General features: G+C 29.8%; 7 protein-coding genes across 13 annotated transcripts; all 7 read left to right on the forward strand.

Annotated features, from left to right (window-relative positions):
• Positions 1 to 1,892: 1,892 nt before the first annotated feature.
• Positions 1,893 to 10,974, forward strand: LOC123295980 (balbiani ring protein 3-like). Its single transcript, XM_044877441.1, has 7 exons — positions 1,893 to 2,106; positions 2,513 to 2,561; positions 3,359 to 3,470; positions 3,934 to 4,260; positions 5,093 to 9,020; positions 9,098 to 10,892; positions 10,954 to 10,974. Exons 1-7 carry the CDS (start codon positions 1,907 to 1,909, stop codon positions 10,972 to 10,974), a joined length of 6,432 nt encoding a protein of 2,143 aa, XP_044733376.1. The 5' UTR covers positions 1,893 to 1,906.
• A 23-nt stretch (positions 10,975 to 10,997) lies between these two features.
• On the forward strand, positions 10,998 to 22,942 carry LOC123295981. The gene is made up of 9 exons (XM_044877442.1): positions 10,998 to 12,093; positions 13,123 to 14,360; positions 15,818 to 16,249; positions 16,690 to 17,146; positions 17,233 to 17,367; positions 17,649 to 18,350; positions 18,782 to 19,984; positions 21,624 to 22,477; positions 22,784 to 22,942. The coding sequence occupies exons 1-9, from the start codon at positions 11,349 to 11,351 to the stop codon at positions 22,940 to 22,942; spliced, it is 5,925 nt and encodes a 1,974-aa protein (XP_044733377.1). The 5' UTR covers positions 10,998 to 11,348.
• Positions 22,943 to 23,705: 763 nt separating this feature from the next.
• Positions 23,706 to 27,848, forward strand: LOC123295982 (dynein axonemal assembly factor 5). The gene is made up of 5 exons (XM_044877443.1): positions 23,706 to 24,649; positions 24,983 to 25,580; positions 25,841 to 26,579; positions 26,906 to 27,103; positions 27,721 to 27,848. Exons 1-5 carry the CDS (start codon positions 23,859 to 23,861, stop codon positions 27,846 to 27,848), a joined length of 2,454 nt encoding a protein of 817 aa, XP_044733378.1. The 5' UTR covers positions 23,706 to 23,858.
• Positions 27,849 to 30,068: 2,220 nt separating this feature from the next.
• Positions 30,069 to 33,804, forward strand: LOC123295983 (coiled-coil domain-containing protein 96-like). Its single transcript, XM_044877444.1, has 5 exons — positions 30,069 to 30,505; positions 30,835 to 30,935; positions 31,303 to 31,760; positions 32,745 to 33,095; positions 33,509 to 33,804. Exons 1-5 carry the CDS (start codon positions 30,069 to 30,071, stop codon positions 33,761 to 33,763), a joined length of 1,602 nt encoding a protein of 533 aa, XP_044733379.1. The 3' UTR covers positions 33,764 to 33,804.
• A 1,156-nt stretch (positions 33,805 to 34,960) lies between these two features.
• LOC123294461 (testis-expressed protein 2) lies at positions 34,961 to 42,496 on the forward strand. Of its 2 annotated transcripts, XM_044875494.1 has the most exons (4): positions 35,075 to 35,088; positions 35,215 to 35,398; positions 38,650 to 41,456; positions 42,109 to 42,496. In XM_044875494.1, exons 2-4 carry the CDS (start codon positions 35,329 to 35,331, stop codon positions 42,175 to 42,177), a joined length of 2,946 nt encoding a protein of 981 aa, XP_044731429.1. In that variant the 5' UTR covers positions 35,075 to 35,088; positions 35,215 to 35,328; the 3' UTR covers positions 42,178 to 42,496. The 2 variants fall into 2 exon arrangements, with proteins under 2 accessions (XP_044731430.1, XP_044731429.1); XM_044875495.1 differs by lacking the exon at positions 35,215 to 35,398 and having other exon boundaries at positions 34,961 to 35,088.
• Positions 42,497 to 48,456: 5,960 nt separating this feature from the next.
• On the forward strand, positions 48,457 to 58,203 carry LOC123297016 (lethal(2) giant larvae protein homolog 1). Of its 2 annotated transcripts, XM_044878783.1 has the most exons (11): positions 48,457 to 48,591; positions 48,801 to 48,907; positions 50,808 to 51,271; positions 51,550 to 51,997; positions 52,364 to 53,279; positions 53,581 to 53,883; positions 53,996 to 54,322; positions 54,389 to 54,569; positions 54,817 to 55,397; positions 56,031 to 56,092; positions 57,767 to 58,203. In XM_044878783.1, exons 2-11 carry the CDS (start codon positions 48,824 to 48,826, stop codon positions 57,938 to 57,940), a joined length of 3,540 nt encoding a protein of 1,179 aa, XP_044734718.1. In that variant the 5' UTR covers positions 48,457 to 48,591; positions 48,801 to 48,823; the 3' UTR covers positions 57,941 to 58,203. The 2 variants fall into 2 exon arrangements, with proteins under 2 accessions (XP_044734718.1, XP_044734719.1); XM_044878784.1 differs by lacking the exon at positions 56,031 to 56,092 and having other exon boundaries at positions 57,767 to 57,898.
• A 3,445-nt stretch (positions 58,204 to 61,648) lies between these two features.
• LOC123296940 (casein kinase I) lies at positions 61,649 to 70,144 on the forward strand. Of its 5 annotated transcripts, XM_044878660.1 has the most exons (7): positions 61,904 to 61,925; positions 62,024 to 62,107; positions 62,288 to 62,398; positions 64,689 to 65,277; positions 65,711 to 66,051; positions 66,850 to 66,967; positions 69,302 to 70,144. In XM_044878660.1, exons 2-7 carry the CDS (start codon positions 62,032 to 62,034, stop codon positions 69,426 to 69,428), a joined length of 1,362 nt encoding a protein of 453 aa, XP_044734595.1. In that variant the 5' UTR covers positions 61,904 to 61,925; positions 62,024 to 62,031; the 3' UTR covers positions 69,429 to 70,144. The 5 variants fall into 5 exon arrangements, with proteins under 5 accessions (XP_044734592.1, XP_044734591.1, XP_044734593.1 ...); XM_044878657.1 differs by having other exon boundaries at positions 61,649 to 62,107; positions 69,298 to 70,144; XM_044878656.1 differs by having other exon boundaries at positions 61,649 to 62,107.
• Positions 70,145 to 71,690: the final 1,546 nt, after the last annotated feature.

Raw genomic sequence — 71,690 nt, forward strand, 5'->3', positions numbered from 1 at the left:
TTTAATTTTTTAACCTAGTCCACAAAAAAAATACACTCTCGAATAGTAAATGTTACTTGATTTATTATTATTTTCTTTGTTACGTTTTTTTGTAATTACAACTTTTGTTCAAATAAAAAATGATGCTATAATTAAAGTACACGGATCTTCTTGATATTTTGTATAGAATCATAATTGTTAATTGCGAGCAACTTTTCTGAATAATATTTTGTCAACTTATAAAAAAGAAAGGTAGTTTACCAAAAAGAAAAATAGTGATTTCAATTTTTTGGCTACCCTATACATTTTTAGAAGTTTTAAATAAGCATACATACTTTTCAGAATAAGCAAAATTTTTTATAAAGAATGACTTTTTTTCTTAAAATGAAAAATAAGAAAATTTACTAGTATTCGACCTCTATCATTTATACATTTTTAGAAGTTTTAAATAAGCATACATACTTTTCAGAATAAGCAAAATTTTTTATAAAGAATGACTTTTTTCCTTAAAATGAAAAATAAGAAAATTTACTAGTATTCGACCTCTATCCGGGGACACACTATATAAAAACAAAAACTTTGTAAAGTTTGTAAAAATTGGCTTAAAAGTTTTAAGTAAGAAAAAAAAACTTAGAAGATTTTTTAGAAAATTGCATTTTATTTATCCTTGTTTATTCAAAATTTAATTTAATATTAATGAATATTTTTAAGCACACTAACGATAAATCAAAATTTGCAAAGGCACTGGAAAATATACTTTTGCCTGTATATAGTTATTTCTTATTTGGGCACTCTGAATGTTTATATTACAAACTTTGAAGCAATTAACTTATTGCAAAATTATTAACAATGAATTCATAAAATTAATTTTTTTAAGGTATTATCCGATACCAATTTAAAAATGCTAAAATCTATTTTACCTGGTTTGATAATTTTATACAAATGGAATCAAGAGAAAAAGGATTCTTCCATTAATCTTGAAGAATTAATTGATCAACAATTAATAAAATATCGGTAAATAACACATTTATATTATAATTGAATAGATCTTGATAATTGAGATAGAATAAAATGAAAATTTAGTACTTAGATTTACAAATTAAATAATCTCTGATTAATTCTGAAAAAGTCTTCTAGAAGAGTCTAAAAACTTTTAAATAGTCTTCATAAACTATTTAATAAGTTGTACATAGATTTTTTCATACTTTTTCAGAATTTTTTAGACTTACGCATTCTTCTAGAATTGTTTTTCAAAACACTGAAGGGCTAAATTAGACTATTATCTTAATGTCTATTCGCACCGTGCGTGAGTTTTATTGGAGGCGTTTCCATGATAACGATACACTACTTTAATTATAGAATTGTATGGATGCTTATATAACTGTATGGATTGCATTTATGACTTATATTGAATATTTAATATTATTGTCTCACAAAAAATAAATAATTATGATAATTTACATTTGAAAAATAATATTTGTGCAATTTGATATCTTATTTTCACAATTTTTAATGCATTAAGTTTAATTAATTATAGTGTTTTTCAATAAATTTAATTTGACATTTTCTGTAAGATTAACATGTAAAGAACTGCAAATTAGTCATAACAGCCTCCTTTACCACCAAAATTTTTCACTGGAAGCGCTGGCATCGATTTTATTGTCCCTACCATGATTACACACACAACGAATAGCTGATTTCAAGAATTTATAAAGAATGATAATACATATTTTTGATTTTCAGACGTTTGCAAAATATTTTAAATAAAAAAATGAACATAACAGCAACAGATAAAGCAAATCATTCATCTAAAAAAGATAAAAATCTAGTACGATTAGAATATTTAGCAAAAATAATAAAATTTATTTCACAAGAGAAAACCATACAAAAAAAAATTCGTGATTTAAAAGTTAGTGAAAATGATTGTATGGCAATATTAGATAAGTTAAATAAATTATCATATAAAATTAAGAAATCAGCTTCAAAAGAAAAGTTGCAAACTAGTAAATATTTATCAGCGATATTATGTAGACAAAAATCATTAGAAAAAACTGGTATTAATTATTTAGAAGATAAACAAATTGATAATTTACCAAAAGCCAAATCACAATTGGATACCAATAAAAGGTGATTTTAAACTACATCCGATTATACAATTAAATTTATGATGTGGGCGGAGTCGATTACTTCGTTCTTATTCAAACGCCGACAGTGTGATCAATTTATCGCCCCATTAATTATAATTGATCAGACTACCGTTGCCTGGATCCGAACCCAAACATCTCAGTGACTTGTTTTAAAGTTATTGGTTATCGTGTTCAACCCATAACCACCCACCTCCTCGTGAATCCGCCACTGATTAAACACTTGGAAAATAGAGGATATGACAAGTAGGAAATGGCAATCTTTACCTTGTTATTTCAATCCTTGCCCAAGCCTCAAATAATTCTAATGTTTGAAATCAACTTTCAGACTTGAAATAATTTTTATTTCCTCTGTGGGATGTATTTAAAATATTTTTTTATTTTTACAGTGACCTAATTTTTATGGAAAGGAACCCGACAATTCTAACTAATACTTTGGTAAGTTTACATCCCCAACTTTTATGTCATGTACTAGGATATATTATAATTTTAAAATTTCATACTGGCAAAAACCAAAAACTACACTAAAAACAAGTGAAAACAAAAAATTGACTGACATAATTGTTGAAATACCATGTATAGACAGTGTTGATTACGCAATCGTTTTTTTTTTTTTGCGTCATGTAAGTAAGATAGCCACTCTTACTCACAAAATAATAAGAGTATCTTTCTTCTCACTTCCTCAGTGAATATAGTATATGCTATAACAAACAAACACATACATAATACATGTAACATATAAATTCAAAATATATACAATACGTGTATACATGCTTTATAATGTTTCTGACCTAATTTTATATTATATAATTTATATTATTATATAAAAGTTGTTTATCTTTTTATAAGGAACATTTTTTATAATTAATCTTGTGATCTATCTTTAACGGTTTACAAGAACCAATTGACCTATGTTGTTCACGTACTCGACCTTATTTTTTATGTCCTAAGCGCGCTATAAATATTTCAGCATGATATCTTTTTTGGTATTGACAGACGGACAGACAGACAATCGGAAATGGATTAATTAGATTATTTTATGAACTCCTATAACAAAATTTTGTTTGTAGCTTCAATTTTTTTAAGCTTTACAAACTTGGGACTCATATTAGTATACCTTGATATATTTGATATATTTCATATATTTCATTTCATGGTATAAAAATACAGAACAATATAAAGTATCAATCGTTTCCAGACAAATTCACTTACATTTTAATTAAAAATTTTAACAGCATGCAATACAAACTCTGAATAAAGAGGAACAAGAAAAAGCAATCTACGATTGTAAAACTCGTATTTTGGATCAAGAAAGGCAATATTCGCTTAAAAGAAATAATGATTCAGGTAAAAACATGATTCTTATTTACAATATATTTTTTTTTATCAATTTTACTTGTTTATCTTTATATTTCACTACACATTTTTGCTTTTCCCCTCGCAAAAAATTCAAAGCGTAAGTTACTATCTGCAAATTTGTCGAAACATAAACATATTGGGCCATCTCTGTCCAAAAGAAACATTTTTTAAATAGGTAACGTATAATTTGAGCTTAATAGATGCACAACTTTGAAGCACATCCCTTTCAGCTTTTTACTCTATTATATTATTTATGTATTATACATAAAAACCTTCCTCTTGAATCACTCTTTTAGAAAAAAACGCATCAAAATCCGTAACGTATTTTTAAAGATCTAAGCATACATATTGATTAGGGATAGACAGACAGAAGCGACTTTGTTTTATACTATGTATTGAAATGCCAATAATCGTATTTTTTTTAACGTAATTATTTTCTTTTTTTTTGTAGAAACACTATTAATGTATGAAAATAAAAATAAAATATTAAACGATAGTAGTGATGGATCATGTGATAATCTTTATGGTAGCAGCATAGATAATAATCAATCCGTGGATTCGTCATCTTTATTTGTTACTTGTAATGAAACGGAAGAAACTAATAATCCTTTAATAAACAACGCAACTTCAAGTACTGTTGATACAAAAATACAAAAGCGTAAAAAAATAATAAATGATTACAGTTATGTATTATCAATTCATAATGATAAAAAAAACGATAGTATTTCGTCAACAAATCAAAGTCAAATTGAATGCAATTGCAATGAATGCCAAGAAGGTAAATAATTACAAATCTTATTATGGGTCTTATTATAAGCTCTAGTCAGGTGTAACCTTAGACGGTAATTCTAGAATGCCTAAAAATTTGAAAGGTTTTTATCATAGTCATGCCTAACAATTTTTTCTTTTAAATAAATATACGCAGTCGAGGACCTCTCTTCCAGGGTAGCATGGAAAATTCTTTAAATTTGACAAATTATTTGTCTAAAGAAAGCAAAAATCATTTTATCTGACTAAGAAAGCAGAGAGTATCCGTAGTCTAAGAAAAGCAATAGTTAGGATGTCAAATAGCGGGCTTTTGATTTTTTCTAAATTCTTTTTGTATTTTTTAATTCAATTATTTTCTTAATTGAATACCATCGACAGTGAATATTCATCGATTTTAATCTAAATCTCCAAAAAAAAAATTTTCATCAAGTTATTGTGCATGAATGATTATGACCACAACAACGCAGATTTCCAGACATTCTGCAATTACTGTCAATTAATACTATTGGATCAAGAGCCCTCTACGATTTGATTTTCGTTATTTTATAAAAGCTGAAAGTTTCTCTGTGTATGATCCCAACATTGATAAGAATCATTCCCAAATTTATAGTTTTGATGTTGGTGGCTTTGGCAGGTAACACGTAGCAAAGATGTATAAAATTGGACCTTACCTTCGTCATAGTATAAAAATTGAATTTTATTTTTAAATATATTACTTGAGGAACTATCAAAAGATGTTTCCCCAAGTATCTGACCGTTTCGATGATTCCCACCCCCTGCCAGGCATTGTCCTCCATGTGGTTAATTCATCAGTATAATTTATAAAGAAATTTATATTTTAGGTAGTTGGACACGTTTACGTGGTGGAAAAACAAAAGATAGTATATGTTTTTGTCCACAATGTTTATGTGAAAATTGTACTCGTAAAGGCAGATCAAAATCATGTAACTGCGGTAAAACATGTACATGTGATCCATGTGGCGATACAAATGCAATAGACGAGATTTTATCACGGCGTATAGCTAATACAAGAATGAAATGTTTAAAGGATACCCAACCAATATATCCACCGTGTTCTTGCCCAAAAGATGAATGCCCTTGCAATCCGTGTAATGATCCACAACGTGCGAAGCCAAACTGTAGATGTGATTGTAGTGTAAATGGATGTAAATGTAATCCATGTAAATGTACTCCATGTAATGATCCAATGTGTAACACACAAAAATTTCAATGTTTTTGTACGGAATGTTATTGTAATCCATGCAAGGATCCATTGCGTAAAAAAATATCCATATGTGATGAACCAAAACCGCCAATACAATGTGTGTGTCCAGATTGTGAATGCAATCCATGCTCAGATCCAAGTAAAAAGCCAAGATCGGTATGTGATGATAGAACGTGTGAAAATAAACCACCTAAACCTGCTTTTCCCACTGTATGTGCTTGCCCCAATTGTGAATGTAACGTATGTTCGGATCCATCGTGTAGGAAAACTAGAGCTCCATTGAACGATTCAAATTCTTTAAAATCAACGTGTAATTGTACGCCAAATGCATGTAATTGTAACCCTTGTAAATGTGATTCATGTAATGATCCAGCATGTAACAAACCAACCAGCCGAAAAAACTTACCAATATGTGCATGCCCTCCTGGAGATGCTTGCAAATGCGATCCTTGTTCGGATCCATATCGAAATAAGCCAACGAAATGTTTTTGTCCCGAAGGATCGTGCCCATGTGATCCATGCTCAGATCCAACAAGATCTAAAATACCAAATAAATGTTTCTGTCCAGAAGGATCTTGTCCATGTGATCCTTGTGCAGATCCAAATCGAGCAAAGCTAAATAAATGTCTTTGTCCCGAAGACGCATGCCAATGTGAAAAATGTACGGATCCAACAATAATTAAAAGAATCGAAAAAAAATGTAATTGTCCTGAAGATAATTGCCAATGTACTGCATGTACTGATCCTACAAGAGCCAAAAAATCACAACGTATATGTGTTTGTCCAATAGATGCATGTCCATGTAAAGCTTGTGGAGATCCTACACGAGCAAAACCAAAACCGTGTAATTGTCCAGAAGGCGCTTGCAAATGCGATAATTGTGCAGATCCCACTCGTGCAAAAGTTATAGCTCCAAAAAAATGCAATTGCCCTGAAAATTCTTGCTTGTGTAAATCATGTGGTGACCTTGAACGGCTGAGCCAAATGCAAGCTAAAAAAAGCACTGAATGTTTTTGCCCAAAGGAATGTTGTCCTTGCGAAAAATGTGCAGATCCCACTCGATTTAAGCCTACCAAATGCCATTGCCCAGAAAATGCTTGCACTTGTGAAAAATGTGCGGATCCTGCACGCAGTAAGCCCGAAGCATGTTCTTGCCCAGAAGATTCTTGTCCATGCGAAAAATGTCAAGATCCCACGCGAAGTAAAACTAAAAAATGCACATGCAATGAATTTTTTTGTCCGTGTGAAACTTGCGAAGATCCAAAACGGGCTGAGCGAAATAGACGAGAAAAATTCATGAAAAATGACATATGTGCCTGTCCAGAAGATGCATGTCTATGTGAGGCATGTGCTGATCCCAGACGTGTTAAACCCAAAAAATGTTCGTGTCCAGCAGAATCTTGCTCATGTGAGAGTTGTGGGGATCCTGATCGAGCTAAAAAGAAATGTATGTGTCCACAAGATAATTGCCTATGCGAAGACTGTGGTGACCCAACTCGGAAAAAAAAACCATGCAGTTGTCCTGAAGAGTATTGCCCGTGTGTAGAATGTGGTGACAAAGTCCGTGCGGCACGAAATAAAGACGTCCATTCATGTAGTTGCGAAGAAGATGCATGCCTATGTAATCCCTGTTCAGATCCAACGAGAGCCAAAAAGAACAAGTGTTCGTGTCCTAAAGACGCTTGCTCATGTGAGAATTGTGGCGATATTACTCGACGAAAAAAACCTGACGAATGTACTTGTCCTAAAGACTGTTGCCCATGTAATCCATGTAAAGATCCTACACGGCAGAAAAAGATACTAAAATGTAATTGTGCGCCTAATGAATGTATATGCACTGAATGTCAAGATCCAACAGTAAAAAAACTATATAAATGTTCATGCACGGGTGAATGTACGTGTAATATATGCAATGATCCAATAATCCAAGCAAAAAAACTTAAAAACGAAGTAAAAAAATGTGATTGCATTGGTGAATGTAATTGTAATCCATGCGAAGATCCAACCAAAAAATTGTGTACGTGTAAATCATGTTTTTGTATTGAATGTTCTGATCCAAAATATCAAAAGAAGAAATTTTGCACCTGTCAGCCACAATGTGAATGCAAATATTGTTCTTTACCAAGAAAGACAACGGTACATAGTGTTACCAGCCTTTATAAAAGTGCGGTGAGCATTGTATGTGATCGAATATCTGCGCTTATGGATAAAACACGTTCTGCAAATGAATCATGCAATGTCAATTCGGTACAATCAAAAAATGATAAAGAAATATGTATTATATATCAACCGAATAGGCATCCAGCATGTACATGTGAACAATGTATATGTGATCCATGTTGCCCTACTGTTCCAGAACCAGCACCCCCACCAACAGAGATGTTATGTGTTTGCGATGTAGTACAATCAACTAATGATAATACGTTACGTGATGCAATACCTAATGAAAGTTTTGGTAAAACTTTACCAATCGATTGCACTTGCGATAAATGTACATGTGACCCATGTGTTCCACCGCTAAAAGAACTATCAAGAGATGATGCATGTTCGTGTCCTTCACCATGTACATGTTGTGGTACATGTAATAAATTTAAGAAGGAAAGATCAGCATTAACTCAGCCACAACCACGTGAACCACTTAAAAATGATATTTGTATAATGGAAGGATGCACGTGTATTGGTCGCTGTTGTTGCGATCCATGTAAACCAAAGCCAAAGAACATGAGTAAATGTAAATGCATTGGTAAATGTAAATGTAACGCATGTGCGAAAACAAAAAAACAAATTCCAGAGGGTTGTAATTGTGACAATTGTGCATGCGATCCATGTAAACCGCAAGTGAGAGATAATTTAAAATGTGTGTGTGGTCAAGATACATGCGATTGCGATGCATGTATCAATCCAGAACCACATTTTAAAACACATTCATCCGCAAATGCCCCACCAATTAGTGACTGCAATGCTAATAAGCATAATGAAGATTGTACTTGTGGACCAACCTGTATTTGCGATGAACATGAAAAAAAACAAATAACCATATGTGATACGAAAATTCCATGCGATTGTTTTGAATGTAAATGTCAAAAATGGCAAAATGACAAACATGAATTTTGTTGTATATGTGACGATAAAAATCTTAAATGTGATTTTAAATGTACATGTGGCGAACATTGTCCATGTGAAACACAAATAACGGTACCCGTAAAAGATACATTAATTCCTTCAGATTGTACATGTGATCCCTGTACATGCGATCCATGTTTTACAAAAGGATCACAAATGGAAAAAATACTTAGTAGATTAACAGACCCGAGTAATAAAAATAATTCGTCATCATTACCATGTTCATGTCAGCCGATGTGTCGTTGTGGGGATTGTTTTAACGAAAATGTTACAAAAGTGCATTCATATTCAGAGAAAAAAACCGAACAACAGAAAAACGATTGTGATTTGGCCCAAAATACGATGATTATCAAAGCGGATGAAATACAAATAAATGAAGTATGCAATTGTTGTAAATGCCCGGATACAAATAACAAAGCCAGGTAAATTTTGCAAAATGAAATTTACACAATATCTGTATGGTATATTAACATCAGTTTTTATTACTCTTGGTACTAAGGGATCAACAACAACAACAAGCCACAACAGCAGAAAACTACAGAAAAAGAAGTCAAAAACAAGAAAATGAAAAAAAAATTGAAAAACAGTCAATGGAAGAAAATAAACGGTTGGTAGCAATAATTAAAAGTGTTTGTGCAAAAACTCACCAAAATAATGAAAAACAGCAGCAACGAGTTGTTGCAGTAATTAATAGTAGTTGTCAAAAAAATCAAGAAAAAATAGAAATAAAAGAAGAGCAACAGCGGGTAGTAGCAGTAATTAATAGTAGGTGTCATAAGCCTCCACAGTACACTGAAAAACAACAATCGCGGGAAATAGATGGAAAACCTAATGTTTGTCATCCAGGTATTTGCGAAAAACGGAAGCAGAATCTAGTAGAAGTAATGAGTACTTGTTTAAACGAAGAAATTCAACTGCAGCAATATAAAATGCAGCAAAAACAAAGGCATGTAATAAATACCAAAAAACCACCAATAATATATCCTTGTATAAAAGTGGAAACAAATCCATGCCCAGATGCAAAAATAGACCCTTGCCAAGAAGAAAAAGTAGAACCTTGTCAAGAAGATAAAACAGAGCCATGCAAAGATGAAAAGGTAGATCCTTGTCAAGAAGAAAAGGCAGATCCTTGTCAAGAGGAAAAAGTAGATCCTTTTCAAGAAGAGAAGGTAAATTCTTGTCAAGAAGAAAAGGTAGATATTTGTCAAGAAGAAAAAGTAATTCCTTGTCAAGAGGAAAAGGTAGATCCTTGCCAAGAAGAAAAAGTAGATCCTTGTCGAGAAGAAAAAGTAAATCTTTGTCAAGAAAAAAAAATAGATCCTTGCCGAGAAGAAAAAATAATATATCCTATCCAAAAAGTAGACCCTTGCCAAAAAGAAATATATCCTATCCAAAAAGTAGACCCTTGCCAAAAAGAAATATATCTTATCCGAAAAGTAGACCCTTGCAAAAAAGAAATATATCCTTGCCTGAAAAAAAAAGTACATCCTTTTTGCAAAGAAAAAGCTGGTCCTTCCCGTGAACCAAATCCAGCTTGCTTAGAAGAACAAGTACATCCATGTCTAGAAGAACAAAGAATAGAACCTTATCAAATAGTATGTGAATCAGAAGATTCTTGTTACACATGTGATGGTTATACGTCACTGAAAACAGATGTGTGCCTTAAATTGAAATCTAAATTTCATTGTATTAAAGCATATTTTGGTGATTATTTTAGTGAATTAATCAAAAGTCGTGCTAAGGAAGAAGATGATGAGGATGAATGCACTTGTGATATATGTAAATGTCGAAGAGAAATACGCAGTAAGCATCATAAAAATAAATCGACAATAACTCACGATTGTGCTTGTTCAAGTGCATGTAAAGATGTTGGATGTTCAAATTTATCAAATGATTCGACAAAACAACCGTGTAGTTCAGCAAATGTCCCAAAATCGGAACAATGCCTTGCAATCATTAACTCAAAGAAAACATTATCAACTTGCGCTAGTAGAAAAGCAATTCCTTGCAGTGAGACATGTTCAGCAATTGGAAAAGTAGATTGTAATACTAGCACCAGGGGTTTGGGTGCAAGTTATTTAGATGAATATTATTATTCAGAAAATATTCAAAAAGATGTGCAAAAAATTGATTCACGCGAGGAGAATCCAATGCGGACAAGAACATCAAGTAAAGATAAAAATTCCAGCTTTATTGAACTTTATGATTATAAACAGAATAATAAAGGCTTACAAGCAATGGCAGATGACGATGACAATGATAACCGTGAAATCATCTCACAAACATATAGTCCAGTTTATAATTTGGAACGTAAATATAATCAAGAGTTAAGAATCAATGACACTGAGGATACAGCAAAATCTGGTAATCCTATGAAAAAATATACTCATCAACAAATTTATTGTGTTGATATTAAAAATGATACAAAAAATTTAAAAGCAAAACTAAATCAAAGCAATAAAGTGATTGATCACAGCTCATATTTATTTAAAAATGTAAAATCTTTGCATTCCAGCATTACCGATTTGGGTGACAATGAATGGGATCATAAAACTAATTCAAAATTTGATAAAAAAATTATTCGAACCAATAATAATTTACTAACCACAAATGAATACAAATACTGTAAGAACAGATCAATCGACACAATAGAATTAAAAAATTTAGAACGTGATTCAAGTTATACCACTGCTGAAAAATCGGTCACACCACAATTTAGTGACGATGAAAATAATTGGTATTTTATTAATATGCAAGGTGTTGTACCAATGTCTGATCAAATGGATTACAAATATAAGTATACACAACAATATGATCAACCAATTATGATCACTTTAAGTGGACAATTGAGTGCGAAATTAAGTGAATCAATAAATAATTTGCATAGTAGTAAAGATGCATACGAAAGATTTGTGTCAGATTCAAAAAGAGTAGGAATTAATATTCCATTTGTCAGTAATAAAAGTCGGAAGAGTATACAGTCTCATTCTAGCGATTTAAAATGGAACAATTCTAGTCATATACCACAACGTGAACATGAAAATTTACGAAAAACTCCACAAAGGGAAAAAACTGGATCCATACAACCTAGTCGATTGAATAGTCAAAATAAACGTGATAGCACGTCTTATCGACACGATTTAAACAACACTATTCGTAAACGAGGTGGTGCTATACCCAAGGATAATATTAGAAATGAGTATTCAAGGAAAACCGAATTGAATCGTTATTCTCCAAATGGCGATAGAGAGAATTCAAGAGACAATCAACGAAATGGAAATTTTTTTCGACAGAACTTTGAACCGTTAAGAGATGGAGGAATATTAAATAACGAAGAGAAAATGGTTCGGCAAGGAAATCAGTCTGATTTAATGCCGAGTTTAAAACTTGGAGGTTCTAGATGTGTATCCGAGGATCAAGATGGACTAGAAGTTAAACCTGAACAATCGAGCTGCTATGGTTCTAGCCTATCATTTAATAACAGAATATATGATCGTATGTCAAATCAAAATAATAATTAAAATAGATAGTACAGGCAATTTATAAAAACATGTTGCACTTTTTGAACATAAGTTATCACTTAGTGCGGTTGTAAATTAATCCCGAGGACATTTTTTACTTATTTTAAAAAAAAAATTTTGATTCTCCTTTATGAAAAATATTCTATTGAATGCATCTTAATTTATATAATACAAAATGCACGCGCAGTAAATTATTTTAGAAACATAGATAATTGTTAAAAAAAGTTAAAAATTATCAAATCGTTAATCTCGAAATTTTTTCTGCAATGAGATGAGATACATATAAAATTGTAATTTTTAATTTTTACCCTGGGACTTACAACTATGCAAAGTATTCAAAAAGTGCAATATAGTAACAAAAATTGTCTGATATTTTCAGAATCATTTTCATAAAAGGACATTTGTAAATTTTTGAAAACGCGATTACTTATAATGATAAAACTTTGATATCTATTAGTAAAAGCTACCCCTTTATATAAAAAGATGCGTGAGATTTATATAAAATATTTTGTGAAGTTTCGATTCTGTATATTTTGTGTCACTTTAATATACATATGAATTATGTAAAGTAAAACTCGGCCTTTTTTTATAACGATCATCAACATTAGTATTATGTCAGAGTAGTGTTTGATGAGTCGAAGCAAATATCCGCCCTGCTTGTTACTCAGCATTATCGTATTCTAAGCCAGTTCATTTATACCAGTCCGTTTTACAATTAGTGTATCTGTAGAGTAAACCAAGCTGTTTTACGGAGGTAGTGGGATTTCTATGCTCATGTGATTCAAAATACCAGGAGAGATTTGAAGGATTATGCGTCCCGACTGCATGTAGTCGAGTACATCGGCTACATATAAACTATTGATATGCTTACAATCGTAGCAGTTGAGGCAGTTCGAGATTAATTATCGTATACATTGAATAAACTGACTGCAAGTTACTACTACACAAACGCAGTCGGTTTGATAATGACTATTTGAATATTCATGATAATAAAATTTTTCAGATGATAAAACAATGAACAAAGTTGATCGTAACAATAATAATGATTCTGGAAAAATAATTGATGAATTATATTTGAATAAAGCTAGAAATGATAGTTCCAAAATAATTGATACAAAAAACGATTTAACAGAAACTGCTAGTTATAATACAAATAAAGTGTCATTTTGTTCTGCAATAGCAAATACTCCACATAGAAGTATGAGTCTCGGGGGAATCGCAAGTCGTAATTCTACGGAATATGATCGATTACAACATAATTATCACTTTGCACGCGGCGGAGGTTACAATCCCAAAATTGATAATAAGGAAATCAACGATTTAGATGATGAAAATACCTTAATACAAGCATATTCTGGTATTATTAGAAAAACAATATGCGAAATTCCCGAAACTGGTACACTCTCGGAAAATAAATATTACTCAACCAGTAATTTAAATAACTACAATACATCGACAGCAGATGTACGCAGATCATCGCCAATGTTTATAGATGATTATATTTTGGTTAACAGAGCAACAGGGTTAAATGCAGCCATGTCAAATGCAGAAATGGTACCAGATCATGATTTATATACCGATTCATTTGAGTCAGCTTCAAGTTCTGAGAGTAAAGAAAAAGATAAGCGTGAATGTGCTGCAAAGAGATTTCTTGAAGATCAAAATTTACCAGCTGAAAATCCTGATCAAGTCGATAATACTGAACAAAAGAAAGACAAAAATGTGGATCATTGTGAAGAATGTACATGTAAAATATGTGTCTGCGGTGATTGTAATTGTAAGATATGCGAATGTGAAAAAGGCGTCAAAGAAGAGTACGAAAGGATGAAAAAAGAAAAAGAGATAGACGAAGAGAAAGCAAAATATTGTACATGTTACATTTGCGAGTGTAACGAGTGTAACTGTATAAAATGTGAATGTGATATCGATAAATTTCCTCAAGGCATACCACTATCAATGGTTGTATGTCCTTGTACAAATTGTAATTGTGGTATTCCTTGCAAAGAGGGCACATTATTAAAAGCAAGTAAATTTTTTTTAACCCGTGATAATGATTTATTTAAGATACCAGATAATGTTAATCAAGATATGAAAGTAAAGATATTGAATGCTGTACAAAATGTTAATGTAGATATTAAATTTGCAATCAAAAATGCCAATCTTCAAGTTGAAGAAGCTATGAATGTTGCTGATAAAATGGTACAAGATGCTGTTCTTCAATTATGCAAAATGGATATTGAGGTAATGTTTCTTAGCAAATACAGATAAAATTCATTCGAAAATTCAAGTCTTACTAACTCTTAGTAACTTTTTAGTAAGTTTTATTAACTCTGAATAACTCTTCTGGCAGAGTCCGAAATCTTGAAATTATTCCGACTTATTACGTCTTATTAAAAGTTATTCAGAGATTATAAGACTTTTTCAGAGTTTTTAAAAGAAAGTAAAACTTTAAGAACTGTTATTCAGACTTATTAACAGTTTCGTTTTTCCACAATGGAAGGGCGATGATTTTTTAACACCGCCGCCTGTTTTCCCACATTAATCCTGGAAAATTATTCTATAGCGAAAGTTTCTATAGAAACCAAAACTATAGTTACTAGGGTAAGGACATATAAACAATATTTTAAAACACTAACAGAAGACAATTAAAAAAAAAAGAAAAAAAATTTATAAAATGATAACCGCATATATTTAATATTAAACAATAAGTAAACATTTCAACGTATGAAATGTTTATAATTTCAAAATTCTCAGTAATACAGTATCAAATATGAACATAATTCAAACCATTCCAGGCGTAAGTGTCAAACACGTTTATTCTTTGAAAATTAAACAAAATATAAAGAAAACAAATAATTTACACATTTTAGATAAAAGATGTTAAAAATGCCATTCAAACTCCATTTGGCCAATCCACAAAACCCAATGATTTAAGTACCAATGAAATAGAATTACTAATAGCATCTGATGACGAAAAATTGGAGGACACGATAGTAAATGCTAATAAGCATGTCATCAATGCTGTTAGTAATGCTAGGCATAGTGTAACAGACGCTATTTGGACTGCTAATAGGAATTTGGAATCGGCTATGTTCTTTCTCTTGCCTAGGGTAAGTAAGAGAATGTTTACCCTCGTTGACACTTTTAAAACGTGAATTTTCCTTTTATGTCCTTCATAAGCAAGTAATATTTTTGGAAAACTTCTTTAGTTTTCAATGATTTTTTATGATGACGTTGAATTGAATTTAGCTTTCGTTGCTGAGGATAACATAATTGAAAAATGATTGTTATTTGTGCCATTTTCTTGGGAAAAATTAGACGGAAAGAGTAAAATTTAAATTTTTTATTATTTCTTTTTTGTGATATCGAAGCAAGTACGTATTTAAATGCTAACCTCATCCAAATTCCCGGACATACAGATTCTTAGTAATGATCAAAGTCATTCTTGGTCTTTGTCTGTGAAGATTTGCAAGAACAAGACCAAGACTATTCCCATGGACCAAGATCAAAACCAAAGCAAATTCCACGTTTTAGTAAAAGTCTTGTAAATTGAAATTAAACTACTTGGGTAAACCAATAAAGTAGTAATTTTTTATTTCATAAAATGAATTTCGGAAAGCTTTCAGAGTCTGAAGCTTCTTAAATCAACCAGTGTCATTTTACAATACAAATATCACAAAATATTATCTATTCTATAGGCAGTAACTGGCGACAATACAAGCTTTACAGAAGCAAAGGGTGCTATTGATGATAGTGATGGCAATAAAGGTAATCAAGAATCATCAAATCAACAGCCACCAAATCCACCACCGAATGCCAATGATAGGAAAAAAAGTACAAGTAAAAAGGGAAATTGTGATTGCCCATATCCATGCAAATGTGAAGATTGTCCTGATCAACCTCACGAGCCACCAGCATGTGATTGTCCTGAGCCATGTGAATGTGTAGGATGTCCTACATTAAATATTCCTGTTAAAATTCCACATTGTAGATGTAAAACATGTCTCTGTGATCCTTGCCTAGATAAAAACAGGAAAAAAGGCTCGCCTATTGAAAAATTTTTATGCGGTTGTAAGCCGGAATGTATATGCGAAAAGTGTCCAGCAAAACCTGGATGTGAATGCGAAGGCGTAAGTTTTTTTATTTAAATCACATCTTGTTTATGATTAAGATTAATTTCAAAGTAAGATTTGTCATTCATAAACTTTCTGCCAATATTTGCAAACTACTGATAATAAATGTTCAGACTTTGAACTCAACAGAAACGAAAACAATTTTAAGATCATGTTCTGCTTTAAACTTTTAAGCCATTTTCAACTCTCATGCTTCCTGTTTTTCGATGCTAGATTATATCAAAAAATTCTCTCAGTGAACGTGGCAGTTCCCTGACCAAGTAGTTATTTGATAATTTTGTCATCAACTCTGGGTCAAGGATATCTTACTCTGAGAAGAAAGCGAAAAATGAGACTACGGAATTTACCTCTATGCTACAGTTAATCCGAATTATTATTGCTAGTTAGTATATACCCATCGCCCAGACTATTATTACTCATTAAAATCTTTTTAATAGGAATGCGTTTGTGCCGTTTGCCCACATAGAGAACGTAAATGTGATTGTGCAATATGCCTTTGTAACGATTGTGCAGCATTTAAACAAGTTCAACAATTGTGTGAGTGCCCACAATGCTTATGTAACGTTTGTGAAAAAGGTGGTGGTGTAATACCAACAAAGCCACCAAAATTAATATACAATGTCAAATGCAAATGTGCAGTGTGCTTATGTGATAATTGTGCGTCAGATAAAATACAAGCAACTTGCAGTTGTCCAATATGCTTATGTGATAAGTGCCCAGAAATGGAGGGTAAACCAGCTTTTGAATGTTCATGTTATCCACAATGTACATGTGATAAATGTTCTGATCCAAATGTTAAATGTGTATCAAAACGACAAAAAGAAGAGCCGTATAAATGTACATGCTCAATTTGTTATTGTGAAAAGTGCTCAGATCCGACAAAAGAACGCCAAGGTTTGTGTTTCAAATAAATAAAAAGTACCTAAGCTTGAACCAAAAATAAAAAAACTAAATTAAAAAAAATTATTTTTTAAACATAGATCCATGCGGAGAAGAGCATCCAAAAGACTGCACTTGCTTAAAATGTACTTGTTCACCTTGCTTATCAAAGAAACAAAAATTAACAGAATGTAAATGCGAAAAATGCAAATGCAATCCTTGTAAAATGGTAGGAGGTAGGAAAGATTTCAAATTTTACAATTTTATGCTAAAACGGTAGAAAAAATAATTAATAACATAATCCCACCTTCTTGTTACAAAAACTGTACTACATGCGGAAAACGGAAGTGTTTTTTCCCCTACATAAATTTTGATTCCTTCATTTAATTTTCATCTAAAATTTAAAACATATTCCTTGGCCTTTTTGGGAGTAATTTGGGATTTACAAAAAAAATCACGCCAAACTTTTGCGAGCGTTACAGAATATTTTCATTGATATTATCAATATTATGTTTAGGAATGTTACCAGATTGTAAATGTGATGGAGAATGTAAATGTATCAATTGCCAATACAAAACCGCAAACATTGATGAATGCACTTGCAAAACATGTGAATGTAATAAAAAAATACTGTGTACAACTGGCGCTGCATCAAATGGCGATGAAATTAGAAAAATTGAACTTTCTGAATGTACATGCGAGCCATGTAATTGTAATCCATGTTTGGCACAAGGTGGACATCCACCAAAATGCAAATGCCCAAAATGTATGTGTACCAAATGTGAAATAAAACAACTACCCACATGTGACGAAGGTGTCCATCCACCAGATTGTAAATGTAATATATGTTACTGTGCTCCTTGTAAATATGATACGGATCCCAATTGTGATAAAACATTCCGATTGTCGTGTACATGCGAAGTATGTTCATGTAAGCCATGTAAGGCAAAAGGCGATAGCTGTGAGGATGATGATATTAAAAAGTTAACAATTCCGAGAAGTTGTAAATGTATTAAATGCGAATGTTTTCCATGTATTTTACCGCGAAATGCATACCAAGGAGTAGGCATTGATAAAAATTTACCAACGTGTTTATGTGGCGATTGCACTTGTAATCCTTGTATGGCAGCACCACCAGATATATGTAATGAACCAAGGGAACCACTAAAATACGTACCAGATTGTACATGTCCAGAATGTTTTTGTGATCCATGTTCAGGTTATTAAATAACATTAAATTTTTTAGCGGAATAGACATTTTATGGTAGAATATGTAGAATATACGTGCTAACAAGCAAAAAATTTTGCTAATTGTTACAAACAGTTTTTAGAAATTCTAGCAATATAAATAATTTTTTCTCTATTATTCTTGCAAAACAACTTTTGGTATGTAGTCTCTATTGCAATTGCAGGTGTTTACAGGTTTTTTTTGTTTAATATCTAAAAATATTTATCGAAGTTTGGATAATCGCAAAACATTTAGTTTTCGCTACTTTAATAATAATTCATGCGCTTTTTTGATACAGAAACAATGTAGGAATGAGAAAAACTTTTGTTTTCTTCTGCATATGCTCTACAATAATCTGCCATAAACTGTTTACAATGTTTTCTGGTGACGTTTCTTTTGATAGCTAATTTTTTCAAATTAAGGTAAGGAACCAGTGAATCCCTGTGATCTAATGAAAATCGATACAACTGTTGTATGTACATGTTCACCAAAATGTGATTGTAATCCATGTACACTACCACCAGCAGTAGATCCACGTGAAGCGAAACCAGATCATCCAGAGACATGCAAATGTGTAATATGTGTATGCACACAATGTGAATTGTCAAAAAAAATACTTCAACCATTGACTTTCGATCATTCGGATGATTGTCAATGTAGCGCTTGTTTGTGTAAGCCATGTAAATTGAAACCAGATCATAATGAAACAAGGCTAGATAAAATTAACCAAGGACCAGAATGTAAATGTAAAGTATGTTGCTGTAGTCCATGTAAATTACAAACAAGCAAATGTCACGAATATTATTCAAATCGACCAGATTGTGTATGTACAGTTTGTAGTTGTGATCCTTGTAAAGCAAAACCAAAAAATTGTGAAACATGCCCTGAATGTTTTGGTAAGGGTGACTGTAAATGTATACACTGTGAGTGTGTACCATGTACAAAAACACAACCACAATTTTGTAATTGTGAACTTTGTCGATGTACAAATTGTTTACCATTAGCAACAAAAAAATTTATACCAAATTGTAATTGTTTACTGTGTTTATGTAAACAACCTGAGCAAGATCCAACAAATCAATTATCGATATGCCAAACTGAAGATGACGAAACAAAAAAATGTCCAGTAATATGCCCAATGAATACAATACACAAAAAAACTGGTACAAAAAGATGCTCATGTTCGATATGTTATTGTGATCCATGTCAGCCAGTTGTAACTGGTACAAAATTTGAATACACATTTAAACCGCCGGAAAATAATCCATTAGAGGGAACACTAAAAGTTAATGAACAAAAAAAATGCTTGTGTGAACCATGTTTATGTAAGACTTGTCCCAAGAAGATGGACAAGACAAAATGTAGCTGTTATATCTGTAAATGCGAGAATTGTTCATTTAAACAAAATGAGGAAAATGATCTTACATGTAGATGCTCACGTCCATGTCCATGTATATCGTGTAAGGGAAGAGGTGGTGCAGGAAGTGGTAATATCACAACAGAAAACATTGATCATGTTCGAGGTGGTGCTACAACCAGTAATAGTGAAATAAAATCAGTCGAAGAAATCGGTGGTGAAACTAAATGTTCTTGTGCTGATCCATGCGTTTGCCAATCATGTGCAGGTAAGAAAATTGGGTTAGAAACTCTGAACAAGTTACTTTAGTAGGCCCACAGCATAGGCCCTCAAGTAGGCCCACGGCATTAAATATTCGAAAGGTGACAACTTTTTTAAAAGAATATTGACATCGAATAGAACCGGTGGCCAGAATGCGTACTATTTGCAGTAATTTGCAAATTATCAAAATTGAGTTTTAGGCTCTACTTTATTAATTCACCTTAAAAAATTGTTATTCGTAGGGTCTTTACTTTTTTTTAGTAAAATTTTATGCCGATTTTCCACTAAACGGACAAACAAAAAAAAAACACAAACTCGTGTGGAATAAAACATAACTGCAACTTTTTTTAAACTTTTTGAAGACCCTCAATTTTATTATAATTTGGTGGAATACTGGCTTCATTTGATTCAACATCAAAAATGCATCATATTTTATTAATTACTGGCTTCTTAGTCACAATTTGTAATTCGTAACCGTAATCTGTCTGTTGGCAACAAAAATCGTGTGGTTTAACGTAACTATCTTACTTCTCTCTTTTTTCTCTTAAGATAAGATGACCAGGAAATTTCTTGGTCATTGGAACATTCCGAATTTCAACGAAAAAATTGAACCCCTGTATGTTATTTATTGAAAATAACGTTCCTCTAACTTAATTCCATGCTTAAATAAATTGCTTTATATTAACAAACTAAAATGGCAGATGTTTTGAGCACCCTTAAGTCTATGAATATGATGACTTAATATCATAACACAATAAAAAAAATATGGCTTATGGATGATTAAGTCATTAATTCTTGGCATGTCGAGAGAACAAGGTTCTAAGGGAATCTGGAATGGTACCTAGTAATGTTTTCTATTTTTTGACATTCTTGCATATCATGTTCAGGTGAGAAATTTCAACGAGAATTGAAGAAATGTGATTGTCCAACACCATGTACATGTGAACATTGTCCAGACACATATAATAAAGCATATTTATGTACATGTTTCGGTACATGTACATGTCGTTCATGCCCAGCTACACAACATGAATCCTTATTAAAATGTAATCCAAATGACGAATGTTTATGCCTTGAACCATGTTGTTGTATCGATTGTTCTGGTAAAAAACATTTAAATAAAACTGATAATAATGAGTGTACATGTACAAATTTATGTACATGCGAAACGTGTTTTTCAAAAAGTAATGAACGGAGAAAATTATTAAATCAAATACAAGATGATCACCTGCAGGTACCATGTGACTGTGAAAAACCTTGTACGTGTGCTGTATGCCTTGGCAATACTGGACTAAATTTTGTTTACCCATTTGGACAGCCCGCTCAAAGACAAGAGAGTTTCTATAATGTTAAATATTCCGAAAATGATCCTAGTGTTGGAATAAAAACTTATGAAAATATATTTCCTAATGACACATTTCCCATTTGCCAAACAATTCCTAACATAACTCATTCTTTTTGTGCTACAATGCTGGATAATGAATCACATGTTACTTGCGATAAACTACAGGATAATGAAACTTACGATGCTACTTTGTCGGATAATGACACACATAATGTTCCCATTAGTGTCGCAATGAATAATAAAGATCGATTAGAAATTAATAAATATTTTGATGATGAAACGAATAACATTATGATTACAGAGACCAAATCAGATAAAAGAAATTATGAAGAAGATAAAACACCATGCGCATGTACAACTCCATGTGTTTCTACATGTTTGCATTCTTCACATCAAACGAATCATACGATTAATGTACCAGAAACACAATCAAAAACTGATGAATGTAATATTGTAAAAAAACTGGCAAATCAAATTTCTTCATTAATTGCAAAACCGTTTCAAACATCAAATATATCAAGTCACCCATCAGCAGTTTCAACCGCAATTAATAATCTGCTCAATTGTGATTGTCCAATTCCATGTTTATGTCCAGACAGAGATCAATGTGGAACTTATCAATTTATGAATACAGCTGAAAAAGATACACCCACAAAACGTAGTAATATAATGGGTAAAATTAGTAGTAATAAGACTCAATTACATTCCAAAACCCAACTTCAAACAAAGAAACGTTGTAATTGTGTTGGCATGTGTCGTTGTTCAATTCCACAGATTGGTCTTACTCCAAAACAAGCAGTGTCTGATTCTTCCAAATATCCAAGTAATAGAAATTCACCAACAGATACACGTGTGTCTAATCAAAAAAAATCTTCGACTATTTATCAGCCAAAAAAAACATGTGATTGTGTTGGTTCATGTAAATGTTCTATTCAACAATTTGACAGTAATCAGAAACCATCTGTAGATATTACCAAACGAATAAGTGCAAATTTTAAACAGATTAATGATATTAGCAAAAAACAAATAGATAAAATAATTTCTTCAAGCAGCCAAAACACACAATTTCGAATATTTGAAACCCGTAAATTAACTGAAGACAGTTTACTTATTAAATGGACTCCAGCGAATTTACCATGTCTTACAGGATATGAGGTATGTTTTTATTTTAATAAAATTTGTTTAAGTCTGCGATAACAACTCGTAAAAGTCACCGATGAATAGCATTTAGTTATCCATAGGAGTAGAGTTTCACAGGAGTTTCTAACTATGATCTTAACAACATTTTCTTCTAAACGCGAACTAGTATAACTTTACAGCACGTTATTCTTTGCACGCTCAATGTTTGCCTTTAGCGAATGTGCAAGTATTCTACCCAAAAATACAATCATTTGTTAAAAAAATGGCCATTAAGGACAAACATATTTAAAAAAACTAACAAAAAAAATATTCTCTTTTCAGGTTGAGGTAAATGGATCATTATCACATCGAGTCCGTAATAAAGACAGGTGTGTAGCAGTTCTGTTCAATATATGTTATGATAAACCAGTTAATATTAGTGTTTTCGCAATGTCAAGAGAAAATAGAAATCACCCACCTGCTATTATCACTGTTTGCTAATAAAAACATTTCTTAGTATAGAAAAAAGTAACAAAAAAACTGTAATTTTTTTTTTTTTGAATTTCAAAATAAATAAATATTACTAAGTGTATTTTTGTTTGTTTTTTTTACACTCACTGGTTGAAAATATACGCTCTCGTAAACGAATATTATACCAGATATATAAGCTCCCAACGGCGTTTATGAGCTTCAAATCCCATAAATCCAAAATTCAGTTTAAGAAAATGAGTGCGGTAATGAACTATTTTTCGTACGCAAAAAGAGTAAAAAAAGTTCTTATCCTCACAGACGTAGATAAAATATTAAATATAATTATTTTATTCGACAATAAACGCCACATTTCATATAGATTTATTGACACGTCTCGATTTGGCAACATTTTTTGGAAGTTTTCACATTTTGAAAACAATTCGGATCATGTTTATACAGTGATTTTAGGTAAATTTTCAGCTTTAAAATTATTAGTTCATGACTCCCAATTGATTTCCGATTATTATTCCAAAATTGCAATACTATAAAAAATTTGCATTTCACTGTGCTTCAGTACAGCCAAACATCGACGGTCGTAAACCAAAACATTCCGTTTTAAATATCATCCTTAATATTTAATCACTTAAAATATTAAAAAAATGTACCAAATAGTTTACAAAATAATCTAAGTAGATTGATTGATTTGAGATAATAAAGATTTTTTGAAATTTGTAACTTTACCTCTGCCTTTCTTTACCACACCTTAGTTTAGTTTTACAGTAATACAGTTCATGTAAGTCAGAAGCACGTGTCTAATTTAGCAGTGAATTGAACACCATGGTACTAAAAGTTTCCTGGGAAACGAATATAAATTTAATAGTTTGTTGATTATTTAAAATAACAGAGAATATCCTGCACAATTTGTGGCTATCAAATTTTATAAAAAATGGAAGACGAAAATATTGAAACAATATTAAATTTGTGTAATAATTTACAAACAAATGATAAACGTACACGGAAGAACAACTTAGAAATTATTCATCGCGAAATATTCAAGAAAAATGATACAAATCGATTAAGGAAAATATTTAATCAAATCAATATGCATATCCTGAAATGTTTTAGTGATTCTGCAGAAAGTTGTCGACAAATTGCTATTGATATTATTAAAGATTTTGTAGTAAATTTGGATATCAATGATTACTATTTAACATATATTTTTCCAATATTAGAAAAAAGACTTGGAGGTATTATTATTGTGGAAGAATCAGAAGAAATACGATTACAATTAGTAACTTTTTTACATACTATCATCGAAAAATATCAAAATAATCTTTTAATGCCCTTTTTTGATATCCTTACACAAATTCTTACAAAAACTGTTGTTGATCCATTTCCGAAAGTAAAACAAGAAAGTTGTTTGTGTATATCAGCTTTAACTAAAGCTTTACCAAGAAATTTTCATATGCAAGCAGAATCATTCTCAAAAGCTTTAATTCCACTTTTGTCACATCAACATTTTCGAATTCGCGTTGCTGGTATCAAATGCTTATGCGATGTAGTTGAACACGGTGGAGGAAAAATACTGGATGATGTTCTTATTGGTTTAGCAAATGCCATGAATGATCCATTACCGGCTGTTCGATTATCTACTATTGAAACCGCTCATGCTTGGCTATTAAGACATCCAGATAGATATTCATATTTTCCAAAATTTCTAACGATAATTTTATTAGGGTAAGTTCATTCTAATACTTATTTTTGAAGTAAAATGTATTTTGTGGCATTAAAACGCGAAAAGCCTATTTTTGCAAACTTCCCCCCTCAATAGAATTTATAGCACAAGGGGGACTGATGGGGACTTTTCACAATTCATTTATAATAGTATTCTGAACATTCACACCAATTTTTAGCTCTATGATATAAATAATAAAAAAGAATATTTTTAAACCAGTTTGACATTCCTACCAAGACATTCAAAAGTGGACAAAAATACATAAACTTATAGAGATCGAGCTAGTTTCACATTAGTTTTTCAGTAATTGAAATATTTTCTATACACTTTTTCAGTTTGTCAGATGAAGTACCAGAAAATATGGATAAATCTTATGTAGCATGGAAAGAAGTAGGAAGGCAATATGCAATGGAAAATGAAAAAGATATGAAAGATAAGTTAGATTATTTAGAGGGCACAATTCCGCATTATCCATACCCAGTTGAAAATCGACCTACAATCGGATGTCGAACATTAGTTGTACGACATACAATGAGACTTTTAACAGCCATCGCTCAAGATTTATTTGATTGGCGTGTAGAAATTCGAAGATTATCATCTAGATTATTATGTGCCGTTGTATTACACAATGAAGATGATATCACTCAACATTTACAAAATTTATTACCGAATATGGCAAAAGCATCAAGAGATTCTGATATGGAAGTTATGAAAAATGTCAAGGAAGCGGGGCGAATTTGTGGTCATTTTATTTTACCCAAAGTATATTGTGATATTATCTTACCTGCTATAGAAGGGCAAACTGGACCGATTATTGGATTTTTAAGAACATTAACATCATTAATTAGTGGTTCACAATCTGAATATTTGGAACATAAATTAAACGATATTTGTTGTGTTTTACTCAAATCAGATGTTTGTCAAACTCGTGAGGTAAGATTTTCTTAATCTTAACTCTATCAAAATTTATTTTCGTGTAGAATTTGAGAGAATTATATCAATACATAGTATAAAAAAGTCTCTTCCCGCTGTCTGTCCCTATGTATGCTTAGATCTTTAAAACTCCGCAACGGATTTTAATGAGCTTTTGTTGTTCATAGCATCAAATTATTTCGAAACTCTGTATACTAATATTTTATAAATATTTTAATTTTCTACTTTTTCAAGATTAATGAATTTTTTAAATTTTTTAGAACTTGCCCGATCTATTTGATTGTTGTGAACAAATTATCGAAATCAGTCAAGAACGATGTGTGAACGTTGAATATGAATTATTCACATTGATCATAACAATATTGGCGTTAAGTAAAGAACCACTTACAGAAAAAGCCAATAATTTACTTGAAAAATTAAGCTCATCCTTAAAACTTGCATCAACGAATGAATTATTTGAAAAACATTCTGGTAATCTTTTAAAAATCCTTCAACAAACATCAAACGGTTGGACACTTTTAACACCAGATCGTTGTATATTCGAGCAACTTTTAATCAGATCAAAACAAAATTTTTGTTTAAATTTTCAAATAATTCTTAAAATATTACAAAATACACTAAATATTAATGGTGATGGTGAAGTACGTTTAAAAACATTTATTGCATTATCAACAATTCTTTTACAAATTGATAATGATGACAATGATAATAAATTTGAAGAAAATATGAAACGATTAATAACTGAAATTATTGAACCGAATTTAATATGGCGTGCAGGACGTACAAATGAATCCATACGTAGTGCAGCTATTGCATGTTTATGCACTTGTTTGCCATTTTGTGCAAATGTGTTGCCGAGCAATTTGTTAAACACTTTGATTGGTTTGGTTGATGAGAAGTCGTCAATGACACGCGTACATGTTTTACGTGCAATTGGATATTATGCTAATGCACATGCTGGTCAATTGAGTAGCGATATATTTAATTTACTTTACCCTGGTAAGTTTTTGACATTTTGACCTAACTCTATTGATTTCAGCTGTGAAAAAAGTTAGGTATACAAACATCTTCGTTATATGTAAAAAGAAGAAGGATTTGATTTTTTGTTTGTTTGTAATAAGTATTAACATAAAAACTAATGGACCGATTTTAAACATTATTTCACTAATATAAAGCTACATTAAAGCGAACAAAAGGAGGGAGTATAAGTGTGGGCAAATAAAATGAAGGCTATAATGCAGTAGTCGTTGTTTACAAAAGATGAAATTGCCCAACAAAGTGGCCGGGAAACCGCCGGGTAATAATATTTATTCTTTTTGTTTAAGATATATTAAAACGTTTGGATGATGGAATTGATAATGTTCGAATAGAGGCTGCCGTAACTTTAAAAAGCCTATGGAATGGACTAAATTTAGAAACTTACAATGGTGATTCAACTCATTCAGCTCATGTGGATTATTTATTTTCCACATTATTAATTCATCTTGATGATCACGATGTTAAATTTCAAGAACATATTTTAGGTAAAGTTTTAAAATTAAATTTACAAAGTGTGTATTTGAAAAATTATTTTCACTTTAAAATTATTTTTGCATTAAGTTATTACCTCAAAAAAGAGGTACTTTGAATTGATTGATATATGATCGGGAACAAAAATAAGTTAGGTGAAACTATCGAAAATGTAGTGGTTAATCAATGTTTAAAAGCTGCTAATTGTTCTTCATTTGTAACCGTTTTTGTTAAATTTTTTCACCTAAACGATTTTTTACGCCTAAATATTTATTATTGTCTTCTGTCTCTGCGAAACAAGTTCATGGGGCAATCAAATATTGAATAAAAACAATGAGTCCTCCTTAAAGAATTTGTCATTCATGAGACTATTTTTTTTATCACAATAATACATCACAAGCTCTTTCAAACATTCGTTTAAAGTTCAAAAAAACCTTAAAAAATTATTTTAATCGAAAGAAAGTTATTGAACATTTTTTGGTACTTATTATGTATAGAATCCTGTATGATGGCATGTCGTGCTACATATTTTCATAACACTCTTTATTCTAGTTGCTTTCAAATAAACAATTTTAAAGTGTAAATAATTTTTTGATAAATACCAAATAATAAAATGTCAATTTTCTTTTAGATGTTTTAAAATGTTTGAGTAAACTAAATAAAACACTATTAGAAGAAAAAGTGGTGCGTAATAGAGAAAAATTTCGAAGTAAAAATGTATGCGATAATTTAGTTTCATATATTAACTCAGTTTTGTAATTTTTTTTTTAATAAACTACTTAATATATATTCCATTTCTAAATAATTCTTCAGTATTATATAATTCTACAAAATTTTACCAAAAAAAAAAAATTGAATATTCGAAATAATTATAATTCATTGATATTACCATCAAAAGTTAATAGATTCTAAAAGTTCTCTTCTTTCTGGTAGTAAATTCTGGTCATAAAGTTCAAAAATTCGATTTTTTTGATAACACAGGCAATTTTTATCCGATCTTATTGGAATTTTTTTTGAAACCCACTAATTTTGGGTCATTCTTTTCAGCTGTGATGTCAGTTTTTCGCTAGCTATCACATATGTGCTTAATTCCGGAATCAGGCGTCCACATTCTTGAAATCTTATAGAGCTAGGGTAATTTTGATCGTAAATTTGAAAAGTATGGCCCAAATTTAGTAGGATTACATACTTTGTTTATCAAAATTGGATAAAATTTGGATGTGATAGAGCAAAATTAAATTTTTTGGATTCTGATGATGTCATCAAGTTAAAAAATTTGATTTTTTTGATAACACAGGCAATTGTTATCCGATCTTCTTGGAATTTTTTTTGAAACCAACTAATTTTGAGTCATTCTTTTCAGCTGTGATGTCAGTTTTTCGCTAGCCATCACATATGTGCCTAATTCCGGAACCAGGCTTCCACATTCTTGAAACCTAATAGAGATAGGTTAATTTTGATGACAAATTTGAAAAGTATGACCCAAATTTAGTAGAATTACATACTTGGTTTATCAAAATTGGATAAAATTTGGATGTGATAGAGCAAAATTAAATTTTTTGGATTCTGATGACGTCATAAAGTTCAAAAATTCGATTTTTTTGATAACACAGGCAATTTTTATCCGATCTTATTGAAATTTTTTTTGAAATCCACTAATTTTGGGTCATTCTTTTCAGCTGTGATGTCAGTTTTTCGCTAGCTATCACGTATGTGCCTAATTCCGGAACCAGGCGTCCACATTCTTGAAACCCAATAGAGATAGGTTAATTTTGATGACAAATTTGAAAAGTATGACCCAAATTTAGTAGAATTACATACTTGGTTTATCAAAATTGGATAAAATTTGGATGTGATAGAACAAAATTAATGTGATGTCAGTTTTTCGCTAGCTATCACATATGTGCTTAATTCCGGGACCAGGTTTCCACATTCTCGAAATAAAACTATAAAAGATAGGAAGTTGAAACTTGCAGATGTGGCTTCAATTAGTGGTCTTGTGAAAGATTCTCATAAAACGAAAAAAAATTATAGAAAATAGTTTCGAAAACCTTCGAAACTTTTTAACTTTTTTAATTTAATAATATGGAGACCCTCCATATTTGATAAAAATAATGCAAGCACAGACATTCAACACTTTCTATTATAGGTATTTATTACCTATAAATATTATAGGATATATTTATAGGTATAGGTATTTCAACAACTAACTCAATCAATTGTTTGTTTTCACTTGTTTAAGAATTATAATCTGTGGTAGTCTAAGATCCCAATTAGGATCGACCTTCACCGATCTGTTAACCGGATGAAAGTTATTTTTTATGAAATATAAAATGTTAACAAATATCCCTGCAATGGGTTGCCTAAAAAAAAGTGGTCCAGACTGCTTTTAGTGAAAATATCAAGAGTAAAATTTTTAGAAATTTTTCACTGACTTTCATATCTAACGAATTTTGATCTACTCGAAAGTAAAAGCCATAAAGAATATGCAGCAGCTATGCTGTCTGCCTCTTTTCGTTCACTATTTTCGCATTTATACAAGTTGTGAATAGTAATTACGTTCATCTGTTAATTCATTTCCTCACATATATAAATAAAGATAATTTTATTGCAAATACGGTGGTATATGATTGTCCACAAAATATCAGTCAAAAAATAAAATTTACAAGCTTTCCAAGTTTTGATATTTTATTAAAAGTTGTCTGGACCATATTTTTTAGGGCAACCCACAACAGGGATATTTGTAAATATTTTACATTTCATAAAAAATAACTTTCATTCGGTAAACAGATGGGTGAAGGTCGACCTTAATTCGGATCTTCTACGCAATGTCAACAGCTACACGAATTTCTATAGCAACGTAATAAATAATAAATACAATTTTTAGAATTTCTTATGGATTTTATATTGACTTGTAAATTATACCAGAATAAATATTTACAATTTTTAACATAACGGTGACAAATTTATAATAAAAAAATGTCACAAGAAAATTTAAAATCAATAACGGAGGAGGAAGAGGAAAAGTCGAAATCGGGGGACAGTAAGTCAATAAGATCAGCTAGAATATCATTTGCAGAAGTTGTAGAAGATGAAGAGAAACAAAATTTAAAGATAGATGAGGATGTATATAAATTAGCGGGAAAATCTTTTGAGAAAGAGTTAGATGATGGGGAAGAGAAAACAAGTTTAAAGATAGATGAGGATGAAAATACAGTGACAAAAGATGAAGATGAAAATACAATGATAGATGATGATGATGATTATGAGCAAAAAAGCGAAGAATATGTCGATGAAGAAGAACATTATGATGAAGATTTGGGCGAAGAGGGTGAAGATATAGAAGATGAAAATGTAGAAACAAAAGAGCAACCTAAAAAATTTAAAATAGACGAAGAAGCAGTAACAAAACATAAGTAATTATGATAGTAATTATTAGTTACGAAACGAATAGTTATTGGGTATTCGCAGCCACGTCCTTGGCCAAAGTGTGAAAGATATGAATATTAAGTTCAAATATCTAGTAAATAAAAAAAATGCTAATAATTATCAAAGTAATTCTGATTTAGCCTTCGACTAATTAACTAGGTCAATTGACAAAAATATCTTTCAAACACTGGGTGTTTGGGATTTGGTACACTATTTTACCTAAAAATCTTAGTCTTTAGGGTCAAATAGTCAAATATTCATTTATTTTTATTTAAAAAATATTTATATCGTTAAATTTTTTTTCATTTGTATACAGGCACAAAATCACATTAATGACGCCTTCATTGCTAATCTTGGATGAAAAGGATAAAGCCAAAGATAAAATTAGTACAAAGTATTCGACAGAATCTGAGAATTGTATGCATAATTTTTGTTTTTAATTGTTTTAGGATTTTAATTTCCAGTTAAAATCAATATATGTAAAAAAGTATAGGGCGTGAGATCCTAAATCTAAAGCTGTATTTTTAATGTTGTAATTATTACAAACAAAGCCAACTTTAAATTATCTTGAAATAGTAGCTTTTTAATTAAAAAATTTTGCTCTATCTGTTATATATGCAGATGCGTTGATTTTTAATCGACTTACAAATTTTTCGTAGTCTATTTCGTTATAACTTATTACAAATAATTGATTTTGATTGGGCCTCAAAACTCATAATGTTTGTGCGTAGTACGCGTACCTGCCTTTAGAAAATGAATACGTTTTTTGCTTTTCTGACTTAAGTTGGCGAAGAGTTCGAAGAAATGGAAGAAGAACATGAAGATGAAATAGAAGAAGAAGAAGTTAAAGATGAATTCATCGATAAAGAGGCATACCTGGAAATGTATCAAAGGTTAACAGAAGAAAAAAAATTATTACGACGTCGAAATGCATATTTGCATCGAAAAATGACTGAACATTTAAAAAAACGAAATCTTGAATCATTATTAAAAGAACCAACTTATACCGATTCTCAAGAACTAACAGAAAAATATGAAAAAAAATTACTTACATTAGCTAAAAAATTAGAATGGCATGCAGCGCAAAAAGAAAAATTAACTGAAGAATTAGAATTGATGAAGAAACAAGTGGATGAAGAACAAACTATATTAGATGCGACATTTGAAGATTTTTTGAAACGTGAACGAGAAATTTCAGTTGGTTTAATTGACACAAGTACGGGACAACCAATTTCAGATCAAGTAAAGTGACTTAATTTTAAATTAAAATTCTTATAAGGTTATACGGCCACTTCTGAAACCAATCTATAGAAATAACCTGAATTTTGGTAAATATGTACATTTTCAATTTCACTGCCGAAGGGGAATGGCAGTAGTGAGGAATGATAGAAGTTGCCTTAGACTCTCGTTCAAAAGTTAGGAAGAGTTTTAATTACTTAAACAAATATCACACTTTTAATTCAAACAATAAAAAAAAAGCCCCGACCTGTGTGAACTTTAGCTTTCAGAGTCTCAGTTACTTTGTTTAACTCAAATACTTATCGATAAATTAAATTGTTGTCATCATTTGGGTGGGGGGGGGGGGGTGTTTGGCTTAGTATCACTTATCTATATATATAAGACGCGAAAAAATTTTTGTTTTGGAATTTGATGAAACGCGGTGGGTGGGGTAATTTTGATCCAAAAAGTATAAAAATTAGGTTATTTTAATGATTGGATGCAGATTTTCTGAGATATCGCAATATTTTGATCGATTTTAGTTCGTATCTCAAAAACTATTAGACCAGTCATCAAATGCACCCAATTTTTGAACTTTCTAGGTCAAAATTACCTTATATACTGAATTTCATCGAAATTGGAGATAAAAAAATTTTTTCGATTTTTGGCAATTTTTTTAAGGGGCACCCCTTTGAAAAAATCGAGAAAATCGGAAAAAAAAATTTGTTTTGGAATTTGATGAAACTCGGTGTATGGGGTAATTTTGATCCAAAAAGTATAAAAATTGAAATTGCTCAGGAAATCGGGAGGGCATATCTGCTAGTATATGGTATTTTTATAACCCGGTTAATAACTACTGTTGTATGCTATGTGGCAAAACCGTATATCAAACCTTAAAAAATATTGGAATTTTTAATATCTAAGCTGTTTGAAAAATACAAAATTTTGATTTATTAGGAAAAAAAACTATTTTTAAGGGATTCTATCCATTAATTTCTTTTTTTATAGTTATTCAACAGATTACTAAATCTACAAAAGCAGAAATTTGAAACTATTGGCGAAATTCGTTTAGAATGTATACGACTTCGGGATAAAGTAAAGAAAAAAGAAAAAATACTAGAATCAATCGAAACAATTGGTGATAATTTACACTTAGTGGATTATGAATATTTGTGTATAGAAAATCAAAATTTAAACGATAAAAATGAAGAACGTGATGACGAATTATCAAAATTGTATAACAAAAGTGCTGCTTCAATACAAATTTTAGCACATGTTCGTCAAAAAAGTTATGCAACTGCAGTTGATTTTCAAGTAATGGAAGAAAAATTAAAAGAAGTTGAAATACAATTGTCAGAGGTAGGTATGATTTGAAGTTAAAAGACGGTGCAAGAGAATTACTCCGATAAATCAAAGTCCAAAAACTGCTTGGAATCCCACATTTGCCGAAAACCACTTAGAATCCAACATTTGTCGAAATAGACCATCTCTCGCTTTTCTTTTCTTTTTGCTTCTTGATAAATAGGTCAAATGTATACGACTTTGAACGTAAATAGTATTAACTTAACAATGAACTTAATACCATGCCAATTTATATTATTTTTGACACCACCTTTCTGCTGATAACTAAAAATTTTAAAGTGATGATTTTGATAGGAAATTATTCAATTATACTACTGGAAATCTGGAAAAATCAAGGAATTTAATTTTGGAAAAACAGCGGCCAGTCATTTTATAATACTCGTATATTTTTTTTTTGCTTTTTATTTCAGACCCGAGAAAATTTAAACACATTAAAAATGCAAAGAGATTCATATCGTTCGGAAGCAGTTCGTCTAAAAGAATCATCTGGTTTGTTAACACAAATGAAATTATTGCATGATTTTGAACATACCAATGATGAAATAGTAAAAGCACGTGCAGAATTGGAATCAATTAAGAAGAAATTTAATGCTGAACAGGAGGAATTACATCAGTTGCAAAGTTTATTGAATGGCTATGGGGGCGATAGGAAAAGTGCATCTTAAATACGTAATCTCAATTAAGATAATTGATTTTACTGCATTCAAGTGGTATTTAGAAAACTTGTAATATTATACAAAAAAATGCCGAAATAAACAATCTGTTATTGAATACTAAATTTTAATATATAAATTTTACAGAAATGAAAATTAGCACCTATTGAAATATTTTCCAGATGAACCTATATTTTCGATATTGTATGCTTGATTTTGATTGCTGGCAAACTCACTAATGACGTCAAGCAAGCCATTAAAAGAGTGGGCCAATATTTATAAGACAGTTTTAAGCCTGTTATCTACTGTTATCGTAGTTCTATTTTAAGGCATGGCAAAATGATTTGGCCAATAGTGACTATTTATTATGAAAGATAAATGAATGGAAATTTCACCGTAAAAAAAAAAAGTGTCACCAAATTAGCGACGAGTACCATATCTGTTGGGAACTCCTTGGAAATTAATAACGATTAACTAATTCAAACTGTAATTAATTAATAATAAAATTAATTCTCTCTAAACAATAATATTAATTATTCACAATTTAATACAACGGATATTCGCATATCAATATGTTTGAAGAGTAAGGATAAAAAAATAGGCTATATTTGTAAAATTTGAACGCTCAGTTTGTTCATTGAGCCCTCTTTACACATTTTTAGCACGCACGTACCAATGTGCTCGCATTAGACGAACATAGGTAAAATCTACTTTTAAAAGTTAGGTTATATCGCAGACTGCATCAGAACGCTTCCATCTCTCAACGTGAGTTTCACGCCGAGCCCAAACAAATGTAAACAGCTAATGAGCTAATAAATAAAATAACACCATAACTGTGTTATTTTTAATCCACAAATCAAAAAAGGGGTGTTATCGACAATAACGCCGAAAATGTTGACTTGCTAATGATCGAATGGTTTTTTTAATGATATTTATTACACCCACCTTTCTACTTCACCATTAATAGATCATAATATAATGCTTAGTCTAAAAATTTTGCGAATTATCCTACTTTTTAAACTGTTTGTAAAAACTAACAATCTAATTTGATCTGAATACGGTTCTGTTTATGGTAATAACTAAGGAATAAGTACGAAAATTATTCAAAATAAATGACAGAGAAACATTTTAACAATGACATATGACATTTATATTAAATGCGATGTTGAATTGAAATTTTTACAGTCAGTTTAAAATACACATGTGATTCATAATTAAAATCATTAATCAATCATTATGTTAAATTTAAAAGTACTTTTATACATATTATTAAAATTAAGTAGTTACTAAAAGTGTTGTGTGATTTACAATCAATGCCTTCAAAATGGATACTAAAGGTAAAATAATTCAACAAAACAAATAAAACATAATTACAATTCAATGTAACAATGGATTGCACAATACAATACTAATTAAACTTGATTGAACAAATAATCTATAATTCTCCTCTCTAATCATTTCAGAAATCTTTTATTGACATAGCTTATCAATATTTTTCGTTATGCGGTTAATTTCTGATATCAAACTACTAACACCTTTTCCTTAAAAATTATTTATTTTTTTTGTAATCATACATAATGGAAGTATCTACTTCTAGAAAATGTGTTTCTGCCCCAACAGGCAAAGCAACTTTAAGTATGCTTAAAGGTAATAACATTTTTGGATTGTTTTTTCTTCTTTATTTGAATGTAATGTGTTAAATGTTTGCATGTATTAACTGTTATATTTCTTAAAATCTATATAATCTATTGTTATGTGGCTTTTTTTGTAGTTACTCAATAAAGTTAACTCGATTATCCATGAATTTGTTTATCAGAGCATGCAAATTTACTCGAAACACCTGCTTGAATTTCATTTATGTGATTTTTGTTATCTATACAAATTTAGGGGAATTCCCGTAATCATGGGATTTTTCCTAATTACAATAATATACGTATTTGTAATAATTTATACATTTGCGATTTTTCGTTCAATTTTAAAAAATGAAATTTGAAAGCAGAAAAAGCTCTACCCTGATTGTTCCATTTACTTTTTATTTCTCCGAGCGAAATTTCGATTTTATTTATATTTTGCCTTCTTATTGAAAATTAAGGATGGCGTGCCTCAATGTTTGTAAAATTGTCTCGGGGTCCCATTAAATCAATTTCATTTAAAATGAATATGCAGCTCAAAAAAAATTTTTGTAGAAAAAAAAAATCGTTTAATAATAAAAATCGTGAATACCCGAATGTGTATTCGTGTATAGTTTCAGCTAATATATTACATTGGATGTGTAGGTAGTGCAAATATTTTAACAGGTGATAGAACTTATCAAAACAGGAAAATATTTGTTTTTACAGGCACGGAAAAAAATTAATTTTTTGGGATAAAACCCTATTTCACAAACAAATCATTATAGCATCCTAATTCATAAAACTTTTAATTTTTTTCTTTAAATGCTGAACGTATCAAGTGTGCACTTAAAATCTTAAATATGGAATTTTTTGGCTGTATTTCGCTAAACCTCATTTAAAAATAAAGCTTTTTACTCATATAAGAATTCAAACAATATCCCTTTGTTAAATCAACAAAAGAATTGTCATTCGATTTCTATCTAGAGTTAATCGGGACAATTTCCTCTTCCAAGTAGTAAAAAAAGTTAATTATTCCAGTAATATGTAGCAAATAATTTGAAACTCATGACCATAATACTATCTGCTAAAATTATGTATTACGATTGATATCCCGGATGGCTCATTTGATGATTAAGTGATTATTGAAGATATCTCAAAAACTATTCGATCATTAAATTAATTCAATTTTTGTATTTTTGGGGTCAACGAAAAAAAGTTTTTTCTATCCAATAAAAATAATATTCAAGAATAATTTTTACATAAAAAAAATACAAAAATCGCGTCTCAATGATGATTGGGTTAGTAGTTTCTGACAAAGAGTGATAACTCGGAGCCATTTCACTCAATATCTTACAAATATTAAGATTAAGTATTAAAAAAATGCTCATAAAATTTTCTATTGTCCCCACCAAAAAAATTCCTGGATTCGCATTTGTTGATACTCGGTATATATTTTAAATTTAATAATCGAACTGATTTAGTCAAAAATAGAATAACAAGAATTTGTTATTTGAATATGTATAAATATTTTATAGTGAAAATTTAAAAACATTCATTCCAGTTGAATCTAGTTAAATAAAATTACAAGGAACTTTTTAGACCACCGATACACGATAATTAATTTTAACGTGTGTTTTAGCAATAAATTTTGTTCACATTACAACGTGCGTTAAAAACGATAGACGTAGATTTCAGCGTGCTTTGTAATATAAAAAGCTTTATTATGCTACAAGGGCGTTGTTAAGAAATAAATCAACATAGATTAAAGATAAAAATTTGCAAGTAGTTTAAAAACAATACAAAGTTTATATTCTTTATACTATACAGCATAACGCTCTTTTCCATAAATGAGGACTAACTAGTTGAAACCTCAGTCGCGCCTAATGTAGGCCTCTAGCGGGCCTAAAACATTTTTATTTGGAAAAATTTTAGAAAATGGAATTTTTTTTCGCGGAAGGCTTGAAATTTTGTATTACATTTAAATTGATAAATAACCTTTTTTTATTATTCTAATAAGAAAGTAAGAAAATATCAAATAGAAAAGTGATTTGACCGATAATTTATAAATAAGGATATCTACCCCATCATATCAGGGTATCTACCCTTTTATACCCGAAAAATTGCTTTATTTTGTTTTGTCGGTCGACGGACCCAGGCGCAAAATATAGCGAAACCACATACCAAGTTTCAAGCTGTTCGTAATCTTTTTTTTGTTTGCACATCTTTCCGGGGAGCCAATGATTAATTACATCATAAAGTTGATGTGCCATTTTTTGTATCAGAACATATAAAAGTTATAGCGATACTTAACAACCCAAGTTGAAAATTTAGTACCTATTGCGGTGCTACTGTATTTTCAACTTGAATTTTATTTCACCTTTATTTTACAATGTAAACGATTGATATTGGTATTTGGCCCTAAAAATCAATACACATATTATTGTTAATTTTGCGCAGTTGTGATCGTTTCGCTGTAACTGTTTTAGCCTGTAACTGTTTGAGCGAACATGCATCTTAAATTTGCGTTTAGGGATACCCGATTCTAAATATAATTGAAAAGGATGTATATAATATAGGGCTGCCAACTCTCCGAGTTTTGACCATAGTATCTGATTTTCAAGGCGTTTTTCCGGTCTCTAGTTTTCGAAGTATAATCTCTTGTTTTTTGGCCATTTTCACAACAATTTATGGTGGACGTATGTAAAAAAAATTTAAAAAAGTATGGTTTTTTCAAAACTAGAGCTATTTTTTTATAAAAATACTATTTTAATACCATGATAATGTGAATAATTTGTCAAGAAAAATCTTCGGTTTTTTTTTCTGACCTGGCAAAGGAAAAATTTTTTGATTTGTTTTTCTTATTTTTGCCAACGTAAATTAAATAATATATATGAAATAAAATTATTTTTATTTGAAAATCTGTAATAATACAGTTTATTTGAAAAAATTAAAATGTAATATTTTTATTAATGTGGTGTCACGTTTTTTCAAGGCTTCTACTCCTTGTCACGCATTATCAAGCTAGGCTATACCCCTTCTATTTTTCTCGTATTTTTATTTTATGATTAATACGAACATTATTATATGCAAATAACCTTAAGATCAATACAATCGGTCACTCAACATTATAGTACATGAAATTAATCATTTGCTCCCAAATTATTAGTTTTGATGAAAAAATTTTAAATCTAAAATTAATCCCATAAATTGAATTTCGACAAATTTAATTGTATCAAATAACGAACTCATGATGTAAAATAAAAATTTGTTTCTCAATATTTTCAGGTAAATCAGCGAATACTTCGGTTCCATCCATAGCAATCCGATTCCACGCAAACGAAGAAGAATTAGAACAATTATATCTAAGTGATTCCGATGTTGAAAAGGAGTATTCACCAGTAATTGAAGATCTCAAGAGTGATGATTTAAAAAGTGATAAAAAAGGTTCACCAAAACGTGAATCGAGTCCCATGAAAGATGTCTTCTCAAAACTAAGTAGTAAACGATCAGCTAGTGTTGACTCAAATATCCCCATTGGCGAACAAGCATCATCTTCCACCGATCGATGGCGATTATTTTCCGAAATTAAAGGAAAGTTAACAAAAACAGTTGAAGAGAAAATTAGTGAAATTAAATCAGGAACTAAATGTCCTGAACAAGAACGTACTAGCGAAGATACAGAAACCATTCGTAACAAATTTAGTACAAGTAAAGATAATTCAAGTGTTTCAGATTCAGAAGATGTCAGTGTATCAGAACATTCAACATCAAAATTTGCTGATGTTGAAATGTCTTCAACAAATGAAACTGAAGACGAAATTGAAGTATCATTTCCAAATAAAGATCCAATTTCGAAAGATGTCGATGATCAACTATTCAACGATGAAATTATAATTAGTATACCAAAAAAAGAAACGGTTAAACATCGTTTTAAGAAATCGTCTACACCTCATATGAATGTTCAATATAAAACTAAAGAAAATCGTGATAGTTATATTGAAACTGCAACCGAAGCGTTTATAAATGAAGCTCCTAACGATGGTGATGATTCAACACCATCTGAATCTATTGAAAAACAAATTTATGTAACAAAACTACATCCAAAAAACATATCGAACGATTGGTTTATTTTAAGTATATTTATTTTATTATTAAGTTTAATTTTTACAATCACTTCTGTACCTAATTATTTAGCAGTATTTTTAACTGGGTTTTTATTTTTAATTTATACAAAATTCACATCAAACACCGAAGATGATTCAAAAAGTATTCTATTTATGGCGAAAAAAATGGAAACACTAAATCGTGTTCAAACCCCATCGATTAAAACATATGAGCCTGTTTTAAAATATGAAGCTTGGATGAACGAATATCCTGTACGTTATGATGTAAACACGTATCATATAGGAGATACTCACAGCGTTTACGTGCGTTTATATGGATCAAAATTGATTTTATCTGTTGGTGATGGTATTCGAGTTCCAAAACGTGCAATGTGGAATGAATCAGCAATGCCTCATTTGCATTTAATCAAATTTACACGGCATCGTGTATTTAACATGATTGGTGCAAAAGTTCGTTTATTACCTCAAGGATTAGCACGTAAACGATATTGGAGTAAAAAATATCCAATTTGTTTGGAATTTACAAAAGTTGGTAAAGAGTATAATAAATTACCACCAGAAGAAGAGACCTTTGATACAAGTTCACATGACTCACCCACTAAAAAAAGAAGTATTTCTACTGAAAAATTAGCAACTGATGAATCTTTGATTGAGAATTTCCTCGAACAAAGTGTTGAGCAAAGTGCTAAGGTTATCGAGCCACCTGAAAATGAACAAACTATATTTAGTACACCAGATGGGGGTGGAGATGATGGAGATTTAACTGATGACGCTGAAGAAACATCCATTGAATGGGATACAGTTGGTGATGTTTTGGATGATATTACTCGAATATATTTATTTACGAGAACAGATCGTGATAAAGAAGATTGGTTTAATTATTTTGTTGCAGCAACTCAATCATCTTCCATCCCACCTGAACCTCTTATTGACACAATTGAAAAGTCAAAAGAAACAGAAAATCAATCTGATAATTCAGCAAAATCTTCACCAAGTCATACTGCAAGTGCTCCCAAATTAGACGATGAACAATTAACGTATAATTTTGATTATCAACAGTTTGTTAAAAAAATGCAACATCATAAAAAGAATTACGAGAATGCTCCAGAACAGGCAGTGAATGAGATTTCTTCCAAAGTTTTATGGTTTAATGCCCTACTAGGTCGAGTATTGTTAGATGCTGTTCGACAACAAGATTGGGTAGAAACATTACAACAGCGTATTCAACGTAAATTGAGTGTTATTAAACTGCCATATTTTATTGAAGAATTGGTTATAACAGAATTAAATTTAGGTACATCTGTACCAATTATACATAAAATATCTGAGCCAACATTTGATTCACGTGGTGTTTGGGTTGATTTTGATATAACTTATGAGGGTAGTGTGCATGGTACTTTAGTAACTAAATTAAATTTAATGAAATTAAAAAAACCACCAGCTGGTCAAGAAGTAGCTGAAACTGAAAAAATGGCTGGTGATAATAATATACCAGGACCCGTTTATGATAGTGATTTGGATGATAGTGCAGAATCTAGTTCAGAAGAAGATATAATAATTCCATCAAATTGGATAGCTAGTAATACATCATCATCGTCTGGGGTACAAAGCACATCATCTACACCAACTTCAGCTGGTTCATCGGGAAATACAGCTGGTAAACGATTGTTAAAGATGGTTGACAAAATAGCTGCCTCCAAATATTTTCAACAAGCAACCGATTATAAATTAATTAAAAAAGCAATGGAAGGTGTCTCGAAAACTGAATTAAAATTGAGAGTTGAACTGAGAGGCTTAGTTGGTGTACTTACTGTTAATATACCTCCACCACCATCACATAGAATATGGATTGGTTTTCGTGGTAATCCACAATTATGGTTAAATGCAAGACCAATTGTTGGTGAACGTTCCTTAAATTTTAATCATATTACATCTTGGATTGAAAATAAGTTACAACAAGAATTTCAGGTAAATTTTTTAGTAGCTAATATTTATGAATTTACAGATATTATTTGTTAACCAAAAAAATTTAACTTAACGCTAATTATTACCGCCATTTAATCATCAATTAATAGAGAAGATAGTCAGTTTTGAAGATATAGCAGTTAGTGTTATTATTTCATTTTCTAGAAAAAGTTTGACCCAGAAAATTCAAAAAATGGGTTATTATGGCGATTAGGCGAGTATTTTCTGAGGTGTCGATTAATATAAATTATATACGAAAGTTTCAAAAGGTCCAATGTCAGTAAAAAAAGGAAATAAACTAAAAAGTAAGGACTTTAAAAGTACCAAGATGATTGATTGCTTTTATTAGATCAAAAGAAATCGATGTAAATAATTTATTATTTGTATCATTACGATTTGGTGACTCTGAACAACTTTAAGCTAATCGCACGGTCTCTTACCGACAACACATCTTTCAAATGTCTTATAAACTATCGATAGTAGGTTCTGCGCCTGCCATGGTTGTAACGGATATTATAAATTACTTAAATAATGCCCCTGCCAAAAAATTTCTGGTTCTGCTCTAGCTGTAGTATGCCCTCACTCTCTGTTAATATAATTTTAAATTAAAGAGTAAATGTAATTTGAAATTAATGTTAATTATTTTTGTTTTCAGAAAATTCTAGTATTACCTAACATGGAAGATTTCGTAATACCAATAATGAACTTAAATTTACCCGAATAACGAACAAACAATTACATATAAGAATACGTCTACCCCTTATGTGTAACAATTAACTTATAATTATGGTGTTCAGGGTAAATGTGAATTTATTTTTATTTATAATTAGTTTGTATAGATGTAGTTGTGTTTTTTTATTCTTTTTTGTTCAAGCTAAGTGCTACACTACACAAAATATTTTAAAAGTTTGAATTTTTATAAACTCTATTTAGAGACGAAAATAGTACTCTAAACATAACCGTTGTTAAACGTATAAAATTTAAAATAAAAAAATATTTTCTTAATTATTGCAAAATTATGAACAAATTTTAAAATTAATATGGGCTCCAAAAAAATTCATTGAATGACAATATATCCAAATTGGCATTACGTTAAATATTGAAATACAAAATAAGATTTTATGAATAGTTAGTAATCTGTAATAAGTAACCCATCTTGTATGCTTTTTTTATGTTTGCTTAAAAAGTTAAAAGTTAGTAATCCTAAAATTAGAATATGCTCTCTTCAAAATTTGATCTTTTATATTAAAGAAATATGGCATTGTTGAGAACTTACAAAAAACTTTAAATTCGATTCTTTAAAGCCATATTCAATTAAAAAACAAAGTTTTATAGCCAAAGTTAATAAATTTTTTTTTTAAGATTCCTGCGGCCACTATACTAGACTTATGAAAAAGATTTAAAACAATACGTACGTAGTATTAGTTTTTCAATACAATTTTTTGGCTGTGGTTACATTTTTTAAATTTAATTTTGCTAACAAATAGAATTTTTTTAAAGTAATTTGTTTTTGTTAAATAGATTATAAGTTTCTGTTTTTTAATAAAAATCCTGCACTAATCTTACAGAAATTTGATCTCCGTCAAACTATCTCATGTTGCGGGATTTTACAGATCTTGGGAAAATGATCAAAAGTCTCAATGGGGATGCTGATTCAAATGCAAACGTTTATGAATTATGGGCGTTATAATTTGAATGATCTTTATGTCACATCAACAAAACTCCGCATTATGAACATATTTGACCGAGACCCAATTTTTATAAGATTAATGTGGAGTTCTTTTAAAATATATTATTTTCCTTAGAAATTATATTTAGAATATAATTATTGAGTTTTTTTACTGAGAGTTGCGACTGCATTTTGTAATTTCCTGTCTTTTTATGTAGTTTATAACTATTTGAAAATTTTCTTTTGAAATCGATTTGAAATTGAAATATAATAGACCAAAATAGCATTACATCAGAATGTATTTTTTTTCTTATCTATGACACAATATTTTTGTCTTAAACATTGTGTTCATAAAAGAGTTATTTTTGTGTTATTATGTGTTAGACAAGGCCACTAGCCCAAAGATAAGGACAAATATACATGATAACGTAGAAGCTGTTTTACTTTATAAATCCGCAACATCTACTCAAATTAATTGATTTGAGATTTGCAAGTATGATTTATGTATACGGCCTTATACGTAGATTGTCATGTCATGGAAATAAAAAACTGTTTGCACTATATTACTAATTAATAACGCCTACATAGTGCATGATAATGGTTCATTCGGCTAAAAATTACGTTCTTGATTCGGTGTATTTACTCTCAATAGATGAATTCGAAAGATATAAAAACATGACATTTACATTCCTTCAATGCTTCTTTGTCCTTAGTTTATTAAAATACAAGAATTGGTGTTTGATTGTTGTTTTTAACGAATTGATAGCGTCATTTGATTTAATTTGGGTATCTTGCCAAATATGAAAAATCTTTAATATATAAAAGAAAATATTCATAATGCACAATATAATAAAATTATCAATATAATATTTGAATGATTATTTATAAAATATGAAAATTTAATTACAAATTAATGAGTCCCATGATTAAACGCCAAAAAAGGCTGTGAAATTCGTATAAATATTTAAAAAAACAAATCCAGTAGAAATTGATTAATATATTTTATTTTTTAATAAAAGCATTTTATAAAAATTTAACAACGATTTCAACCAAATACATAAATTAACATCGATATCGTTTTGTTAGTTTTTGGAAAAATTTTTTGAATTATTATACGATTACATATTTTCTTTAAAATGAAAAGATATGTATTCCAAGAAATTTTGTTCCTCATAAAAAACTTTGGTTGTTATTTAAACAATATATAAAGTAATTTTTAAAAGACTTTATTTCTGTTAAGTTTTATAATATTGTATATATAATATATTATATAATTCGTATACAGGGTGTTAAAAAATTTAATTGTTTGATGTAGAACACCTTGTATCAACCATTACTCAGGTAAAAAAAAAGTTCATGAAAAAAATTCTAAAAATAAAAAAAAATAAATGATTACTTATATGTTTAACATCGGTTTAAAATAAACGTCGTGTGTTATTCAGATGATAGTCTGATTATAATTTTCAGTGTTTCTCACACGAGTGACGTTTTCCCATACATTTGTCATAACTGTGTCTAATGTAAGTCATCAGCTTTCATTTTTTTAATCTAAAAATCCAAGAGCTGGTGACAAATTTACAGCGCGATTTGACCCATCTAGTTATATAGCCTACTTTTGTTGGCATTCACAAGTGGGACAGATATTACGCAAGGTAAAAATAAAGTAAAATATATGTGTTGAAAAATATTATTGATCAACATGAAATAACAAACATTATAGTTTAGTATCAATAACATGCGTAATATATGAATCGCAGATCATTTTTTTGGAATAATTATTAAAAAATATACTTGTCACGCTATTAAAATTTCAGCGTTAGACAAAAATATTTTTTTACTATTTTAAACAATACAGTTTTTTATTTATCATGGCCTGTTTCGGTGTTCTATAAACTATAATTTTAAAGATGTTGGTTTCAAGAACCGACAGCATTAATGTGTACGTGGAAGTTTCTCTCTTAGATTCCACTTTTATTTAAAATGGAAGTTTAAAGTTACCTTAAAAGTAAATTCATAGGTTTTCACGACCGTAAAGCTTTGTTTATAAAACAAATAATCAATTGCGAAATTCAGACGCCTGGTATTAATTCCTATACTTTTGGCTAAACGAATGCTCTATTAAAAGAGCCACACTTTCTTTTTTTAATATATAGAAAAAGTATCTAAAATAAAACGTTCTATCTTCTAAAAGCTAACATTCATTATGATTGTTTTTCCATGAACCAACTTTACAGTCATGGCAATTAAAAGCATCTATAAACTTTATTTTTAGGCGGAAATGATCTCAGTCCGTTGTGGGTTCTCTTTCTAATGAATGAAGTATTACTTTTCAAATAGCATGTGAGTCATACTCGTGAGAGAAACACAAAATATAATGGTTACGATAGCGTGTAATTAGACATGGCGTTTATAATAAATATAAAACATAAAATAATTGTGATAAAATATATTAAGTTTTTTGATCCACGTAATATGATATTTAAATAAACATGAAAATAAAAATATGACCAAAATGTTTGTTGCATTTCAACTAGTCAAAATATAATTTAAAGTGTGTGTTTTCTTTTTTTTTTTTTAGTTCTACTCCCCCCTCCCTGTTTTATGTATATTTTAAAAAGTATTATTTCACATTACTCTCAATTGAGTTCTTTTTGTACTTGAATATATTATATATGGCATAATATATAAATTGATTTTTATATAATGGTTTTATTTTTTTTATCCTTGTGTTGAAATTATTCTATGAATTGATTTTTGAAAAAATAACTATAAGGTAACTTTTCAAAAGATTGATAAGAGATTCAGAGGAAGGGGGCCCCTCTAAGCAATCCAAAAGGCTGTAAAATAATTAAAAACGGAAATGAAGAATTTCAAAATATTTATAAGAATTTTAAAGTTATCTGCAGTTGCAACTTATATTAGCAAAATCATAAAATGAATTTATAAATTGCTGTCGTGAAGAAATTTTATCTACCTACTCAATAAAAAATCCTTGATCACCTTCAAGAATGAGAGAGGTGGAATAACCAATAGAGGCGACAAAAAAAATGATTCCGATTACAAATTGATCCTTCGTTTTAAGCTTAATTGAAACTGACTAAAACAATATAACTGGCTAATATTTGTTCCGGAATTTTAGTACTCGAAATATGTGCAACACAGGATTCAAATTCAAAATCTAATATATTAACAACATGAAATAGACATACAATACGTTAAAGTAAATTTGTATTTTGAAATTTTTGTATCAAAATTATAAATGATTGTCGTTAAAATTGAAAATAAAATTTATTCCCATTTCTTGTGAATTTTCTAAAGAGGTTATACTGGGTGTTCCAGACCACCCGTCCAGGCTACCCCTTAGGGTTAGGGGTGGTAGGTGTTTTTGGTAGGATTGGATAGAGTTTCAAAAAATATTGAATACGTGTTTTTTCATTTTTTTTGAAACTCTTCAGAATAATCAGCCTGGGTGAGTGGTCTGGAGCACCCGGTATATACGAATTTTCACATGGATTTCAAAAGATTTTTGAAATTTTGTCTGTGATTTTATTTCACGGTAGATAAAGCTCGTAGTTTATTACTATTACGGTTTAGCAGATGTTTTTATACCATGTATATATGAAATATACATAGTATATTAAGTTTCGTCCCAAGTTTGTAACGCTTAAAAATATTGATGCTACGAACAAAATTTTGGTATAGGTGTTCATAGAATCACCTAATTAATCCATTTCCGGTTGTCCGTCCGTCCGTCCGTCTGTGGACACGATAACTCAAAAACGAAAAAAGATATCGAGCTGAAATTTTTACAGCGTACTCAGGACGTAAAAGGACAGGTCAAGTTCGTAAATGAGCATCATAGGTCAATTGGGTCTTGGGTCCGTAGGACCCATCTTGTAAACCGTTAGAGATAGAACAAAAGTTTAAATGTAAAAAATGTTCCTTATAAAAAAATAAAAAACTTTTGTTTGAAACATTTTTTTGTAAACATCACTGTTTACCCACGAGGGCGTTAATTAGGTGCAAATATATTAATATCAAAGTGAATATCTTTTGTTATTTACGTGACGTCAAAAAAACAAACGACTGCGCATGAACACTTGCGCATTATATGAGAATATCAGTTAAATATGTCAGATATGTATGTATGTGAAATGTGACAGAGTTATCAACACTGCCTTTACATGGTATTTCAACAATTAACTCAGTCAATTGTTTGTTTTCACTTGTTTTAATTTTATTTTAATTTTTTCTACCCGAAAAATGAATGGAAGTGGTTACGTTTTACGTATATAGAGGTTATGTGGCGTTCACACCTTATTATTGTACCCTGTATATAGGAAATATAGATCAAGGTATACTAATTTTAGTCCCAGGTTTGAAACGCTTAGAAATATTGATGATACGAACAAAATTTGCCTGTTAATTAGTCCATTTCCGTCTGTCCGTTAATTGTCCGCTCAATTGACGTAAAAAGTGAGTTTGACTTCGTAAATGAGCAACGTAAGTCAATTGGATCTTGGATCCGTAGCTCCGTAGGACATATCTTGCAAAGATGAGACGTTAGAGAAAGAACTAAATTAAAATGTAAAAGATATTCTTTATAAAAAAGATTCCTATATTTAAGGACAAAACTTCGGTGTCCATTTTCTCCAATACTATTAAAGATTGAGTTGAAAATTTGCAGGTAGCTTCAACTAATGGTCTTGTGAAAGATTCTCAAAAAACGAAAAACAAATTATATAAAATATTTTCGAAAATCTAAATAATAATTTGTTAAAAACAAAGAGGTATAACATCTTCGATTAAAAATATGTTCAATAGTGCAAGCACTGACATCAACCATAGAATATTATACATATACATTTCATATCTCCATGCATTCAATACTTTCTACACAGGGTATTTCAACAATTAACTCAGTCAATTGTTTATTTCCGCTTAGTTTTTTTTTTACATCTTTATTATTATTATTACCTTTAAAAAATTATAGAATGCTCTCAATGTAATTTGTAAAGTGAAATAAAAGAATTTAGGTAATATTACCAATACCATCTATTAAATGGTATGTGAATAAATGTAATGCCCCCTTTTTAAATGCAAGTTTTAGAACAAACTGTTCACGAAACTATTATTTTTACAAACAAATTATTAAAATTTTTGCATCATTTTTTGTTGTGTAACTTTAATTATTTTCTTATCGATTTTTAATATTTACCTTCAAAAAAATAAAAATACCGAAATTGTGTATTTAAAAAAAAAAAAACTACTAAATGACTCAGTCGATAACAAATGCCGGTGCCAAAGATGCGGTCACTGACTCATCTACGTGTAGTGATATTGTTTCTATGGTGTAAATCTGTGTTATGTGCTTTACTCAGCAGTAGTCAGTCAATTTAAAAGTTTGTGTTTGATTTAAAATTATAAAATTTATTACATATGAATAAACTGAATTTATAAAATAATAATGTAAGTGAATATGTTAATTAATATGCATCTTTTAATTATTTATGTATTTGTTAAACAAAACATGTTACACGGATGACAGGCGTTGCCTTAAGTTCATAACTTTGAATAGAGATGCGTTGTCACAGTGTTTTTTAAAGGGCTTACAGAATTTATTCAACAAATTCTAAATTATTTTAAATATTTACATGATTTTATTTGATTTTTTTTAGAGTGTAATTGAATATTCTCAAGAATGTTGAAATTCATTCGAGGGAAAGGTAATCAGCCCTCGGCAGAAAGGCTTAAATTACAAAGAGAATTGTTTGCATTTCGTAAAGTAAGTATAATATTTTTTTTTATAAATCATATTTTTATAAAACTAGGGAGTGTTTATAGTAAATTGTGTAGGTTTAATTATTATCTTTTTTTTTTATTCTGTTATCAATTATCTTTTATGTACGGTTATATCTTATCATAATGTCAACACGAATTTTGAATTTAGTACTATTTTTTATTGTAATATGTTGTATATATTTACGTTTTATTTGTGTATTTTCCAGTGAATTTTGATGATACATGCTTTTAATATTAATTTTTTATCAATGTACTTAATCTATTTTCATTTGTTTACTGTATTATTTATTGGAAAAGTTATTTTTAGTTCTAAATAACGGGTAATTTTAATATATTCTGTACATTATAAAAAGCGCGAACAGCAATAATTTTATAATTCGCTTACCATTTCATGCCAATTTTAAAGAATTTAGATCTTAGATTGTTAGCATTAATTCGATACTCTATTATAAGCGTTTGCTTTCGACGTAAGGGGTGGATAATTTTTCGTTTACTGTCAATTTTCAATAGTGTAGGTTGAATTTATATCAAGAACTTTATTTTAAAGCGTTTATAAATTTGTATTTTAAAAGGTTAAGATGCGATTACGCTTTCAAAAACGGCAAAGTTTGATGACGGGTTCTTAATCTCCGAGATAATATTCAAATATTCGCTTAGTTTTCGAAATGAAGAAAATCCAAATTTGCTAGTTTACTGAGCGATTATCATGAACACGTCACTTATGCATTTTAAAGAAAAAATAAATTATTTATGTAAAGTTTGACCTGGAGTGCGCTCATTAAACTAACTGAGCGATCGCGAATGCTCAATTCGGCTAAACACTTGTTGTTTGAAGACAGACACTTGAGAACCTTTTAATAATTTAAATAGGTTGCTAGATTTTAAATGGAGAGTGTTAAAAGCAAAATAACTAAAACGTACGCTATATTACATCTGAATTACCTAGAAATGTACCCTAGAAAATAAAAAATGAAACTGATAAGGAAAAAAACCATTGATTTAAAAATAAAACCGACAGGTTTTCACTTAAATTAAGATGAGGCTAGTTGTGATAGTTCGAAACCAAAGTTGAGAAGAAATAAGTAAGACTCATATCCAGGAAAACCACAATGGATATTGATGTTTTTTTTTGCTATTGCAACCTAGTAGTAGAAAGATAAACAAAATATTTTAAATATAAGACTCATATTCAGGAAATCCACGATCGATATACAATTGTTTTTTTATTGCAAAATGTAAATGCAATTTTATGTGTTTGTTCTGTATGTATTTCAAAAAAATTGAAACACTTATGAACTGATCAACAAATGCATTTATATTTTGGAATCGGAATTCAACTCACGATTCGTGTAATATATATTACGTATGCTTTGTAATATGTAATTTACAGCACTGTATTTAAATAAATTTATTATTAATTGACCTTTGAACGCTTCATGTGACTTCTTAAATATTTTAGATGGGAAATAAATTATAAATTCATTAGATATTGTTTAAAAATGATAAAGCAATGATTAAACGAGTGTAATAACGGCTTTTTCTTTTGTTTATTAACCCCTCCGATGGTTGACGAAAGAAAACTATGAAATTTAAATTGACAAGCACTGTTTAGAAACTGCAATTATTTGAAAAGTTGACAATTTATTTTAAGTTTTTAACAGCGGTGTGAACTTAAATTTCGTGTACATGCTGAACAAATTTTTATCAAAACTTGATAATTAGGGGATTAACTACACAGTCTTTTAGGTGACGAAGGTAGTTAATTTCTCCGTTGTAACAACATTTCAATTTAGAAAAACCCTTGACCCTTAATATTAATATATTATCGTCTTCAATATGATTTTCTAAAAATATTTTTACTTAATTATTTTCTTTTTTATTAGACAGTACAACATGGCTTTCCAAACAAACCAACAGCTATTGCCTGGGATGCAGAGCTACGTTTATTATGCATTGGTACAGCGAGTGGTGCCTTAAAAGTATTTGGCAGGCCTGGAGTGGAATTTTACGGTCAGCATGCGCCTGTCGGTGGTGGCAACATAAGTAATGGTCCATCAGGCGCACCACCAGCTGTTATAAAACTAGTATTTTTACCTGGTGCACAAGGGCGATTAGTATCGTTATGCAACGATAATTCATTACATCTATGGGAAATTAATAAAAGTTCAATTGTAGAAGTTAAATTATTATCATTAGAAGGAAAATTAAAGAAAATCAGTACCATATGCGTTGAAAGTGGTGGCGGTAATTTATTATTAGGAACAGAGGGTGGGAATATTTACTTGTTAGATTTGGCTACTTTTACAATGGCTAGTGATATCATTTATCAGGATGTTGTTATGCAAAAGTATGTTATAATTTTTTTTTTCATTTAGGAACTGACTATAAATACTTTTCCCTTTATATGGCTCTAGACTGAAAACTACCCAGTGATGCGAGAGAACATCAGCCTTGGTATAAATAAAATCGTAGTCTGTTTCATTTTTATTTTCGCCTCATGCTGAATCTGCTCTCGTCTCGTATCATAATTGATAAAAATATAAAATGAAAGTTAACTTAATAGTCAGTTCTTAACTATAAGCAAATTTTTGATAGGATGTTTAATAATGTATCGTAATTTCGTAGTGTACCAGAAGACTATAAAATAAATCCAGGTGCTGTAGAATGTATTGCCGAACAACCAGGTCGGCCTGATCATATTTTAATTGGATATGCGAAAGGTTTAATGGTATTATGGTCACGAGGTGATACTACAGCTTTGCAAACATTCATTAGTACACAGCAATTAGAAAGTATTTGTTGGCACAGTGATGCTCAACATTTTACTTCATCACATAATGATGGAAGTTACGCAATTTGGGATGTAACGACAGGTGAGAAACCTTGTGGTGAACCAGTTACAACATATGGACCATTTCCATGTAAAGCAATAAATAAAATTGAGGTAAAAACACTACGTGGTAATTCTTTGCTTGTTTTCTCTGGAGGTACTCCACGTGCATCTTGTTCAGATAAATACACGGTATCTGTTATAAATGGAGATAAACATGTCGTGTTTGACTTTACTAGTAAGGTAAGACATTTTTTTATTTCTCATTGAGTTACAATTTACAAGGACATAAAACATTCAAGAAACTTTTATTATGATTATAAAATAGTCTGGGAATTTTGAGGAGATACAAATCCATATTGTCCATGTTATTGAAAATTGATATTTCTTTTTTAATTTCTTTAACGAATTATAATCTTGGATGAACTCCTGCCATAAATTCAACCAAGGTGCTATACTATGCGATGAAAGTAATGGTTTATAATAAATTTTCTTCTATTAATTTTTTATGTCCCTTTCCGTAAATTTAAAATAAATTACAAAAGACATTGTATGTATGAAATCAGCTAATATTAATTTATAATTTTCTATGTGAAAATTTCTTTCTAGGTTATCGACTTTTTCACAATTACACCTTTATATGGAAGTGAAGAACCAGATACATTAATCGTTTTAGCTGAAGAAGAACTTATTGCAATCGATTTAATTGATTCTTCTTGGCGCATGCTATCCCCACCATATTTAGTATCATTACATGCTTCTGCCGTTACTTGCAGTGCTTATGTTGGTCCTGTACCAGACGGAACATGGCGTGCAATTAAAGATGCTGGACGAAATGCAAAATCACAAAGAGTGTACAGTGATCGTGAATGGCCAATAAATGGCGGATTTATTCATGAAACTCAATCTGAAGATAAACGTGAATTGCTATTAACAGGCCATGAAGATGGAACTATTCGATTTTGGGATGCATCTGGTGTAGCTTTAACTCCATTGTATAAATATTCAACAGCGAATTTATTTAGTGGAGATGAAATTGCGTCCGATGATGGGACAGAGAATGATGGCGATGGCGATGATGAAGATTGGCCACCATTACGTAAAACCGGTGTTTTTGATCCATATTCAGATGATCCACGTTTGGCAATTAAAAAAGTTACTATGTGCCCCGTATCAGGTACCATTGTTGCGGCTGGTACTGCGGGTCATATTGTTGTTGCACAACTTGTGGCTGATGATCATCAAGCGAAAGAAGTCCAAGTAACAACAATGAATATTGTTTCGGATCGGGATGGTTTTGTTTGGAAAGGGCATAAACAGTTAACACCGCGTGCAAACGTTATACCAAGTAAAGGCGGTTTTCAAGCTTTAAATATTTTACAATTACATCCACCAGCAGCAATTACGTGTATCAGTTTACATTCTGAATGGAAATTGATATCAGCTGGTACAGCCCATGGTCTTGCTTTATACGATTTTGCTAGAAATAAACCAGTGTTAGTTAAATGTACATTAAATCCAAATGGTAAGTAGTAACGGTTAAAGTTTAAAACAATCTAATTTTTTCCTACAAAGTAAATCTACTTAACTTAAAAAATACGCCATTACAGTTCAAATTTTTTATACCGCCAAGTGAAGATTTGCATCTGTTTAAAATTTAGATTATAGTATTTGCACATAGTAAACAGTTTCCAACTTTGACAGTAAAATCTATTTCAGAAAAGATTCTCTGATCATATTTGGTCGGCGTATTTTCCGTCGTTTAAAACTTTATTATGTCGACAGGTCTAACAATTTAATTTAATCTGAATAATTTTTTTTTGCAGATTTATCAGGTCAAGGTGATACGCCAATTTCACGACGCAAATCATTTAAAAAATCATTACGAGAATCATTTAGAAGATTACGAAAAGGTAGATCGACACGCCGTGCTGGTGGTACAGTTGCTTCACCAACCACTGCAACATCACCACGAAAACTCGCACCTCAATCGCCGGATAGTGGCGGCGACACATTTAATCCATTAGATGCTAAACCTGTTGAACGGCAAGTAGAAGCGCGTCCTGTTGATGATTCATTAGGTTCAATGGTTCGATGTTTGTACTTTGCAAAAACATTTATCATTAGTGGTGAGTAAATAATTTGGTGAATATAAAGCTAAAATATTTTAGTATGTACAAGCTTTTCAAAAAATTATTAATTATTACATCTCTTTTTAATTAATGATATTGTTTATTTTAGAACAAAACACTACGGCTACACTTTGGGCTGGAACAAATAATGGCACTGTGTATGTGTTTACGATAAATGTACCTGGTGGCAATAAACGGGAAACCGACGATGTTACATGTCAGTTAGGTAAAGAAATACAATTAAAACATCGTGCTCCAGTTATAGCCATTGCAATATTAGATGGATCAAGTAAACCGTTACCAGAACCATTAGAAAATCGAAAAGCAGATTATAGTCAACCACATAAAGTGATCATAGCATCTGAAGAACAGTTCAAAATATTTACGTTGCCATCATTGCGTCCTTGGAGAAAATATCGACTTACAGCAAAAGAAGGTAAGTTTTTTAAATTAAAGAGAACGTAATTTGAAAAAAATATTAAAAAATAATTCCTGTATTTAGGTTCAAGATTACGAAGAATGGCTTTTGCAGAATTCTCATGTAAGCTTCCAGATAGTGTAGACGAAACACATACAGAAACATGTTTATTATGCCTGACAAACCTTGGTGATTGTCTGATATGGAGTGTTCCAGATTTAATTAAACAGTTAAACGCTGCGGCAATTAGAAGAGAAGATATCAAGTGAGTACAAAAATTAGAATTTTCTTCTGATTACTTCAAATAAGTATTAATTCATTTTAAAAATACAATGAGATAAAAAAAACCTGGAAAAGTTACTTTAAGTCTGAGGTTTTGGGAAGGTTAACGAATCTTGACTATTAATATTCACATAAATTTCCTAGTAGTGTTATTTTTCCTAAAAACTAAAGTTTTTGTGATTTATATTTTCTAAATTTTCAAATAAACATGTAAGCACTTTTTTTTGTAGTGGAATATCATCTTTAGTATTTACTCCGTTTGGAGAAGCTTTATACTTACACAGTTCTTCCGAATTACAAAGAATAACAGTGAATGCAAATCATGTAACTGCAGCTAGATGTTATTTAAAACTTGTTCGTGATAAACAAGAAAATGGTGATGATGAGAACGAAACATCAACAGAGGCTGAGGATAATGTAGAAAAAACTGAAGATAAAGATAAAATATCATCATTGCGAACAAATCAACAGTTAGTAAATGGACGGGGTGAAGGTGCCGAGAATGGTGATGAAGATGCTCACGACACAACAATATCAAGTAGTGTTGGTGATATAACAATAGATTCAGTTAAAGATCATTTAGCAAATAGTTCACTTGGTGCGCTAAGTAATAGTGACAATCTACCAGAAGATCCAGTTACGTCCACATCATCGACAACAGTGATTACAACCAGTACTGGTGGTACAACAGTTATCAGCAGTACGTCAAGTAGTACACAACGAACGCATAATGTTGTGTTAAAAACCACTACAGTGACATCGACAAATAGTAGTAGTGCGATTTCAAATAATACGAATGCGGAAAATAATGGTAACGTATAGTTTTATTTTCATTAAATAAGAAAAGAGAGAAAATAATGTAAAAAAATATACCAATGAACTGGGTTGGTTGTTTCAATACTCTTCTGATACAGACAGAAGTTGCTTTTATTTTAAAAAATACGTTGCACATTCACAAAACAATTTCATATTCATTTTACGTGATCAACTGCGCATACCATTGTTACCACTCCATACAGAGTTTGTAAAATTTATGAATAGAAGAAAAACGATATATGGCGAACGCTATTCTAAAACAAAAAGTTCTTTGATATATTTCGATTTAACGCTCCCTGGACGAATTAAAGCTTCATTAGTTATTTTTAAATTTTGAGAACTACTCAATTAATATTATAAGAATACAAATTTGTTTAGTAACAGTTTAAAAGACGGTAAAAGGTCGATCTTCATCTATCCGATGACCAAATGATCAATGATTGAATTTTTGTTGAAGAGAGCTGTTAATTTATTGTAAATATCAAATCTGACTCACAAGAATTTTCTCTCTTTTTCTTTGTTTTAAATGTAGTATGCTAAATATGTGATGTGCTATTTAGTTTTAAATTGTGTCTTTCACGCTGTATTTGTTTTATGTTTGTGTATCGTTTTTGTGTTGCTTTTGTAGTTTTAGAAAATGCCACCGAGAATGCTGAAAGTTGTTCATCTGCAACTAAAATTATAACTGAGGTTAGAATTTTCATCATTTTTTTGTTTGATAAATTTTTTATTTTTTCATATATTCTATTAAATAAACACAAATCGACATGGATATATAGTCTTTATTCATTCCATCTGTATATAGGAATATATCTTATCTCTCCCTTTCCCATAGAGATAATACCATAGAGCTGTATATACACAGGAAACGCAATAAGTGAAATAAGTGAACCCTTGACTGCCGTGAGAGAGGTAGAAAGATACAGAAATTGTAGGAGTATAACAAAAGATAAGTATAAGAGAGACAAAGAACTGTGATCAATCATTTGGCGGCGACTTTGCAGTTCTATGGTATTATCTCTGTGGCTTTTACTCACATACTAGGCGCTATTGTATTTAGAAATGCGACAACCGGTGGTTTAAAATCGAACTAAAATAACAGTCTTTAAACTGAGTTTTAGCAGACTTTGTATAAAAAAAAATATTTGTTAGTGTGTTAGGTAATTTGAACCCAGAAAATATTAAAACCGGATTCATTTAATGCATGGTTTCAGACAATATCTTAAAATATGTTTGTCAAGTTGATCAAATAAATTGAATGTTAATGACTTTTGGGTTCTAATTACTCTGGGACACAATTAATAGCTTTTAATCATATATATAAATATATATTTATTCCAAATGTGCATGTCGATTTGTGTATTGCATGTGCATGTATGAGATTACCGTGTAATTCATTTGTGCCTTCATGAAATGCATATACAATTTTTAGAGATGATTTTATGTATGATGATATAAGCAAAAAAGAAACGTTAGAAATAGAGTAGCTGTAACATTAAGTATAATATTGCGGTCGGAATTAAAGCTGTTAAAATAGTTTTAAACAGTTTTAGAAACAAGGCTAATTATAAGCTATATTATACACAAACTCATTGTAATTGTCTGAATTATAAAATTACAATTATCTAGATCTAGACAACTCAATTTTAGATCCTTAAAAAAATTAGTTGAACTGAGGCATGATAAATAATCTGTTCTGTACTTCGACCTTCAAGCATCGTTCCAGTAAACTATCTCTCAGTATTATAATAATCTCAACAACGTTTTCGTATAATGGAGGATATTTTTTAGCTATTAAACGTCCTTCCAGTTTTAGCCATGAATTATGTATACGAGATGTCTTTTCTATCCGGAAAACGAAATACCTTAACATATTTTACACTCAAGATAACTCCAGCCATTTCCTAACGGCTGGGAATTTGAAAGACTGTTCTTAAAATCGAATATTAAATACTTTTTCAAATTTGTACAGCCGAGTACTTCATTTTCAAGGAAGCCAAACAATTTTTAATTGATTTTAATGAATATTCATTGAGGACGATAATTCAAATAAAAAATAATTGAAGAAGAAAATGCAAAAATTTTTTTGTACGACAATCGAAAAATACATTAGTTTCTGATCAATTAGTTTTACTCCTTGAGGAAAAAATTTTGGATACAACTTTGATAACAGCTTCTTAATTTTCTAGCCTTAGACCTATGAATCGATCGTCATTTTCTTCTATTGTACTTAAGTAATTTATATAATTCAAGCATGTGCATTAATTGTATGGATTTTGTTACATGTTTTTTTTTTTTTTTTAATTGGAATAATTTTAAAAATTATCTAAGGCACTCGTTTTTTTGTTTGTTTATTCAATACAGACTAAAAATATTACGATTTCAAATAACAAGAGTTTAGTTGCACCACTAGCCTGTGAAGATGATGAGGAAGAAGTGGAAAATGAAGAAGAGGAAAGAGAAGGGGAAGAACAAGAACAATTGGATACAACCATCACCACAACCACCGTCACTACCACAAACACTAAAATATCATAAACGATAGAACCACAGACATTTTATAAATATATATATATATATAGGTATCGAATTTATTCGTTTTATGGCATCTTTAAAAATAAAAACAAAAAAAACGCTGTAATGACTTTTAAAAAGAGCATAATAACGTTACACATTTTAGATTTACCATTGTTTTATTGATTGTCGTTTGAAAGGTTGATTTCCAAATGATTCTAGCAAAAAAGATCCAATCTTAGTAGGGTGTTCCAAAAAAAAAAATAACTGTCTATTATCTGTAATTTTTAAAATTTTATTTATTTATATTTTAAATTAAATCAATTTTATGACGTCGACAAAATTTTATTATTATTATTTTCGTTTATAATCCTAGTTTTGGCCAATGGTTATTTAAAAAGAAAAACTATATTTATATCATCAGACAGTTATAACGGAGGCTATTTATAGCTGACATTTTAAATATGATATTAAGCCAGCTTTACACAGAATTCATTTTAATATAGGTCAATGCACTTAAATTGTTTAAAGAATATTTTATTCACACAGCTTAAAAATTTTTCAATGCAGAAGTTTTAAGTTTTTTTAACAAGTTCAAAAATTATTTTTTATATATTAGAATATATTCAGCAACGGGTGGTAACTGAGAAGCATAAGGGACTTTGTAAGAGCTCTTTAGTTGTTATATTTTTAGGTATAATAGACTGGCTTATTTAATTCGTATTATTTGATTTCGTACTAAATCAATATGACTGAGACAAATATTTATTAGTTAGAAATAGAAGTAATTAGGAAATGCAATCAATAGGTTGAGAAACACTGAAATTTCGTTGACGTTGGTACTCATTGATGCCATGTTAAAAAATTTTTAATTAATGTGAGCATAAAATCTAAATCATTTACAGGATAAATTATAAAAATAATCACGTGCATAATTCGTGCATGAACAAATGAATTATTTTTTGTCACACTCAAAATCGTGGCTATAAAAACTTGACTAAACGGATTTTACTTTATTGATTATTTTCAGAATTAATAGAATATTTTTAAACATATAAATTTCAGAATTATTTATGTTTATGATCTAAAGTTTGCTTTTTATTTAAAAGCAATAAAACTTCAATTCATACACGGAGGTAGAAAGCACCATGAGAAATATTTTCCTTTTGAATGATTTTACAAAAAAATTAACCCGGAAGTAATTTCTCTTTCATTTTCATTCTGAAATACATCCAAATTTTCAAGTATGCTACTAACTAAAGCCATACGCCGTAAATGCAATTTTTAAAATTAAATCGTAAAATTTATTGAGTACGATTTGAAAAGTGTTAGTCTCAAACTCGTTGTGCCTTATCAAAAATTAGTAACAACTAAATAATTTTGTGAGTAGATAATCTAAAAATATTTGCTAGAATCAAAAATAAGCACAGCAAATCGACATCGATAAATAAACCCTATTAGATTAACTTTTTTTAAATTTAAATTAAGTAATTAATGATCAGTATTTGTTTTTTTTTTTCATAATGTATATTACTTTTCTAATTATCTATTTTTTTAATTAAAAAAAATTTTGCTTTTAACTGTTTCTATATTTTACACAATATTCAATTTTTTTTAATTTCAAAAAGGGCAGCTTTATCTTAAAAAAATTGGGAGTGGGATTTAATATTTAATTAATTTTAATAAAAAATGTATGAATGTGATTGAATAATCAGCAAATTTTGTATGAACGTCTAAAAACATGATTTTTTTACATTAAAATTATATAATTAATAATGAATGCGAAATAAAAATTTCTAAATATCGAACGTCTCTATTTCATATTAAATAGAAATTTTGAAAATGGCCTTAAATTCAATTTAGCATTATTATATTTTATTATGTTTTTAAAGAATATTTGCAATTGGGAACACAATTGTGTATTATCATTAAGACATATTTTATATTTGAATGTTATTAAAAAAATACAAAAAAAAATATTGTGAAACACATCACAAAAACAGAAAAATATACGAATTTTATTTATAATTTTTTTTAAAAAGTGTTTTAAATCCTTATTTATCCCTTTTTAATCGCTATAAACAAGGAGTTAACAAAAACAATCCCCAGTATGGTATGTACTCTCTTGATTTTGATATTTGTCAACGTAAAAGTATATTTTCAAAAGCAAATTGACATTCCCGTAATTGATATTATTACGGGACTGTCGTGTTGTTATAAAAGGGTGTAAGTACCTTTAAAAATGTTCTATTTCAGACTAAATATTAACCTTTTAGATATACACCCTTTCATTAAAATCCGACAGAGAAATGAAGTTGCTTTCTCTTACAATTCAGAATTAATCAACGTTTTTCAAGTTATATGTTGGTTCTAATTTAATACAAAATGTCCGATTTATTTTACAATGATTCAAGTTATGGATGGGTGGTTTCTATTATATAAAAGGTTGAAATTTGCCTAATTTCAGATAAAAAATTTTTATCTCTCGTAAACATAATAAAAGGTTACATTAGAAAAAAAAAGTATAATTGTATAGTAACATACTATATGAATAGTTGAAGTGTTTACTCGAAAGTTAAAATGGGATTCTATTTTCATAATACTATTAGATTTAACCGTGGAATTTTACATTTTAAAAGGCCTTTAATTATTGTTGTAAGCTCATTAATATTCCCTTCCTATGCGACAGTTTCTTCTTTTCTTGGATAAGTATACAAACGAATAGTTTTGATTGTGCGAACGTGCCTTTATAATTCGATATGCATCCGATTAATATAATGAGCTACCTCCATATACACAACACCTCATGTTTTTTAAAGGAGGAAATGAATTCTCGGTGTATAGGGTGTTTAAATTAATTGAGCATCCGCGAGCGTTCAGTTTGCAAAATGTACAGTTGTTCCTTTATTAATATTATTATGCTGTTCAAAATAATATCATCGTTAGATACAACGTATAGTGTTCAAAACGAGCTGGGCAACATACTATAATCGAAAGAACGCAATGTAATAATTATAGAAGTACAATACAAGTTCTTGTAGTTCACTGGACAATGTATCTATTTTTTAAACTATTTCATTTATTAATTTTTCAGATTTATTTAATATACGAAAGACTCTAAAAAAATATGTATCTAGACATAGAAATTCGGAAGTGTGCTAATGAGGATATTGAATTTTCTAAATAGTTTTTAATGTAAATTGTGCTTTTCCAGAATTAAATTTATTATGTTTGGTGTTTGAAAACGTTTTAAAAAGTACTTGCGATTTTTGAGCAATACGCAATAAATTTGAGATTATATGTACCTATTCACAAATCAATTCCTTTGTTTATGATCGTATATTTACGATTACGATTTACGATAAAAGATTATAGAGTATTGCTTTTTCGAATCCATTGTTCATGATTGAATGTAGTATGCACAACTTGAAGACATAAAATTCCACTAAATATAGACGTTTTCATTTTTTCATTCAATTAAAAATGAATTAAAGTGAGCTATTTTTCATAATTAAATTGAATATTTTTACAAATTAATAATAATTTTTACAAATATGATTTTCAAATAAAATATTGAATTACAAATGTTCAAAACAAACAAAAAAATATAAAAATTTCAACTACAGTATTATTATTCAAAACTTGTGTTCATCTTTATCATACTCATACAAATACCTATTATATGTTCGCACCGTAAATATATTTATTCATTGCAATAGTTGAACTGAAAATTGTAGTATGTCGGTATTGTAATTGAGTGAATGGTGGTACACTGCAATGGTACTTTCAGTACATTGCAATGAAATCATAATCTTTTGTAATCGATTTAATAGATTTATAAAATTAGTTAAAAACAAATATTTTTATACAATTCAATAATATTATTTTGATTTCAATTAGTATTTAATTGTTTATTGTAAAAAATCAAATAAATAAATAATGGAGCTACGTCAAACTGGTTCCTTGTATGACGAATAGAGTGAAGACCTGCCTGCTGTTATCTCTTGTCTCTGACTTAAACATGGCGTCTTTGGGTGAAAATTAATTCAGTGTAATTCTGAAAAAAAATTTTATGCTAATTTTATTGTGACTAATATTTATGTTATTAATATAAAATGGAATTGCGAGTTGGTAACAAGTACCGTTTGGGACGAAAAATTGGCTCAGGTTCATTTGGTGATATATATTTAGGTATGTTCTTAAACAATAATCTTTTTTTTTTACATATATTAGTATTGTCCATATACACACAAATAGTGTTTATAAACACAGGTAGTGTTGGGCAGGGCTTTGTACATTTGTGTACGCGTGTAATATTTTTATGGGTTTCGTTATTTTTATATGAATTTTGAGAATTGTTGTAATTGACAGGTACTAATATAACAACGGGCGAGGAAGTTGCTATCAAATTAGAATGCATCAAAACTCGACATCCACAATTACACATAGAATCCAAGTTTTACAAAATGATGCAAGGAGGAGGTACGGATTCTATCAATCAATTGAATAATGACCATTTGTCTCATAATAAAAAATTTTTTTTTGTTCCCAAAAAATATTCTTTAAAAAATTTGTCCCAATTCATAAGCACTTGTTGAAATGTCACTTTAATTTTTTTTAAAATTAAAAATGAAAGAAGTTAGTTAACATTTTTGGGGTCATTTTTTAAAAACTATTGATTTTATAGACAAAAAAAAAAAAACAAAAATTTGTAAGATATAAATCTTAAACAATGGGAAGGCCAAATGTTATCATTGAGGTTACTTTTATATGAATACATAATATGATTCCATAAAGTTTACTCGATGTATAAGAACTTCAATGTTTATTTTTATACCCCCACCAAATTTACACATGCAAGAGTGTACTAATTAATTTATATGAATTGCTGCTATTTTTGATATTTAATTCATTTGAGGGTGGCAGTTAAATCAAACTACGTGTATGAAATTTCATATTAGTGGCAGTACAATAACGGAAACTACTAAAACAAAGGCTTAAATTTTTAGTACAATTGATAACTTAAAAATAAATCTGTTAAAAATTTTAGTTTGACACTTCTAGGAAAATTTTATTTTAAGGTCAAGCCAACTTTTTTAAATTTGAAAAAATGTAAAAACTTGATATTTCACAACTAGTTATTACATTGCACAATACACCAAGAATCAGAATTGCCAAATTTTGATCGTTCACTGAACTTCTTACGCCAATATGGCAAGCAATCAGTAAACACCAACTCTGCACGAAATTACGATGACAAAAGGTGGCTTTATGCATTACGGTTTCGTTTTCGTCTTACAAAGCGTGATTAATTTGAGAACTTTTTTTATTTCGAAATATCCTTGATAACATTATTTTTGAAAAACGCTTATGATATTCAAGATGTTTTCAAGGATATATTAAAATTTTGAAGAATAAAAAGAATTTGTCAGAAAATTGATCGAATACTAAAAAAAAAAAAAATGGTTTCTGTACTTGCTTAGTAAATTATAACTTTATCTTAACTGCTTAACTGTTTAATGCTACCAGCCATATTTGGAATATACAAGAAGTTTTTGAAATTGATAACTTTTGAAACGAAAGAGAAATTGGTAAAGCCACTCGTATCCAAAATCCGGGAACTACGATTCTTGTTATATTTTAGATCCTTGCTATGTTTTATTCACAACCGAGAAGTTTAACAACAGGGAGTAAAAATAGTTCCCCCATGAGTTAAAACTGTACTGCTTGGTCGAAGATTAAATTTGGAAAAAATTTAAAAGAATTTAAGCGATACAAATGAGAGTAAAGGGAGTAAACCTTAAATTCTCGGATAGATTTTCTATCTCCAAGAGATTTAGTCTTACGATTAGAGTATTTTCACAATCCTGGAGTTAGAGATAATTATAAAATTATTCTCTATATGCGGATATAAACAGTATGTCTGTGTGATATATTTTCCTATGATTAATTATCGCACATTCTTTTTTTAATTGGTGTAATAATTTAAAAATATCTATTATTTAAATGTTTTTAGTTTATAGTTTATTTGCTCAAGTAAGGAGCAAAACCAGTCTTTCTCAAAGTGGGCGATAAAACTGGTGGGCGCTAGAGGCTTATAGGGCGGTAAGACTAATTTGTATGGGATAATTAATTTGGACGGTAAGGCTAAAAAATAACCGATTCTCGAAGTGGGTGGTATACGAAATAAGTTTAAGAACCTCTGAGCAAAACGAATTCGATTACGCCTTTGGCAGCTTACTTATGACAAAATATTCGCCTGAGAAGATAAATCACTGAAATACTTTATAAACCTTATTTTATAAACCTATTGAGCCAGTTCTTATTCAATGAGATGGGTGATAATGAAATTTCCTTTTTATACACACTATTATTTTATAGCCCAGTGAATTTTCTCCCCACACGAATATTTTATCAGATGTAAGCTTCCGAAAGCGTGTATTAGCTTGTTTAACCCTTGACTTCTAATTTGTCATACAATACAAGTTTTCGGACTTGTCGGAAACTTTCTGGGTGAAATTTTGGTAGGATACTTTTATTTGAAAAACAAAAGTGCCAAACTAAGATTGGTAGATAAATAAGTGTAAGTGAATTGAAAAAACTTTAACATTCACATCGTATACACAAAAATAACCATCCCAATCCTGTACTTTGATCGTATTGCCTTAAATAATTTTTATTGAATATTTTTTGGGTACAACTTAAAAAAAAAAGCAAATGGTCGCTTTTATAATTAGTGCATAAAAATAATAATCAAATAATTTTTTAACAGTTGGTATTCCAAATATAAAATGGTGTGGCTCCGAAGGTGACTACAATGTAATGGTGATGGAGTTACTAGGACCTTCATTAGAAGATCTATTTAATTTTTGTTCACGACGTTTTTCATTAAAGACTGTCTTGCTATTGGCTGATCAATTGATTAGCCGTGTAGATTATATACATTCTAGGAATTTTATACATAGGGATATAAAACCAGATAATTTTTTAATGGGGTTGGGTAAAAAAGGGAATCTTGTCTATATTATTGATTTTGGTTTAGCAAAACGATATCGTGACAACCGAACACAATCACATATACCATACAGAGAAAATAAGAACTTAACTGGTACAGCACGATATGCAAGTATTAATACACATTTAGGGATTGAACAATCTAGACGTGATGATTTAGAATCACTAGGATATGTTTTAATGTATTTTAATCGTGGCTCATTACCATGGCAAGGTTTAAAAGCAGCAACTAAACGACAAAAATATGAACGAATTTCTGAGAAGAAAATGTCAACACCTATTGAAGAATTATGTAAAGGATATCCAAATGAGTTCCCAACATTTTTTAATTATTGTAGGCAATTAAGGTAATAATTCTTTTTTATTTGTTTACATTTCTGTAATACTTTAACGTCGGCGCTTTGTTTTTTCAAACTTTTTATTAAAGAAAATGATACATTAACATCTTTAATTTACCCCATAAATATGCACTGTCTAACATGCACTCGATAACTTGAATCTTACAAAGTGCAGTGAAACCTCAATAACTCGAACCTCTTTAAGTCTTAATCCTCAGCAAGTCGGGGAAAAAATGCAATTCCCTTTCGCTGACATCCTACAGAAACATGCGTTTTGGTTCAACATACAGGAAATATCGTCCGTTCAAATCATGCGTCAGTTGAAATGCACGTTGTAATTTAGTAATTAAACGAAATTAAAATTTTTAACGTCATGTTTACACTTGAAATTGTATAATCGGTAAAAAATGCTTTAATATGAACGTTATTTAATTTATTATAGGTTCGAAGAACGACCAGAATATGCTTATTTACGGCAACTGTTTAGAACATTATTTCATAGAAAAGGCTTTACATATGATTACGTATTTGATTGGAACCTATTAAAGTTCGGTGCATCGCGTGGATCACATAATGAAGAGAGTCGTGATGCAAATCGTGAAAGTGGTCGAGGTGATAGACGTGGTGTTTCAAATGCAGTGCCTGCTATACAACAGGGTACAACAACTGCACCTGGCGGTGGTGAAGCAGTAAATCGTTCATCAAGGCGTCAACAACAAAGCGGTATTGAGCGTATGGATATTACGTCATCGGCTGGTGTTAACGCTGAAGGGGAAGTAGCTGGTATGCATTTATTTCGAAGTATTGTTTTAAACTTATTCCTAAATTTAAGGCTAAACATTTCACCATTTCACTGTTAGATGCATTTCCAAATATTCTAAAAATCGTTAAAAAAACCGAAACTTTTAAAGCCTGTAACTCATATGACATTCGGTATTTATGTACCTAAAAAATGGTTCCATTTGTCTGTTTTCATCAAATTCAATTGATCCAAATGAGTATATCCGGAGCTATTGTCAAAATCATGCCAAACTATTTACGAAAGTAGATTTCGTAGAACAATTCTACGAAAATTTTCATAACCGAGTTCTCCCGCACCAAATTTAAAACTAATAGATATTCATTGAGGGACGACATTCAAATAAGAAAATAATTGAAAATCTTTCTCAATTATTATTCTTTATTAATTAAACATATTTTATTTGCTTAATATCCACTTTATTTAAGATTAGGTCAATCAAAATATTTTGTTTATGTACATTTCGACTTGTTAGTCATCTTCAGTACAATAGAAGTCCTCCACTTTCACACTCAAAGCTGATTTTCTACACAAAACCGACTTGCTTTTTTTACTTTTTTTTATTGGAGAAGTGGAGTACTTCTTATATCAAAAATTTTTTATTTAATCAGTAGCATATTCTTACGATTAATATCAAAACCTTTATTTGGAATTATCAGGAAAATCAGGATAGCTCGATTTATAAATATTCTTACTGATTCAATTTTGATTAAATTTGAATAATAATTTTTAAAAAGCTAAATAAATTTTTTAGTAATTCTAAAAATAATTTACTATATTAGGATCGCCACGTTTATATGAAAATCATGAGCGACGTGTATCGTTACGTTTACGTGGTACATCAAATCAACCAGCAGCCCCACCATCCACTTCGGATTTAAGTAATAGCCGTCAACCCAAGTGAGTTACATCATGAATTTATTGTAATTATTTTTTTTAAACAATTTTATAATTTTTTATTATTATTTTGAATTAGTGACAATGAAAATGATCAATGAATTTTTAATCCAATGCATTATATACAATGCGTATGTTAAAACTACCCCTTTTTTAATTTATATCCCCTTATTTAATTGGAGATGGTAGAACCATAATAATCCAAGTAACATTTTTATATTTGTGAGAAAATAAAGAAAATGCGTTTTTAAGTTTTAAGGAAATTGATTATTATTGGTTAGTATTTATTAAATATTAACCATTGTTTGAATAATGGAAAAACAATATTCCATCAATTAATTTTAAGTAAAAAAAATTCGCTTTTACACATTAACAAAATCCATTCTTTATGGAGAGGATGGAATTTCACGGGATAAATTATAAGTGGCTCACTTGTCAAAATCTTTATTTCAAGAATCAAGATGCTTGGATTACTGTAGTTCTACCATCCTCAACTATGAGAATTATCACATGTGGACTGTGTATCCAAATAAGTAAGAACATAAATATTTTGTATCGATTTATTTTCAATTTTCATAATTTAAGAAGACCATAGATTCACTAGTTTCAAAGATTTTCTTTTGCATTAGCAGTAAATTTTCTAAAAATTACATCACCAAATTTTCTTTGACATTTGTGTTTTGTCCAATCTGTCTAAACTAGCTAATAGCCGCGAATTTGTGTACGAACTGGAAGAAGTATCTTGTATCATTAAATACAAATTAAAATGATTACTGCACTTCTACAAAGAAATTAAAATAATTCGGGAATCATTATCTTCAGTATATTATGCTTGATGCAATGTTTTAGTTAAAACTCATAGTTTTGGAGATATTTGGAAAAAATTATTTTTTATACCTTGCTTCCAACACTTTTTCTTACTTATTTTGATATCACGGATGCTTGTGAGTTTTTTTAACAGTTTTTCAAAGTTCCTATTTAGTTTTTGTTTTCTTTTACAATAATTTTTGTATGGACCAAAACTAATTGATTGCTTATTCTAAAATTTAAATCAATATTTGAGAATTAGCACAAAACTTTTTGTGTACGATATTGTTTTCACTTCACGCATCGTGTTTTGCAATTTATAAAGAATTATCATTACTATGAATTTCCCCGATTGTTAAAAATTAAGATAAAATCCAGTCGTCGTTTGTTGGCAAAACAAAAATTCGACTGATCTAAAAGGTAGCGGATTGAACTAGAACCTTTTATAAAATTAGTGCTAAATTAATTTATAGGAGGTGGAATGTAAAATAAAGAAACTTTTCTTGTACAAAATTTTCGCCTTGTTCAGAATACATCCGCGAATAATCGGTATGTTTTATGTGTGGTAATTCAAAAACATGCAATGAAGTGTGTCTCAGATTTTTTTTGATAGTCAAGCTCACTTCATGCACTTGAAGCTCCAATTCCAATCGAGGATTGCTCTGGTATTAAATAACTCACATTAGATTGATCCGGGCAATAGTTCGTTTTATGATCCGGGTAATTGCTCGCTTATATAAGTGATGATTCTTGTTTCAAATCGGTGAATGGCTTTGACAAGTTTAGCTTGATTATTGAATTTCGCGGGAAACAAGTCAGAAGCCGAGTTATACATAACAGCTAGACCATTAAACTATGCTTGACTAACTTCAAGTGTGGTGTCTACATTCATATTATGATTTTGGGAGTCTATATGGGGGTCAAGTACAGAATATTTAGATTCGAAACCTAATGAATCTATCCATCATGAAAGAAAAATACTTGATTTAAGTATATATTAAAGAATTCGTCACTAAGAAACACCCTTGCCACCAACATAGGATTAACTTTTAAATAAAATGTAGAAGATTTGTAATACTAGATGCTAGGAATCTGGTTGCAGTAAATCTCCCATCTTATAATAAGATTTTAATCTCTTGAAAACTGTTTAAAAATTAATTAACTCAAAGCCACCGAAATATGTTTAAATGGAAAAAAATATTCCTGAGCAAAAAAATTTATATGTATTTTACAAAGATCCTAGTCGTGCGCCTCCCATAACAGCTTTTTACATTTAATTGATAATTCTTATATTTTACATTATCATGATGTCAATTCTTTAATGTAAACACGAATAAATTTAATGATGAATATACATTGAAATAAACTTTCCATTACGTACATAATATCCGCTAGTAAATTTCCATTAAAATTATAAAATACGTGCTAGGCGTGAATGACAATAATTTAACATTTCATTATCCCATATTTTATAGTAATTGATAATAAAACCATTAAAACTAATGTTGCACGTTTCATTTGTTTTGGAAGCGCCTCCGTAGTGGCAATGGCCCCACCGAGCGGGGCTCAGGGAGGCCCGGGGCCTCATTCCACCCGTAGAGGTAGTGCTTCAAAAGAGCAATCATCAGCGGTTCACCAACTTCGACCAAAGAAGTAATTTATTATGTGTACTGAAAATAAATTATATATATACAAATATATATAAATTTTTGGATGGATTGTGGAAAAACTTCTTCAATCATCATCATCAGACGAATACCACATCAACGGAGAGATTTAATTTAATTATGAAAATAAAAACGTTTTTACACGAACTGAACTCTACTTAGAATTTAAATAAATAAAACTAACCAATTTGAAAAAAAAAATTTTGTATTTGAAAGTATTTTTCATGTGTATCTGTGCTCGAAATGTGTGCAAGACCTTATTCTTTATCAATTTTTTTTGTGTATATATTAGAAAAAATCAAAACATGTTATACATAAGGCATTATTATTATAATTTGCTGCGTTTTTCTATCTCTCTTTTATTTCGTTTTTTTTTTTTTTTTCATATAGGCGAAATGTTTGAATCGCGCTGTCAGCGTGACCATATACAAATTAAAAATGGTCATTATATTTATTTAATATACCATATCTATGGTTATATAACGTGACGGTTAGGGTGGCGAGCAATCGGGCATATATGGAAATGTTAGAATTTTAAGATTCTTTAGGAATTGAATTAGTCAGAGATTAGAGTTTCGATCAAGGAATAAAAAACAAAAAATATGGTAAATTAAATTTTTACTCTGATTTTACATAAATAATAAGACATCGAGAAGCGCCGATGAAAGGGTTAAAGAAAAATGAAGTCTATACCAATGAAAAAATACTTCAGAATCCGAGATATAAGAATTACATTTTTTTTAAATTTCAATATTTATATTAATGTATCTTCCCCAGGATGAGTGTGTTTATATTTTTGTTATTACAAAACAACTGTGCACAGTATTTGTAAGCACAAGGCATAAGTAATTTTCTCCATAATGACTAGGAATAGTCAGAAACTTAATATATTCTTGCTATCGCCACCCTGCAAATTATTTCAATATTTTATTATTTGTATTAAGCAAATCTATTATCACTTTTAGCCAATGTTAATTAATTGGTGTGTAATAAATTTTTGGGTTACATAATTGTACAAAATACAATGAAAATAATATGATAAATTACGTTTGTAACCATACTCAAAATTTTTTGTTTAATTTAATCGTTTAAATGTTTATTTTTTATTTTTCATGTTTTATTTTTATAAAAATATTTTAAAATCGATTATAATATTTAATAGTAAAATTTATTTAAAATAAATTTGTGTCGAAAATATTGTTATAATTTCTAAACAAATCAAATTAATAAAAATAATAAGAGGATCCTATTGCTGATCAAAAATTGTAGGTACATACCTAAATTTTTAAAATTTATGCCCCATAAATCTTTGACTATCCTTAAAAGAGAAGTATCTTGTAGGAATGTAGTGTAATTAATTCATACAAACAATAATTTGCAATCTGATCATCTTGAAAAGACGTGGCTCCCTTCAGTCATCGAAAAGTTAATTCAAATTCGTTATTTCTAAGCGATAAAAGAGCACTTTAAATTAAATTGAAATTTTCTGATTTAATATCTATGAAATATTAAATAAATTAATAAATTTTTAATGGTCGTTTATCATTATTAAAGATTTTTGAGGCATGTATACCTTGCGGTCAATAAAAAAGCAACACCTTATATACATCAGATATATTTGATGGTACCAAGCATATTAAAAAAGTTTGTATTTTTCAATCATCAAATATATCTGATATATAAGGTAGTGTTACATTTTTATTGGCCGCAAGATACATAATATCGTACATTTAATATTGAAATATTTATTTAAAAAGAATTAATATCAATTTAATTTTTGAAAAGAACAAAAATTCATAGATTTAATTTAACTTTGCTCATAGAGAATTCATAGAATCGTAATCTAGGATATTCAATGATTTAGTAAATTTATCTTTTCACGCAAAAAGCTTCGCAATTTTCGTAAGCCAGCGATGGGATCTCCTAAAATAAAATAAATAATCGTAAAGCTCTTATATGATGATCATTTTTATTATTTGTATCATTTAACCATCAGAGGCGTGTCGCTTGTATCTAGTTTCGCCTATAACATACACACGTTTTTAAATTTTTGATTTGACATTCATACAAACACCCACCCCGTCGTTTATCGATTTAATTATTGTTTTTTTTCGTATTCGATTCGATAATTTTTTTTGTTATAGAATTTTACTATATTTTTAGTTATAAATATTATAAATATATTTAATAATTATTATGTGGTACCATGTAATTTCTAAAATAAAAAAAATCGTAAATAATTTTCTTCAAAT

This window comes from Chrysoperla carnea, chromosome 3, assembly GCF_905475395.1.
Source record: "Chrysoperla carnea chromosome 3, inChrCarn1.1, whole genome shotgun sequence".
NCBI classification, from domain to species: Eukaryota; Metazoa; Arthropoda; class Insecta; order Neuroptera; family Chrysopidae; genus Chrysoperla; species Chrysoperla carnea.

What these genes read in the sequence shown, in the direction of transcription:
- LOC123295980 (XM_044877441.1), top strand. Translation starts at nt 1,907, where the DNA reads ATGGCAATATTAGATAAGTTAAATAAATTATCATATAAAATTAAGAAA. An exon ending in CAATTGGATACCAATAAAAG is followed by an intron (nt 2,107 to 2,512) that starts GTGATTTTAAAC and finishes TTATTTTTACAG; the next exon opens with TGACCTAATTTTTATGGAAA. An exon ending in CAATTCTAACTAATACTTTG is followed by an intron (nt 2,562 to 3,358) that starts GTAAGTTTACAT and finishes AAATTTTAACAG; the next exon opens with CATGCAATACAAACTCTGAA.
- LOC123295981 (XM_044877442.1), top strand. Translation starts at nt 11,349, where the DNA reads ATGCAAGGTGTTGTACCAATGTCTGATCAAATGGATTACAAATATAAG. An exon ending in TAATAACAGAATATATGATC is followed by an intron (nt 12,094 to 13,122) that starts GTATGTCAAATC and finishes AAAATTTTTCAG; the next exon opens with ATGATAAAACAATGAACAAA. An exon ending in CGTTTGCCAATCATGTGCAG is followed by an intron (nt 19,985 to 21,623) that starts GTAAGAAAATTG and finishes TTATGATTACAG; the next exon opens with AGACCAAATCAGATAAAAGA.
- LOC123295982 (XM_044877443.1), top strand. Translation starts at nt 23,859, where the DNA reads ATGGAAGACGAAAATATTGAAACAATATTAAATTTGTGTAATAATTTA. An exon ending in CTAACGATAATTTTATTAGG is followed by an intron (nt 24,650 to 24,982) that starts GTAAGTTCATTC and finishes ACACTTTTTCAG; the next exon opens with TTTGTCAGATGAAGTACCAG. An exon ending in ATTTCAAGAACATATTTTAG is followed by an intron (nt 27,104 to 27,720) that starts GTAAAGTTTTAA and finishes ATTTTCTTTTAG; the next exon opens with ATGTTTTAAAATGTTTGAGT.
- LOC123295983 (XM_044877444.1), top strand. Translation starts at nt 30,069, where the DNA reads ATGTCACAAGAAAATTTAAAATCAATAACGGAGGAGGAAGAGGAAAAG. An exon ending in GAAGCAGTAACAAAACATAA is followed by an intron (nt 30,506 to 30,834) that starts GTAATTATGATA and finishes ATTTGTATACAG; the next exon opens with GCACAAAATCACATTAATGA. An exon ending in TTGAAATACAATTGTCAGAG is followed by an intron (nt 33,096 to 33,508) that starts GTAGGTATGATT and finishes TTTTTATTTCAG; the next exon opens with ACCCGAGAAAATTTAAACAC.
- LOC123294461 (XM_044875494.1), top strand. Translation starts at nt 35,329, where the DNA reads ATGGAAGTATCTACTTCTAGAAAATGTGTTTCTGCCCCAACAGGCAAA. An exon ending in AACTTTAAGTATGCTTAAAG is followed by an intron (nt 35,399 to 38,649) that starts GTAATAACATTT and finishes CAATATTTTCAG; the next exon opens with GTAAATCAGCGAATACTTCG. An exon ending in AGTTACAACAAGAATTTCAG is followed by an intron (nt 41,457 to 42,108) that starts GTAAATTTTTTA and finishes TTTTGTTTTCAG; the next exon opens with AAAATTCTAGTATTACCTAA.
- LOC123297016 (XM_044878783.1), top strand. Translation starts at nt 48,824, where the DNA reads ATGTTGAAATTCATTCGAGGGAAAGGTAATCAGCCCTCGGCAGAAAGG. An exon ending in TGTTTGACTTTACTAGTAAG is followed by an intron (nt 51,998 to 52,363) that starts GTAAGACATTTT and finishes ATTTCTTTCTAG; the next exon opens with GTTATCGACTTTTTCACAAT. An exon ending in TCGACTTACAGCAAAAGAAG is followed by an intron (nt 54,323 to 54,388) that starts GTAAGTTTTTTA and finishes TCCTGTATTTAG; the next exon opens with GTTCAAGATTACGAAGAATG.
- LOC123296940 (XM_044878656.1), top strand. Translation starts at nt 62,032, where the DNA reads ATGGAATTGCGAGTTGGTAACAAGTACCGTTTGGGACGAAAAATTGGC. An exon ending in ATTTGGTGATATATATTTAG is followed by an intron (nt 62,108 to 62,287) that starts GTATGTTCTTAA and finishes TGTAATTGACAG; the next exon opens with GTACTAATATAACAACGGGC. An exon ending in AATTATTGTAGGCAATTAAG is followed by an intron (nt 65,278 to 65,710) that starts GTAATAATTCTT and finishes AATTTATTATAG; the next exon opens with GTTCGAAGAACGACCAGAAT.